This window comes from Phyllobates terribilis, unplaced genomic scaffold, assembly GCF_046119375.1.
Source record: "Phyllobates terribilis strain yellow unplaced genomic scaffold, ASM4611937v1 Scaffold_1__5_contigs__length_1240528914, whole genome shotgun sequence".
Lineage (NCBI taxonomy): Eukaryota > Metazoa > Chordata > Amphibia > Anura > Dendrobatidae > Phyllobates > Phyllobates terribilis.
This window is the reverse complement of record NW_027362761.1, coordinates 829,232,592-829,304,680: the sequence shown is the minus strand read 5'-3', so window position 1 is coordinate 829,304,680 and position 72,089 is coordinate 829,232,592. Positions and strand designations below refer to the sequence as shown.

Genomic DNA, 72,089 nt, shown 5'->3' with positions numbered 1-72,089 from the left:
AAGTTTTGAGCATGAACTTCTAGTGAATGAAGTCTTCTGCTGCAAGTGATTTTCTCCACATTAAAAAAAAAAAGAAAATCACATTGTATGATTTTTATATATTTTTATTTTAGATCCAATCTCAGTTGAAGTGTACGTACGATAAAAATTACAGACTTCTCCATTCTTTGTAGGTGGAAAAGCTTGAACAATCTGTAGTGTATCAAATACTTACTTTCTCCTCTGTACATTATGACTATACTAAGGTTTTTTCCTCTTAAATTTCATAAGTGGGAGAATTTATTTATTTTACTCAGTGATATAGCGCCATTAATTCCACAGCACTTTACAGACATTATCATCACTGTCCCCAAGGGAATTAAGATTGTGAGCCCCAATCAGTATGTCTAGAGTGTGGGAGGAAACCCACGCAAATAGGCGAGAACATACAAACTCCTTGCAGATGTTGTCCCAGTGTTGCAAAGCTGCAGTGCTAACTGAGCCACAGCGCAGAGTACAGATTGCTGTATTCTGGTCTCCAGATCATTCTGTTTAACCATGGGGAAGTTCCAGTGGAAAAAGTTATGATGGCAGAAGAGGAAACATGTGAGAGACCAATGCAGAGAGTTATACAGTGGAGTCCTTCTCCAAAATGAGATGTTTGTTGAGTCAGATCAAATATTCCAGATTGCCACACAGTGTGCCCTCTACTAGGTCTATTTTGCTGAGCACAATAGTACAATAAATTATGGCTGAAAAATCAATTGAATTGGGAATTGCTAGCTATAGCTTTAAGAAAACTGTTCTTTTCAGGTCCAAATAAATCTGCTTGCTGGAGTTCCATGAATATACATTATTTTTAATCTTTAAAGATTCCATAATAACAGGGTCTGTACCACAGGCCTGGCGTATAGCAAATGTGATGCCAATATTCAAAAAGGGGACAAAAACTGAACTTGGAAACTATAGGCCAGTAAGCTTAACCTGTACTATGGGTAAAATCCTGGAGGGTTTCCTAAGAGATGCTATAATAGAGTATCTGAAGAAGAATAACCTCATGACCCAATATCAACATGGGTTTATGAGGGACCGTTCCTGTCAAACTAATCTGATCAGCTTTTATGAAGAGGTAATTTCCGGACTGGACCAAGGAAATGCAGTGGATGTTGAGTATATGGACTTTTCAAAAGCTTTTGATACCGTTCCACACAAAAAGTTGATGCATAAAATGAGAACAATGGGGATAGGGGAAAATATATGTAAGTGGGTTAAGAACTGGCTCAGTGATAGGAAACAAAGGGTGGTTATTAATGGAACACACTCAGACTGGGTCTCAGTTAACAGTGGGGTACCACAGGGGTCAGTATTGGACCTGCTTCTTTTTAACATTTATTAATGACCTTGTAGGGGGCATAAAGAGTATTATTTCAATATTTGCAGATGACACTAAACTCTGCAGGGTAATCAATACAGAGGAGGACAATTTTATATTACAGGAGGATATACAGTACAGACCAAAAGTTTGGACACACCTCATTTAAAGATTTTTCTGTATTTTCATGACTATGAAAATTGTACATTCACACTGAAGGCATCAAAACTATGAATTAACACATGTGGAATTATATACTTAACAAAAAAGTGTGAAACAACTGAAAATATGTCTTATATTCTAAGTTCTTCAAAGTAGCCACCTTTTGCTTTGCACACTCTTGGCATTCTCTTGATGAGCTTCAAGAGGTAGTCACCGGAAATGGTCTTCCAACAATCTTGAAGGAGTTCCCAGAGATGCTTAGCACTTGTTGGCCCTTTTGCCTTCACTCTGCGGTCCAGCTCACCCCAAACCATCTCGAGTGGGTTCAGGTCTGGTGACTGTGGAGGCCAGGTCATCTGGCGTAGCACCCCATCACTCTCCTTCTTGGTCAAATAGCCCTTACACAGCCTGGAGGTGTGTTTGGGGTTATTGTCCTGTTGAAAAATAAATGATGGTCCAACTAAACGCAAACCGGATGGAATAGCATGCCGCTGCAAGATGCTGTGGTAGCCATGCTGGTTCAGTATGCCTTCAATTTTGAATAAATCCCCAACAGTGTCACCAGCAAAGCACCCCCACACCATGACACCTTCTCCTCCATGCTTCACGGCGGGAACCAGGCATGTAGAGTCCATCCGTTCACCTTTTCTGCGTCACACAAAGACACGGTGGTTGGAACCAAAGATCTCAAATTTGGACTCATCAGACCAAAGCACAGATTTCCACTGGTCTAATGTCCATTCCTTGTGTTCTTTAGCCCAAACAAGTCTCTTCTGTTTGTTGCCTGTCCTTAGCAGTGGTTTCCTAGCAGCTATTTTACCATGAAGGCCTGCTGCACAAAGTCTCCTCTTAACAGGTGTTGAAGAGATGTGTCTGCTGCTAGAACTCTGTGTGGCATTGACCTGGTCTCTAATCTGAGCTGCTGTTAACCTGCGATTTCTGAGGCTAGTGACTTGGATAAACTTATCCTCAGAAGCAGAGGTGATTCTTGGTCTTCCTTTCCTGGTGCGGTCCTCATGTGAGCCAGTTTCTTTGTAGCGCTTGATGGTTTTTGCAACTGCTCTTGGGACACTTTCAAAGTTTTCCCAATTTTTCGCACTGACTGACCTTCATTTCTTAAAGTAATGATGGCCACTCGTTTTTCTTTACTTAGAAGTTGTATTATGGCAAGAAAAAAGCAGCTAACAGTCTATTCAGTAGGACTATCAGCTGCGTATCCACCAGACTTCTGCACAACACAACTGATGGTCCCAACCCCATTTATAAGGCAAGAAATCCCACTTATTAAACCTGACGGCACACCTGTGAAGTGAAAACCATTTCCGGTGACTACCTCTTGAAGATCATCAAGAGAATGTCAAGAGTGTGCAAAGCAGTCATCAAAGCAAAAGTTGGCTACTTTGAAGAACCTAGAATATAAGACGTATTTTCAATTGTTTCACACTTTTTTTGTTAAGTATATAATGCCACATGTGTTAATTCATAGTTTTGATGCCTTCAGTGTGAATGTACAAGTTTCATAGTCATGAAAATACAGAAAAATCTTTAAATGAGAAGGTGTGTCCAAACTTTTGGTCTGTACTGTATGTAAACTAGAAGCTTGGGCTAATAAATGGCAAATGAGCTTTAATGGGCATAAATGTAAGGTAATGCACTTGGGCAGAGGAAATAAAATGTATAATTATATGCTTAATTGTAAAACACTGGGCAAAACTATAACTGAAAAAGACCTGGGAGTATTGGTGGACGACAAGCTCACGTTTGGTGGCCAGTGTCAGGCAACTGTTGCAAAGGCAAATAAAATAATGGGATGCATTAAAAGAGGCATAGATGCTCATGAGGAGAACATCATTTTACCTCTATACAAGTCACTAGTGCGACCACACTTAGAATACTATGTACAGTTCTGGTCTCCGCTGTATAAGAAAGACATAGCTGAACTAGAGCGGGTGCAGAGAAGAGCGACCAAGGTTATTAGAGGACTGGGGGGTCTGCAATACCAAGACAGGTTATTACACTTGGGGTTATTTACTGTGGAAAAACGAAGGCTTAGGGGTGATCTTATTACTATGTACAAGTATATGAGGGGACAGTACAAAGACCTTTCTACTGATCTTTTTACTCTGAGGCCTGAGACGGGGACAAGGGGGCATCTTCTACGTCTGGAGGAAAGAAGGTTTAATCATAATCACAGACGCGGATTCTTTACTGTAAGAGCAGTGAGACTATGGAACTCTCTGCCGCATGATGTTGTAATGAGTGAATCACTACTAAAATTTAAGAAGGGCATGGATGCCTTTCTTGAAAAGTATAATATTACAGGTTATATATATTATTATTCCTGGTTATTCCTTGATAGGGCGTCGATCCAGGGAACTAGTCTGATTGCCGTATGTGGAGTCAGGAAGGAATTTTTTTCCCCAATGTGGAGCTTAGTGTTTGCCACATGGGTTTTTTTTTTTTTGCCTTCCTCAGGATCAACATGTTAGGCTATGGTTTGAACTAGATGGCATTAGTCTTCCTTCAACCTTATAACTATGTTACTATGTAAAATTAGAATATCATCAAAAAGTTAATTTATTTCAGTTCTTCAATACAAAAAGTGAAACTCATTATATAGAGTCATTACAGAGTGATCTATTTCAAGTGTTTATTTCTGTTAATGTTGATGATTATGGCTTACAGCCAATGAAAACACAAAAGTCATTATCTCAGCAACTTAAAATAATTAACAAAAAAAAACACCTGCAAAGGCTTCCTAAGTGTTTAAAAAGGTCCCTTAGTCTGTTTCAGTAGGCTCCACAATCATAGGGAGGACTGCTGACTTGACAAATGTCCAGAAGGCAGTCATTGACACTCTCCACAAGGTTCCAGAGTTCCAATTTTCATTTGGAAATCAAGGTCCCAGAGTCTGGAGGAAGAGTGGAGAGGCACACAATCCAAGCTGCTTGAGGTCTAGTGTGAAGTTTCCACAATCAGTGATGGTTTGGGGAGCCATGTCTTCTGCTGGTGTAGGTCCACTGTGTTTTATCAAGACCAAAGTCAGTGCAGACGTCTACCAAGAAATTTTAGAGCACTTCATGCTTCCCTCTCCTGACAAGCTTTTTGGAGATGGAAATTTCATTCTCCAGCAGGACTTGGCACCTGTCCACACTGCCAAAAATACCGATACCTGGTGTGAAAACAACAGTATCACTGTGCTTGATTGGCCAGCAAACTCGCCTGACCTTAACCCCATAGAGAATCTATGGGATATTGTCAAGAGGAAGATGAGAGACACCAGACCCAACAATGCAGACGAGCTGAAGACTGCTATCAAAGCAACCTGGGCTTCCATAGCACCTCAGCAGTGCCACAGGCTGATCGCCTCCATGCCACGCCGCATTGATGCAGTAATAGATGCAAAAGGAGCCCCGACCAAGTATTGAGTGCATTTACTGAACATACATTTCAGTGGGTCAACATTTCGGATTTTAAAAACATTTTTCAAGCTGTTGTTATAAAGTATTCTAATTTACTGAGATAATGACTTTTGTGTTTTCATTGGCTGTAAGCCATAATCATCAACATTAACAGAAATAAACACTTGAAATAGATCACTCTCTTTGTAATGACTCTATATAATGAGTTTCACTTTTTGTATAAAAGAACTGAAATAAATTAACTTTTTGATGATATTCTAATTTTGTGAGATGCACCTGTATCTTTGAACATGTCTTTAATTTAGTCTTTGAATATCTGCATGATGCTGCCTCTTAAAAGATAAAGTAGTCTGTAAATTCTATGGCTTTGCCTACCACTGATAGACTGGATTATGACAAGTTGACAATTTGGCTCTAAGCTGATTAAGATCACGAAGAGCTTTCTTACACTAAGGGTGCACCATTACTGCAATTCTTTGGGGACGTCCCAGACAAGGTGAAAAAAAAATCAAAAAATCTGAGATCCCAGAAGTCACTAGTTAGACACAGATATATAAAGGCAACTCCACAGCCCCTAACAAAACCAGGAAGAATCTCTGGAAAAAGTTTGCTAGTCTAGGACCTACAAGCTCAGTATTATGGCAAAGTAGGCCTTCTCAGAGCCCTTGTTGAAAGAGGTCCGGAAATGGTCAGCTAGAATGAGACCTACCGTTGGAACTTCGTCCTAGTTTTAAAAAGTTTGTTTTTCGTCTGAATCTTGGCAAGTGGTTCTACATGAATGGATATCATCCAATCGGTTGTTGTCTGCGACTTAGATATTGATGACCTATTTTTATGGCACCCTCACCAATCAGTTGGTATCTGCTCTAGCAGCATTCAGATGTAAGCAATGTTTGAAGCATAACACTGCTGCTCCATACATTTTAGTTTTTTTAGTGGCCGCTGTGGAGTACTGCAGCTTATCTAGCATTTATTTGAAGTGTGTAAGATCTTTCCTCATCCCCGTGGATAGTCTGCTATGGGTTTTCTCTCTAGCCACACTCTGATCTATGGTGTACATTTCCTTCTATTAGGTCTCCTTTGCACATTACCTCTAGTTGTAATGTTTAAACTTGCCTTGTAAAATCTATGCATAAGCTATTTGCATTTTGTCATAAGTCCGTATTTTTCATACAGCCATCATATTTTTTAAAATACAGTATGACCTATCACATAGTGTATTAGAACTTTTACCCTTATTGAAATGAAAATAGGGATGAAAACTAAGCAAATGCTAAATCGTTACATTAATGATGCACCTAAATACACAAGTCCCCGCTATCAGTATTTGGTCAGTATTTTTTCTCAGGAGTGGGAGCCAAAACCAGGAGTGGGTGATAAATGCAGAATTGGTGACTTGCTTGTATTATGCATATTCTCTGATTGTTCCTCATCTGGTTTTAGCTCCCAGTCCTGAGAAAAAATACTGATCAGATACTGATAGTGGGGCCGTGTCCTAATACTACTTATTGGAAGCAATATTAACCCCTTTACAGCCCATGACGTATTAATACGCGTCAGTGCCCTGGGCTTTAAGAGCCTGACCCGTATTAGTACGTCATCGCGATCGCGCGCGCATACAGGCTGTGCGGGCGCGATCGCCGCCGGGTGTCAGCTGATTGTCACAGCTGACACCCGGTACTATGTGCAGGGAGCGGTCCCGCACCGCTCCCGGCACATTAACCCACGCAATGCTGCAATCGAAGTCGATCGCAGTGTTGCGGTGGCAAAGGGAGGTGATCGGTATACTCACCTCCTCTTCCGGCCTCCAGCGCTGTCTGCCGCGGCTTCCCGGGTGTTGCCATGACGACCCGATGTAGTCATGACAACAACCGGGTCACCAGGCAGCAGGAACATTGTTTGGTCATGCGCAGTGCACGACCACACAATGTTCTCACTGTGCAGCGCTGACTGCCTGCATAGCACAGGGATGGTGCTCCATCCCTATGCTGTGCAGGCGATCAAAATAAAAAAAGTTAAAGTCCCAGAGTGGGACAAAGTAAAAAAGTGTAAAAACTCTCAGAAAGTTAAAAAAAAATAAAAATAAATAAAAAATTTTAAAAATATATAAAAAAAATAATCCACCAAAAATAAAAATATAATGTACCCATCAATAAATATTATTTATGAAAAAAAAGCAAACAAACAATAAAAGTACACATATTTGGTATCGCCGCGTCTGGAACGACCTGACCTATAAAACTGTCCCACTAGTTAACCCCTTCAGTTAACACGGTAAAAAAAATAAATAAAAAACAAAGCAAAAAACAATGCTTTATCACCATACCGCCAAACAAAAAAATGGAATAACACGGGATCAAAAAGACGAATATAAATAAAAATGGTACCGCTGAAAACGTCATCTTGTCCCGCAAAAAACAAGCCGCCATACAGCTCCATCATCCTAAAAATCAAAAAGTTATAGCTCTCAGAATAAAGCAATGCAAAAAAATATTTTTTTCTATAAAATAGCTTTTTTTGTGTAAAAGCGCCAAAACATAGAAAAACAATATAAATGTGGTACCGTTGTAAATGTACTGACCCAAATAATAAAGCTACCTTATCAATTTTACCACACGCGGAACAGAATGAAAAAAAAAAAAAAAACAAATTCCTGAATTGTTGGTTTTTGTTTATTCTGCCTCCCAAAAATCGGAATAGAAAGCGATCAAAAAATGTCACGTGCCTGAAAATGGCACCAATAAAAACGTCAACTCATCCCGCAAGAAACAAGCCATCACATGACTCTGTCTGCCAAAATATGGAAAAATTATAGCTCTCAAAATATGGCGATGCAAAAACTAGATTTTACAAAAAATGCGTCTTTTAGTGTGTGACAGCTGTCAATCATAAAAACCCCATATTATTCTGGTATCACTGTAATCGCACTGACCCGAAGAATAAAGTAATCTCATCACTTATACTGCACGAGGAACGGCGTAAAAAATAAACTCTCGGGTTAGGGTTGGGCTAGGGTTAGGGCTGGGGTTAGGGTTGGGATTTTTTTCAAAAGTAAGAAAAAAAGATGACGATATGGTGACTAGTGTTGAGCGCAAGTGCTCGCTACTTGAGTTTGCATCAGGTGCTCTGGTATGCATTGAGTATCGTGGGTATTTGAGTGACATGCTCGAGTCTCCGCCCCATATGCTTCGCGGCCAAAAAAAAAAAAAAAAAACTTTGCGGGGATTGCCTGCCATGCACGAGCGATCCCTGCATGTTTTTTTTTGGGTGTCTAATAACCGTGAAACATGAGGGGCAGGGACTCGAGCACACGCAGTACATGGTGCATACCTGAGTACCCGATGCAAACTCAAGTAGCGAGCTCTTGCGCTCAAGACTAATGACAACTTATTCAATATGATGACCTAATGTTATCAAATTCTCTGTCGTACCTCTGGGTTCAAAATGTTCACTATACCCCTTGATAAAATCCTTGAGGGGTCTAGTTTTCAAAATGGGGTCACTTGTGGAGGGTTTCCACTGTTTAGGCACACAGGGGCTCTCCAAAAGCGACATGGTGTCCGCTAACAAACTGAATGGAAAATCGGCTCAAATAGTTAGCGGACACCATGTTGCGTTTGGAGAGCCCCTGTGGAAAAAAGAATACTTTTTAATTTTTACAAATCAATTTGTGAAGCACCTAGGGGTTCCAAGTGCTCACTATGCATCTAGATAGGTGCCTTGGGGGGTTTAGTTTCCAAAATGGGGTCACTTATGGGGGAGCTCCAATGTTTAGACACACAGGGGCTCTCCAAACACAACATGGTTCCAATTTGTTAGCGGACACCATGTCACGCTTGGAGAGCCCCTGTGTGCCTAAACATTGGAGCTCCCCCACAAGTGACCCCATTTTGGAAACTAGACCCCCCAAGGAACCTATCTAGATGCATAGTGAGCACTTGGAACCCCCAGGTGCTTCACAAATTGATTCGTAAAAATGAAAAAGTGGGAAAAAAAAAACTTTTTCATTTTTACGGATTAATTTGTGAAGCACCTGGGGGTTCAAAATGCTCACCACCCATCTAGATAAGTTCCCAGGGGGGTCTAGTTTCCAAAATGGTGTCACTTGTGGGGGTTTCCACTGTTTAGGCACATCAGGGGCTCTCCAAACGCAACATGGCATCCGCTAATTATTCAAGCAAATTTTACAATCGAAAATTCAAATGGCGCTCCTTCCCTTCCGAGCCCTGCCGTGCGCCCAAACAGTGGTTTTTCCCCACATATGGGGTATCTGCGTGCCCAGGGGAAATTGCACAACAAATTTTGGGGTCCATTTTTTCCTGTTACCCCTGCGAAAATAAAAAAAATTGGGTCTAAAGTAACATTTTTGTGAAAAAAGTTAAATGTTCATTTTTTTCTTCCACATTCCAAAAATTCCTTTGAAACACCTGAAGGGTTAATAAAGTTCTTGAATGTGGTTTTGAGCACCTTGAGGGGTACAGTTTTTAGAATGGTGTCACTTTTGGGTATTTTCTGTCATAAAGACCTCTCAAAGTGACTTCAAATGTGATGTGGTCCCTAGAAAAATGGTTTTGTAAATTTTGTTGGAAAAATGAGAAATCGCTGGTCAACTTTTAACCCTTATGGCTCCATAACAAAAAAAAAATTTTGGTTCCAAAATTGTGCTGATGTAAAGTAAACATGTGGGAAATGTTATTTATTAACTATTTTGTGTGACATATCTCTCTAATTTAAGGGCATAAAAATTCAAATTTTGAAAATTGCTAAATTTTCAAAATTTTCACCAAATTTCCATTTTTTTCACAAATAAACGCAAGTGATATCGAAGAAATTTTACGACAATCATGAAGTACAATATGTCACGAAAAAACAATCTCAGAATCAGGGGGATCCGTTGAAGCGTTCCAGAGTAATTACCTCATAAAGTGACAGTGGTCAGAATTGTAAAAATTGGCCTGGTCATTAACGTGCAAACCACCTTGGGTTGTAAAGGGGTTAAAGTCAACATCAATCCTACAACGAGCCTTGCCAAGTGACTTGGGATAAGAAACCGAACCAGAAACCCCATTTGCAGTCACTTGTTTCAGTGTAAAGTAGGAGACGTTTGGCTGGGAGAGTAGCAGTTTGGCTGGGTGAGAGGTCTTTGACAGGGGTGTCTAAGGGGTAAAGTCTATATTGGCACTAAAGTTCCTGCCCTCTTCTTCTCTTAAGAGGCTATTTGCATATTTAAACTCCTAGAGGTGAATTGCATTGCATATAAAAGTCAACCTACACTAATTTTCCACTCTCAGTAAAGAGAAATTTTACCTTTTATACCCCCTGTCCGAGGTCTCTCATCTAGCCAAAGCAGGTCTCCTGCTTTGCACTGTTGAGGGGCAAACACCCTGAATCTTGTCTACAAATGGAGTTTCTGGTTTGGTTTCTCATCCGCAAGACTTGTTAAAAGGTTAATATTGACTTAGGATTGCTACTGCCGAAAAGTGGCACTAGAGTTCCTGACCTGAAGAGGGTATCTGGATATTTCGATTTCTAGGGCAACATTGCATGGCTTATATATCTCCCTACACCAACTTGATGCACTCCATAAGGCTAAGGACAGACGAGCAGATGAAAAATCGTCCGTGTTTCATCCAGAAAACTTAGATATGGATGATAAATGGGGATATAATTTTTTATGTTTGTTTGACCTCCAGGTGCAATCTGTTTTCATACATAAAAATTAAAAAATGTTCCCTTGGGTCGCAATGCAATTGCTTTCATTTCTATTGCACTGCGATGAACTACAGCACCAATTGAACTTTGGTTGCATGACAAGTATCGTGGCTAAAGTCGGCATGTAGCCGTTGCCTCAAACTGGCCTATTTAAGCATTATAGTCACCAATCATACATAGGCTAACTAAAGTCATGTGAGCACTGAGAAGCGAGTCTAATTAATCTTGGGTTAGTCTGATTTTGCCTTTTTAGAAGGGCTCATGCAAACAATCGGTAAGCACAATGACCCATGTTATTCAATAGGGCTGTTCAAATGTATGATTTTTTTTTTTTCTCTTTTCTCGGTCCGAGTGACCATGAGAAAAAAAAGTGCAGTGTGCATTACTTTCATCCAAGTCTCAGATGAGACTTACACATTCAAGTCTATGTGTGCAAGCAAAAAAAAACTGATCCCACATGGACCATCAGAGTGGCATCCAATTTTTACTTTTTTTCTTTGTTGGGTGAAGAGAATGGGGCATCAAACTGCGCTGCTCGCCTGTCAGAATTATGTACCAGAGGAATCCAAGTCGATGTAATAATAAAATAGACTTTATTTCTAAGCGTTTCGTGGTGATCACACCACTTCCTCAGGACAGTCTATACCTTATAGACTGTCCTGAGGAAGTGGTGTGATCACCACAAAACGCGTAGAAATAAAGTCTATTTTATTATTACATCGACTTGGATTCCTCTGGTACATAATTCTGACAGGCGAGCAGCGCAGTTTGATGCCCCATTCTCTTCACCCAACAAAGGATCATTGTTTCGGGGTTTGCAGCAGCCGCCAATGCTAAGTACAGTGGTTGTGTCTTACACAACCCCAATAGGTGAGTGAATTTGATTTATCTTTCACATATATTTCCTTTATCTCGGATAAGACCCTATGTGCGCTCTATATTCCTTCTAGTTACCTTATCCAATTTTTACTAAAGCAGATATACCGATGGGTCTTAATTAGCTGAACAGACTCACCCTAGGATGAGGTCAAGGTACCACCTGGTATGTGTGCGCAAATTGACCTACCAAGTGGGCCCCACTAGGCGGCGACTAGCCCCGACTTACCTGCATAATCAGCCATATAAAAGTCCTGGCTTGTGGTGATGGCATGCTGAGAAAAAATTATGTGGTCAGAATAATGCCTGTGCAACATGCTAAACTGACGGTCTCAGCCTGACTGACTTCTCTCTAATGAAGCATTTGCCCTGGGAAGTGGTCAGGGTCCCCTCAGGACTGATTACCTGCTACCTTCGGCTGAGGAGTCTGATGGTGTGACTTCTCAAGGGAAGAGATCACAGTACTGACTGATCTTTTATGATTAGTGTTGAGCGAGTATGAATTGTTAACCCCTTCGGCGAGCACGCTCGGGTGCTCGCCGAGTATTTGCGACGTGCGCAGCATGTGTCACATCTGTCATACACCTGTGACACATGCAGGGATTGCCTGTTTGTCAGGCAATCCATGCATGTGTCACAGTTAACAGCTGTGACACTTGCAGCCGCGGCGACAGTAAAAGAAATGCCGAGCACGGCAAAATACTCGGCAAGCACCCGAGCGTGCTCGTTTAAAGGGTTAAACGAGCATGCTTGCTCATCACTAATTACAATACCTCCTATGAGCGATCTTGCTTAGTTGAACAGGCTAAGGTAAATGGAAAGAGCACCTCCTGGTCTGCTTCCATGCCATGTAGCTCACTTGAGTGATAAGACATAAATGAGAGAAGACACCACTTAAAGGTCCGACTCTGTGTATAGTCAGGTTCACTTGCGGTGATCTAACAGGGCCAAAGCGGAACTAATGGTCCAAACCTAGTGAAGTGTTCTATCATCTGGCACAGTACCTAAAATTCCCCCTAAGGGAGAGCACAGCATAGCTGCCCTTTCCACGGGGGCCCTAGACAGGATTCTATGACTGACCTGAACAGTACACTTCTCTTGAGTGTCATCTGTTTATAGGTCTGACCAACCGTAGAAAGTAGTCAGATCACAGTAAGGTACCACTCTTGATGTTTGGATCGTCTGTGCGACCTTTGTCCTTCAAGAAGTCTCTGCTGTGGTTCAGAGCCACTGAGGAAGGTGGTTGGAGCGACTGTAGATCGCTTAATATGAGAACCCCCAGCGGGTCTGACTCACCCAGGAAATAGTGCTATCTGAATCACTTCTGTGATGTGCCCCCTTTCTTGCTGTGTAAGGTGGCCCCCCTAATGTCTGAGTTGTAGGTTCATCTGTGGAATCTGCACAGCTGTGAGGTCTCTTCTGGAGGGTTTGACTCCCTCAGAAAGGCGGTCTGAATAACCTCTGGGTTTGCAGGATCCTCTAGTATTTACCCAGCTATAAGGCCTCAGTTAGTAGGTCTGACTCACTCTGTAAGGTAGTCAGAATAACCTCTGGGTTTGCAGGTTCATCTGTGGGATTCTCCTGTTTGTAAGGCCTCATCTGCTAGGTATGACTTACTCAGGAAGGTGGTCAGCATACCAAGGACCGGGAGGAAACCGTTAGCTGCTTTACAACCGCAAACCAGGACAATGACCCCCCGGCAAACTTGGCCCCTGCAGAGACTTTTTTGGAGTATAGTGTGCGAGTTATGACAGTGGTGCCTGCGGTGCCAGAAGTGTTAAGCTATTTGCCCACGATGCAGAAATGCTCCGGATTTTTTCCTGAGCATTTCTGCATCTCCCTGGCAGAAAAAACGCATGCGGATTGTACATGCGTTTTTCCTGCCAGGGACATGCGGATGTGAAGCGTTCTTCACATGCATTTCCGCATGTGGGTTGAGAAGCGCTTTCCAAGCGATTTTAGCATCACTTGGAAAGTGCTTGACAACTTGGTCACACTATATAAATCCATGCAAACGGCATGGATTTATATAGTGTGACCTTAAAGAATGGTAAAATATAAATCTATACTTACCTTCTGATGGCCCCCGGAGTCTTTATTCGCTCCGTCCTGGCTTGCCGGCAGCTCGCGGTACACTGAAGGACCTGCCGTCACATGACTAAATGACATCAGCGCAGGTCCTTCAGTCCACCACGATCTGCCGGCAAGTGAAGACAAGCACACCGCGGGCCATCAGAAGGTAAATATAATATTTTTTATTTTTTTTTACAGGTTCTATGGTACCCGGGTCCGGAGGAGAGTCTCCTCTCCTCCAGACCCGGGTACCATCCGCACATTGAAACGCTTGAATTCCGCATATACAGATCCAGTGATGCGGAATCCAAGCGTTCCAATGCAAGTCAATGGCGGCGACGAAAACGCAGTGCTTCCGCAAAATAATTGGTAGTGCTGCGTTTTTTTCCGCAATGATAACCTGCATGTGCACAGCCCATGCGGATTATCATTGGGGAACATGGCAGGCCTTCTACCATGCGTTTTTGCCGCTGCGGAAACGCTTAAAAAATGCATCATGGGCACGCAGTCTAAATCAGTTCTGATTGAACCTCTGAAAAACCTGCGGTTACTGAAAAGTAACCAGGGCAGTCTGGCAAACCTGATCCAAGGCTGTTTGGATAGCCTCCGTCCTAAGCTGTGCTGTTCCACTGGTGGATGTGACACTGGACCATGGCCATAGTAGGTGGTAACAACCGGCAAGAGGGTGTAGTATACAAAAGAGCTAAATGAAGGACCCATCCTGGGGAAAGGCACCTCCTCATACCAAGGCCACAGAGGTCGCCTGTGCAGCAATCAACAGAGGAGGAAGGAAGTACCAGCAGCACAATATGGTAAGGATTAGTCCTAGGAAAACCCGACCTGGCACAAGATGCAAGCATACTAGGGCAGACTGGATAGTGCGGAGAGGGTGTGGTCTTTTTGGGACTCCGACCTTATGAGGGCCAGAGAAGACACAGCAGGCATCAAGTCCCTCAATAACAAACCGCCTACCCGCTCTAAGGGTTGCTAAGGTTTGAGAGCGCGGGGTGCCCGACAAGATTGTGACCAAGGGCGCTGACGCCAGGTTGTGCAGATGCGTGGAGCAAGCTGAGGAGCCATGGAGGAAGAAACATCCCGGGAGAGTGCCTAGGGAAAATGGCACGGCCCCAATCACAGGAAGACGCAGTTTCCACAGCAGGAAGGGGCGGGGCTTGGCAGCATGTGAGTCAATTGCCTGCTGATTGGTCAGAGGGAGGGGGCACGATGAACCAATTGATTGGCCAAAGAGAGATGCGCTGATTAGCCGGAGGGGGGGGTGCACTCCGACCGTGTTGATTGGCTGGCAGACGAACACCTGCCGACAACACTGATCAACCAGCGGGTTGATTGGCTAGAGGTGTGAGAACACTTAAAGGGGTTTTCCCATGAGCAAAGTTAATTTTAAAGTTGGTTTTAATCAATAGATCTTGTAATAATAATAATTTCCACAATTGGATGTGTTTGTTCCTGTGCTGAGATAATCTTATAAATGTGCCCCTGCTGTGTACTGTGTAATGGTTTGATTATACCACATCTCCTGGGCAGGGGAGGAAGCAAAGGAGAGTATACAAGTAGAACAGCATGGAATCCAAGCTGATTGTTTTTGTGAGATAAAGCATTTCCCTGCCTGTTTTTAAAAAATGTTTTACCTCAAAGAAAGAATTACTTGCGATCCAATACTGTTCACAGCTGCCGGGTCACATAGAGGACAGTGCGAGAGCCAGGATGATAAGATGGTGACATCACTGCTCATCATTCCGGCTCTCGCGCTGCGCAGAGCTGTATAGGTACATCATAGGTCGTGTCCTCTCCTTTCATGAGGGCTCTGGCGCTGAGACCGCATCTTTCCTGGCACCTGACAGCCGCAGGTGGAATCGTGATCCACGGCTGTTAACATGTTAAATGCCGCTGTCAATCTCTGGGGTAACAAGCGCACAGTCGCGCTCTGGGGTAACAAAAAATGCTACAAGCCATGTGCTCAGCCTGGTGCAGATAAGCCTGCTCCTACAGTCTCAGTCTCCCAGGCCGTACTGCTCTATACCAAGTCAGGCTGTAGTAATGAGCACTAGAAAGTGGTGAGAGCACAATAAGCCCGCCCGGTATCAGCCCACACCAATATACACGAAGAGGTGGGAAGCTGCACAAAACCACTGCTTACATGGTGATGACATGAACGCCGCCATCACAGGATGTTATGTGGTTACGTCACTAATACGCGCCCCTGCAATCAGGAAGTCGCACAATGATGCCTGCGAGGACTGAGAACCTCCCGTGACCATAGAGTTAGAAGAGCGCACATGACGGATGCAAGCAAGGTCAGCCCGGTAAGTCTGCATTCTGCGAGACGGCGCCATCTGCCGGCTATATTGTGGTACTGCAGACGTGGGGGTCTGGATGGACGTATTTCCAGTAAGTGACGGGGTGTCATACTGTTTGGCAGGTCAGGACGCCCTCCTATGGAGGCAGGTCACTCATACAACTCCGGGTCAGGGGTAGTGGCATCAGATTGCTGCAGAGACACCAGGGGCCTAATGACTGTCCGGCTGCCAGCTCCTCGTCTCTGTGCCATGCACTGGGCAAGACACACGGGCACAGGATTTTTTCTTATTATTTTTGCAGTGGAGACTTTCTACTTTTCATGAAATATAGTTTTATATGGATATGTTTCTTTTTTCTACATAATTTGTACCTGAAGAAATAATCACATATTTCTGGGGAACGTTATTTATTTATTTTATACTTTCTTGATCATTTTTCCCAATGTAACAGGGGCATCCATAACATGACCAGATACCAGGGAAGCAGCCCCCTACAGTACCCCTGGCAGAACCGATCCGGGTCAGCTAGGACCCAGCAGACAACCAGCAACCACATGATGGCCAGGACCCCCGTTGTAGTAATCGGTGGGACCCCCAGCAATCATACAATTACTGTAGGTTTTTTTTTTTTTGTGTGTGTTAATCGTTTTATCGTGCAGATCTGCTCAGCAGTGTTCATCCCTGAGAAACCAAGGACGGGTGGGTGAAGTCTGTGCTGGGTCAGGCTGATTCTCCTGGGTCTACTCCTGGCATACACCACCCATGCCTCCTCTATACTCACTTCTTTGGTAATAAATGATTGTCCGCTACTAGTGAGTCTCCAGCGTTGTGGACCTCCTGCCAACCTCTCAGAGTATAATTCTGCTTTTGAGCTTGGGGTCTTTTACACTGGAGCTACATGACCACATTTAGTTGGAGCCCAGGATTACTGGCTAGTGATCACAAAGTTTCATTGTTTTAACTATCACAAAAAGTCTGACTTTTTTGTGATTATCACAGAGTTGTAGTATTGTCCTCTTTGAGGTCACCTTAAATTTTCCATAGCTTACAAGAAAGTAAATGTCTCTTTTTAGCCCAAGTTTTAAAGAGGTTGTCCGATACTAAAAAATAATGTTATCCTTAACATGCCATTATGACTAAATGAGTATTTCTTCATTTACATTTATTGAAATGAAATGTATCAATATCACTCTTGATCATGTGATGCTCTGCTCTCAGGTGCCATCCACTTCTGATGGCGTTCACAAGTTCTCACCTTCTGCCTGAGTGTGCATAGAGCGGAGTACAGACCAATAGACTTTCTATTGTATTGAGCCCATATGCCTCTCTGTAGACGCTCCAGCTGGAGGTGAGCACTTCTGCCTCCTGATCTGTGCTCTTCTGAGCTGTCTTTTGAGCAATGAGTAACGTGTCAGGACTCTAACCATCAATGACCTACAGAAATTTAAGGGACCATACAATATAAAATAAAGTTTAGCTACACTTTGGCATTTTTAGTATCAGATAACTCCTTTAATGTAGAGTTCCCTTTTAAATGTAAACATTTAATTTGGATAGTTGTGTGAATGACGCTTATACACTGTATATTTTACCTTTAGTCTTAGAGCAATGTATTTTAAATACTTGAAGACCCTGACAACTTGGACCAGAACCACTGAACTTCATTCTTTTAAAGTTTTGCTACCCAAAAGATGTCACCAGGCACGGTCCTTTGGAACCACCGATCTTAAAAAACATCAGCAAGGACTGAAAACTCCAGTGCAGACCTTACCGCACAGCCACAGATGTGTTTCTGTTAATGGCAAAAGTCTTTTTTGTGCAGCATATGTGACTACTGCACCCCATCACAGGACTATTACCTCTACAGCTGCTACTGCCGCTGCTTCGACAGGGCAAGTGAACAGTGATTATGGCGTATTTGCAAAAATGGCTGACTCTGCTCCTGTTCATTTGGCTGAGAACGTATTAATGTCTATTCAAGAAGTCACGGGGCTACCATGGTGGGTGACTATAATGTGCACAACAATAGTTCTGAGGACGGCTGTCACCCTCCCTCTGTCAGTATACCAGATGCACATCCTAGGCAAGGTGCGTATTTTACTGCATTGTACTTGCTGCCATCTAGTGAATCATTAAGGGCTCTATATACATTGACTTTACAGAATAGCCCCTATCCCACAGATACATATTCTATCTGCCCGATCGCTGAGGTCTGACTGCTGGGAGCCCTACCAATCTTGAGAACCAGGGCTCTATAGCCCCACGTAACTGGAGCGGTGGTAGATCATACTGCACTGCCGCTCCATTCACTCTTAATGGGACCGCCGGAGATAGTTGGTCTTTTACACTTCCATAAAAGTGAATGGAGGAAAGGTACGCATGATCAACCACTGCTCCATTGATACGGGGCTCTTCAGAGTTCTCAGAATCAGTAGGGGTTCCAGTGGCCAAACCCCCTGTTGATCAGGAAGTTATAAACTTGAGAATGTCCCTTTTGAGACTATCCCTCAAGTGTAAACTTGAGAATATCCCTTTACTTGTTTGTTTGTCTTGCGTATAAGAGTTAAAATATAGTTGAAAATGCATAGCCCATATCTTCTGTGTAGGCGATCAACATCTAGAAGTTGAAACCGTTTCTTCTTCTTTTTCTTTGTGTGAGACCTGGAGTCACTGTCAGGACATGTCTATAGCGGTGGGATGGCGAGTGCACCACTTGGCTACAAGTCCTAATAACACTGACCTCTGCTTTATCTTCAGCTAGGTGGAAAAATTACAACCAGAAATAAAAAATTTAGCAAAGGAGCTACAGTATGAGGTGGCTGTGTATGGGAAGCAGCAGGGCTGGAGTGACAAAGTTGCAAAGTAAGTTTTTCTAATATTTCTGTTGCGTTGTGTACATGTAACTGCAGTTGCTTATATTTGTCCACCATACTTTGCATTAGGAAGCCAGGTTAGGTTTTTGTGCATATTAATCTTAGCTGTTAGAGTTCTGTAGCCAGATGATAATTAGCTTAAACAGTAACTTAACTTTCCTCCTGATTTTTCATATTTAGCAGTAGCTTGAATTGCCTGCAAATCTATGGTGGTCCTGGTCCTGAGACCTTCATGATCATGCAGTAGAATCCCAAGAAGTGGGCAGTTCAACTGACAGGAGTGTAGAAATCCTGCCTGAGTGTGCACACCGAGCGGAGTACAGATTCTATAGAAAGTGTAGGCGTCATAACCTTTCTGTAGGAAGCATAGGATTCATAGTAGAGGCGTAGCTAGGAGTTCAGCTCAGGTGGGGCGAAACATCTGTGTGGGCCCCTAACCAGGTAACCCTGATTATAACTATTTTGGCGCACCCTTATTGTGGGTATAGGGGAACCTCAGCAGATGACCGGGCAGTTACTGAAATAAATCTCTATATTAAGACCAATACTGATATTACTGCTATACAGTGACCATATAGTGATAGATGCCAGTCCTGCAGAACATGTAAGAGATCACAGTACAATTATATATAGTGACTTACAGCTGACATTCTTTCTGATGGAGTCGTTCACTTTTCCCGTTTTTCCATCTGGCCCAGACCGACATGACAACTTCTTCTAGCCACAACTTGTGTGAATAGATTACAACAAAGACACATTTGACTTCTCACATTTCCTGCACTGTCCCCATCTATTCCCAGTCTGCACAAACTCCTCATCATACTGATACTCCAATGCTGAGCAGCTGTTGCCGTATATGTCCCTATTACTGCACCTGCTGTGTGGTGCAAAAACAGTGCCCCTTGTATAGTAATAATGTCTCCTTTGTGTCCTTTAGATGGTGAACCCCCCCCCCCTCCCCCCTAAAAAATGTAATGCCCTGTGCAAGTGCCCTAGAAAACAGAGTTCAGATCTTGCCACTAGAAAGTGATAATGCCCCTTTGACGGTCACTGTACTCTGAGTGCCCCTATAACGCTTCTTAAGTGCCCACATAACATTTAATAATGTCCCCTTCGTCCCCCCAATGTTCAGCTCCTCTATACACAGATTGTTGGGCCCACAGCTCCACTATATACAGTAAAATGCCCATACAGCTCCTCTACACACAGTATGGTGGGCCCACAGCTCCCCTATACACAATATAATGCACCCACAGCTCCCTTATACACAGTATGATGGGCCCGCAGCTCCGCTACACACAGTATAATGCCCCCACAGCTCCCCTATACATAATATGATGTCCCCAGTGATCCTCCAAAACATAGTATAATGACTTCACGTTTATTTGATACATTAAAAAATCATGTCATAATCATGGCAGGACCACATAAGAACTAAACTAACGCGTTTCGCCGTAAAGCCTTACTCATGGTCTAAAGAAATGTTGGTTCTCTGCCATTAAATGCACACTATCTCAAATCACATGACAGTAAATAACCAATCACACTGGTATGCATGTAATTTTAAACCGGATTAAAACCTGAATATAAAAACAAGAAAACATATAGATGAAACAAAATTACATATATTGTAGGATAAGATCCTGTCTTAGATTAAGTCCTGACGTGGTTCTAGTTTCCAATTTAAAGATCTAATAAGATTCTGTGTTCAAGATTTTTCTTTTAATACGTTTTTTTTTCTAGTGCTGGAGTGGTGCTTTAAGTGTAAGCCCCCAACCCCCGGTGATATACTCACCTTCCGGCGTCTTTCCCGGTTTTCAGCACCACTCCAGTCCTGCGGCGCCATTTTGTCAGCCGGAAGTCAGAAGCTCCTCTCACAAGCTCTCAATACAAGTCTATGAGGCGCTGAACGAGACTTGTATTGAAAAGTGACCTCCGACTTGCTCCAGCAGACACTGGAGCGCACCGGCAGGTCACTTTTCACAGGAGACAGACCACAGCGGCAGGAAAACCGATGAGGGTGGCGGAAGGTGAGTATATGACAGGGGGCAGGGGACTTACATTTAAAGCACCACTCCAGCTGTGCAATAAAAAAAAAATGTTGGAGTGGTGCTTTAATAGCTGTAGGATTGGCGGCATTTGACATACCCTCTAATGCCTTTTTTAGGGGGCCAATGATACAGCCTGTATACTGGATTTTGCAAGGTGAACATTCTACTAGGTAAATGACCCCAGACATATTGCGTAGCCCTTCCCCCGTTAGCTATGCTACTGCTTCATAGCCTTCCTGTAGAAAGCATAGGCTTCATGGCCTCTCTGTAGGAAGTCAACGCTTGAGAACGCTTGGCGGCCTGTCTGTAGGAAGCGAACGCTTGGCGGCCTGTCTGTAGGAAGCGAACGCTTGGCGGCCTGTCTGTAGGAAGCGAACGCTTGGCGGCCTGTCTGTAGGAAGCGAACGCTTGGCGGCCTGTCTGTAGGAAGCGAACGCTTGGCGGCCTGTCTGTAGGAAGCGAACGCTTGGCGGCCTGTCTGTAGGAAGCGAACGCATGATGGCCTTTGCTTTCCATTGAAACAATTGTGTGCGCACTTAGGCAGGATTTGTGCACTCCTGAGCTGTGCACTTCTCGGGGGTCAATTGAGCAACCATTAGGTGCCACCAGACCGCTACTGATCTGCTAACAATTCATGTATCTGACCGAGATGAAAAATCAGGAATAATATTTAGTCACATTTTAAAGAGGACCAGTCATCAGGTCAAAAGTTGCCAGTTTTTACTCTTATTTTATTCCTGCTATTCTCCTCATTTTTATTTATTTTTTTTTTTTTGAATTTACAATAAGATTCCAGAGATAGTGTTGTTTTATCTAGTGCTAACCGGGCAAAAATGCAGAGCAGCCTAAAGACACTCCCCTGAGAATCCTGTGAGCCACGCCCCATTGGCAAAGACCATAAAAAGTAGCACTAAATAAAAAGGCCCATATCTCTGGAATCATATGGTGGATTAAAAAAAATGGTGTACTCATGGGAGTAGCGGAATAAGATAAGAGTAAGAACTGTCCAATTTTTGTTTTGTTGTAGCATGATCTGATTGGGTGTATCTGGTCCTCTGACACAGACTACATTACAGATAATTTCAATAGGAAACATAAATATTGAGGTCAAAGTAACCATGCAAGCCACCATGTCCGGGTCTTCGTAAAATTATGTATATTATTAGACTTTTATTTTAATACGTAGAGTCCTTTCACCCAAAACCTGTAGAAACGCTTGGTCTTGCTGCCCTCATCCACCACCAGTACTATAGTTGGGTGGACTTTTTCCCTCAATTACCATCATGCATTGCTTCCGCCTCTATGAAGTTTGACAGGAGAATAAGTCCCGCCACCACTTCCTGTAAAGGGTCTCTGTACCTCTGCTGCTAGAGACGGATTATACTCGACAACAGGCAGTGGACAGAGTCACACCGAGAGGAGACATCTAGTGCTCGGCGAGGAGGGGATTTTGAGGTTTGGACATCCTAAGTTTTAAATAAAGGGATTTGTGGATTGTCTGTTTATCCCATCATCAACGTTATCTAAAAGTGCAGGGACCATATATCAACCCTTCCCCCTGAACACATAATGAACCCACTAACTCTCATGTTACACATGCATCGGTCAAGGAATGTAAAATGTGTTTTTTTTTAGTTTATGGGGTGTCAGATTTTGATGACAACTTTTCCTTTTCTAATTTCTGACAACTATCCTACAGTGACGTCTTCATATACCCAGTAATAGATTTATAAAACTTCAAATAAGGGAAAAAAAGATAGCACTCACCGGTCCATAAAAAATATTCATCTTTATTCAATCACATTGAATGAGGTATTGTGACCCGTAGAAGCGCAGCTAGGCGCGAAACGGCCGTCATCCTCCAGGTGTACCACTCTGTTCCCCGCTTCACGTTTTAATGTGATTGAATAAAGGTGAATCTTTTTTATGAACCGGTGAGTGCTATCTTTTTCTTCCTTATTTGATATTATATATGGACTGTTTTTACTGATAAGCACCCGGTACCTGTGGGAGAGGTGTTATGTGTCTGCGCTGAGAAACTTCTGAGTACAGAGGTGCCGTTTTTTTTTTTTGTTTGTTTCTTTTTTGTGGAAGATTTATAAAACTATTTCCTGTGCACATAAAAACTCTACATGGAATATCAGATTCGCATATAGCACATTACTGCTTAAGACTCTATACACATTAAAGGTGGCTGAACCCTCCAGCCTGGCCAACTGTTTGATGTGTATGGAGGCCTCCCTACAGGGGATGACTTTCTCCCCTCTCCCTATTGAAAGCACATGGACATTTGGCCAAGGTGTGAGTGGGTGTGTGTGAGTGTGTGTGAGTGTGTGTGAGTGTGTGTGAGTGTGTGTGAGTGTGTGTGAGTGTGTGTGAGAGTGTGTGAGAGTGTGTGTGTGTGAGTGTGTGTGTGAAAGCTGTCAGGTGAATGCTGTCTCATGCCGATAGCCACCATTAGGCTGTGTTCACATCTGCATTATGGATTGACATTTCAGGGATTCCTTCAAGGTTTCTTTAGTTTGCATAGGATTTCTCGATGTGAGCCTAGCCTTACTTAGATACAGTTATGAAAAGCAACAATATTATATTAGCATCCCCACTAATAAAAGTTGATTTTAATCAATAGATATTGGAATAATAATAATTTCCACAATTGGATGTGTTTAAATAAAATGTTCCTGTGCTGAGATAATCTTATAAATGTGCCCCTGCTGTGTACTGTGTAATGGCTGTGTCTGACCGTACAGGAACATAGTCTGATCATACCACATCTCCTGGGCAGGGGAGGAAGCAAAAGAGTATACAGACATTACAGCAGGTGATCACAGCTGATTCTTTATGTGAGATAAAGCATTTCCTGCCTGTCTTTAAACAATGTTTTACTTCAAAGAAAGAATAAGCTGTGATCTTGTGCTGTAATGTCTGTATACTCTTTTGCTTTCTGCCCTGCCCAGGAGATGTGATATGATCAGACCATGTCCCTGTACGGTCAGACACAGCCATTACACAGTACAGAGCAGGGGCACTTGTATAAGATTATCTCAGCATGTAAGTTATTATTATTCCAAGATCTATTGATTAAAATAAACTTTTGTTTGTGGGAAAAACCCCTTTCCGGCCCAAGGCGTACTAATATTTATCTGTGCCCTGGGCCAGATATGTATTAGTACGCCTTGGCGATTTCGCCCACACACAAGCGGTGGCGGCGAAATCGCCGCCGGGTGTCAGCTGATTGTCACAGCTGACACCCGGTTCTATGTGCAGGAAGCCGTCTCGCACCGCTCCCTGCACATTAACCCCCAAAATGCTGCAGCATTCCGGTGGCAAGAGGAGGTAAGTGCGATACTTACATTCTCTGCCGGCATCCCGCGACGTCTGAGTCTGGTCCCGGATGTTGTCATGGTAGCCCAATGTCATCATGACAACATCCGGGTCACCAGGAGGCAGGAAGTTACTTTGGTCATGCGCAGTGCACAACCAAACTAACTTCTCCCTGTGCAGCGCTGACAGGCTGTATAGCACAGGATGGTGCTATACAGGCGATCAGGCTGCAAAAAGTGAAAGTCCCATAGTGGGACAATGTGCAAAAGTACTAAAAATGTCAGAAAATGAAATAAAAAAAAATTGTAAAATTAAAAAAAATGAAAAAAATAATAAAAAAAAGATATATATATATCACATGTCTTATCCCATCTGTCTGTCTGTCAGTCTGTCTGTCCAGGAAATCCCGCATCGCTGATTGGTCCGGCCGAATCAGCGACGCGGGATTTCAGAAAAAAAATGGCGGCCGTTAGCCGCTCATCTGCCGTACGGAGGTCAGCGGCGATGCAGCCGGGAGATGAGCGCTAGCAGCAGAACTACCCCGACCGGCGGCGCCGCTGACCTCCATGCGGCTACCGTCGGGAGATCAGCTGCTAGGACCGCTGATCTCCCGACGGTAAGTGTGAAGGGAGGACCAGGGAGCGGCGCCACCGGTCGGGATACTTCTGCTGCGAGCAGCCGTCATCTCCCGCAGCGCCGCTCCCCGTTCTCACTAATACAATTCGCTGATTGGTTGCGGCCAATACAATACAATCAGCGATATTGGCGCCAAATTTAAACACCGCTGTGCTGATTGGTCGCGGCCGCCGGCCACGACCGATCAGCGATATTGGCGCCAAATTTAAACAACGCTCTGCTGATTGCGCCCGGTGTACCGCGTACATATTCTAGAATACCCGATGTGTTTGAATCGGGCCACCATCTAGTAAATAAATAATCTTATGAAAAAAATAAATGAATTAAACCAATAAAAGTACACATATTTGGTATCGCCGCATCCGGAACGACCTGACCTATAAAACTGTCCCACTAGTCAAACCCCTTTAGTGAACATGGTAAAAAAAATAAATAATAAAAAACTAAACTTAAAACGATGCTTTATCATCATACCGCCAAACAAAAAATGGAATGAAACACGATCAAAAAGACGAATGTAAATAAAAATGGTACCGCTGAAAACGTCATCTTGTCCCGCGGCCATACAGCTCCAACGGCTGAAAAATAAAAAAGTCATAGCTCTCAGAATAAAGCGATGCAAAAACAATTATTTTTTCAATAAAATAGTTTTTATTGTGTAAAAGCCCCAAAACATAAAAAAACAATATACATGTGGTTCCACTGTAAACGTACTGATCCGAAGAATAAAGCTACCTTATCAATTTTACCACACGTGGAACGGCATAAGAAAAAAAACAATTCCTGAATTGTTGTTTTTTGTTTATTCTGCCTCCCAAAAATCAGAATAGAAAGCAATCAAAAAACGTCATGTGCCCGAAAATGGTACCAATAAAAACGTCAGCTTGTCCCTCAAAAAACAAGCCGTCACATGACTGTCGGCCGAAATATGGAAAAATTATAGCTCTCAAAATATGGCGATGCAAAAACTAGTCTTTGCAATAAAAAGGGTTTTTTAGTGTGTGACAGCTGTCAATCATAAAAACCCGATATGAATCTAGTATCGCTGTAATTGCACCGACCTGAAGAATAAAGTCGTCTAATCACTTGTACCACATGAGGAACGGCGTAAAAAATAAACTCTAGGGTTAGGGTTGTGCTAGGGCTAGGGTTAGGTTGGGGTTGTATTAGGGTTGGGGTTGAGATTTTTTCAGAAGTAAAGAAAAAATAAATGATGACGATATGGTGACTAATGTTGAGCGCAAGTGCTCGCTACTTGAGTTTGCATCGGGTGCTCGGGTATGCACCGAGTATAGTGGGTGCTCGAGTGACATGCTCGAGTCTCTGCCCCAAATGTTTTGCAGCTATTGTACAGCCAAAAAAACATCGCGCGATTGCCTGCCATGCACAAGCGATCCCTGCATGTTTTTTTTTTTGGGTGTCTAATAACCGGGAACCATGCGGGCGGGGACTCGAGCATATCACTTGAGTATCGCGATACTTTCTGCATACCCGAGTACCCAAAAGTCAAGTAGCGAGCACTTGCACTCAAGACTAATGACAACTTTTTAAATATGATGACCTAATGTTATCAAATTCTGTGTCGTACCTCTGGGTTCAAAATGTTCACTATACCCCTTGTTAAAATCCTTGAGGGGTCTAATTTCCAAAATGGTGTCACTTGTGGGGGGTTTCCACTGTTTAGGCACATCAGGGACTCCCAAAACGCAACATGGCGTCTGCTAATTATTCAAGCAAATTTTACATTCAAAAAGTCAAATGGCGCTCCTTCCCTTCCGAACCCTGCCGTGCGCCCAAACAGTTGTTTTCCCCCACATATGGGGTATCTGCTTACTCAGGAGAAATTGCACAACAAATTGCTTGGTGCAATTTCTCCTATTACCCTTATGAAAATGCAAAATTGGAGGCTGAAAAACAATTTTTTTGCAAAAAAATGTGAAAAATTTATTTTTACAGCTCAATAAATTTCTGTGAAGCACCTGGGGGTTCAAGGTGCGCAAAACGCATCTAGATAAGTTCCCTGGTGGGTCTGGTTTCCAAAATGGGGTCACGTGTGGGGGGGTTTCCACTATTTAGGCACATCAGGGGTTCCCCAAATGCAACATGGCGTCTGCTAATTATTCAAGCAAATCTTACATTCAAAAAGTCAAATGGCGCTCCTTCCCTTCCGAACCCTGCCGTGCGCCTAAACACTGGTTTTCCCCCACATATTGGGTATCAGCGTGCTCAGAAGGAATTGCACAACAAATTTTGGGGTTCATTTTTTAATGATACCCTTGCAAAGTAAAAAAAATTGGGGTCTAAAATAACATTTTTGTGAAAAAAAATAAATGTTCATTTTTTTCTTCTACATTCCAAAAATTCCTGTGAAGCACCTGAAGGGTTAATAAACTTCTTGAATGTAGTTTTGAGCACCTTGAGGGGTGCAGTTTTTAGAATGGTGTCAGTTTTGGGTATTTTCTGTCATAAAGGTCCCTCAAAGTCACTTCAAATGTGATGTGGTCCCTAAAAAATGGTTTTGTAAATTTTGTTGTAAAAATGAGAAATCACTGGTCAATTTTTAACCCTTATAACTTCCTAACGAAAAAAAATTTTGGTTCCAAAATTGTGCTGATGTAAAGTAGACATGTGGGAAATGTTATTTATTAACTCTTTTGTGTGACATATCTCTCTGATTTAAGGGCATGGAAATTCAAGGTTTGAAAATTGCCAAATTTCTGTTTTTTTTTTACAAATAAACGCAAGTGATATCGAATAAATGTTACCACTATCATGAAGTACAATATGTCACGAAAAAACATTCTCAGAATCAGGGGGATCCGTTGAAGCGTTCCAGAGTAATTACCTCATAAAGTGACAGTGGTCAGAATTGTAAAAATTGGCCTGGTCATTAACGTGCAAACCACCCTCGGGGGTAAAGGGGTTAATCCTTTCATGACCATGCGTTTTTTTTTTGTTTGTTTTTTTAACCGGTTCCCGACCGCCCACTGTACATAAACGTCGGCGCTGCCTGGGCTCTGTGCAGCGCCGACGTTTAAAAAACGGTGGGTGGTCCCGCAGCGCTCAGGACCCCCAGGGTCCTGCTAGCGCTGCGGTATCGGTTCAGAGCGATAACTTTGACATGTGGCATCATGGGGACCTGATTGGATCAGGTCCCCATGATGTTAACCTGTTCCTATCTTCTAGATGCCGCGATCCATAGCGATTGCGGCATTTAAAAGATAGTGACAGCCGGTGGTCGGCGATTGGGACCCCCCACATACCTGCCAGCGGCGGGGATCCCGGTGCTGTGACCTCTGACATCATCGAGACCTGATTGGCTCAGGTCTCGATGATGTCAGCGTCACACCAGCCAATCAGAGAGATCACCAGGGAAGTTTGTTTTAGCAACAAACTTTCCCGGGCGATCTGCCTGATAAATACACTGTTTCTCCTCCGATCTCAGTGAGAGAGCAGAGGAGAAACACTGTGACAAGAGCTGTCAGCCTTGCCACAGTAAAAGTGAAAAAAAATAAAATAAAAAAGAAAGTAAGAGTTAGGGTTAGTCAGTCCTGTCAGATCTCTCAGTCAGTCAGTCCTGTCAGATCAGTCAGTCCTGTCAGATCTCTCAGTCAGTCCTGTCAGATCTCTCAGTCAGTCAGTCCTGTCAGATCTCTCAGTCAGTCAGTCCTGTCAGATCTCTCAGTCAGTCAGTCCTGTCAGATCTCTCAGTCAGTCAGTCCTGTCAGATCTCTGTCAGTTAGTCCTGTCAGATCTCTGTCAGTTAGTCCTGTCAGATCTCTCAGTCAGTCAGTCCTGTCAGATCTCTCAGTCAGTCAGTCCTGTCAGATCTCTCAGTCAGTCAGTCCTGTCAGATCTCTCAGTCAGTCAGTCCTGTCAGATCTCTCAGTCAGTCAGTCCTGTCAGATCTCTCAGTCAGTCAGTCCTGTCAGATCTCTCAGTCAGTCAGTCCTGTCAGATCTCTCAGTCAGTCAGTCCTGTCAGATCTCTCAGTCAGTCAGTCCTGTCAGATCTCTCAGTCAGTCAGTCCTGTCAGATCTCTCAGTCAGTCAGTCCTGTCAGATCTCTCAGTCAGTCAGTCCTGTCAGATCTCTCAGTCAGTCAGTCCTGTCAGATCTCTGTCAGTCAGTCCTGTCAGATCTCTCAGTCAGTCAGTCCTGTCAGATCTCTCAGTCAGTCAGTCCTGTCAGATCTCTCAGTCAGTCAGTCCTGTCAGATCTCTCAGTCAGTCAGTCCTGTCAGATCTCTCAGTCAGTCAGTCCTGTCAGATCTCTCAGTCAGTCAGTCCTGTCAGATCTCTCAGTCAGTCAGTCCTGTCAGATCTCTGTCAGTCAGTCCTGTCAGATCTCTGTCAGTCAGTCCTGTCAGATCTCTGTCAGTCAGTCCTGTCAGATCTCTGTCAGTCAGTCCTGTCAGATCTCTGTCAGTCAGTCCTGTCAGATCTCTCAGTCAGTCAGTCCTGTCAGATCTCTCAGTCAGTCAGTCCTGTCAGATCTCTCAGTCAGTCAGTCCTGTCAGATCTCTCAGTCAGTCAGTCCTGTCAGATCTCTCAGTCAGTCAGTCCTGTCAGATCTCTCAGTCAGTCAGTCCTGTCAGATCTCTCAGTCAGTCAGTCCTGTCAGATCTCTCAGTCAGTCAGTCCTGTCAGATCTCTCAGTCAGTCAGTCCTGTCAGATCTCTCAGTCAGTCAGTCCTGTCAGATCTCTCAGTCAGTCAGTCCTGTCAGATCTCTCAGTCAGTCAGTCCTGTCAGATCTCTCAGTCAGTCAGTCCTGTCAGATCTCTGTCAGTCCAGTCCGGTCAGTCCAGTCCGGTTCCGTCCTTTCAGTCCGGTCAGTCCAGTCCGGTCCGTTCAGTCCAGTCAAAAAATATAAAAATAAAATAGCCCGTCAGACTTATACCGCAGAAGAGGTGTATGCCCTGCTATGTTCTGACACTGATGACAGTGCAATCTCAGATGGAGATATGGATTTTGAGGGCTTTAGTAGCGGCGACACTGAGAGCTCAGAAATGAGCAGTGATTCTGTTCCATCCTCAAGCCCAAGGACCAGTACAGCAATAGGGGCAAATAGCGCTACTGGAGAAATGTCTCCAAATCAGGGAACACTGCCCAGTACAAGCGCTGTCCCTGCTACTAGTGAATTGGCGCACGCCAGTGTACAAGGGGCGTAGCCACATGATCTAGCATTTCCCAGATGGGAGGCTTCAGATTCGGCTGCTCCATTCAGCCCTGATTTCAACGCCATTCCTGGTATAAATGTGGAGGTGGAAGATTTTGGACCAATTCATTTTTTTAATTTGTTTTTTACAGACAGCTTGCTAGAGCATATTGTCGTGCAAACAAATTTATATGCATCCCAATTCATAAGCCAGAATCCCCGATCTTACTATGCTAGGGCAAATTTATGGACACCAACTAATGTCCCGGAAATTAAAAAATTTTTAGGACTTGCATTTGCCATGGGGCTTGTTAAAAAACCGAGCATTCGATCCTACTGGTCCAACCACCCTGTTCAAGCCACCCCTATGTTTTCAGTCGTTCTGCCTAGGACCCGTTATGAAATGCTCATGCGGTTTTGGCATTTTAACGACAATAGTCAATGCCTGCCCAGAAATGCCCCAGAACATGACAGGTTATATAAAATTAGACCCATCATTGAAAATTTGTCAGAAAAATTCTTAAGCCTCTACACCCCAACACAAAATATTTCTATAGATGAGTCCCTTGTAAAATTCAAAGGAAGACTGCACCTCAAGCAATTTATCCCATCTAAAAGGGCAAGGTTTGGAATAAAGATCTATAAAATGTGCGAAAGTTCAACCGGATACACATCCGCTTTCCGCATATATGAGGGGAAAGATAGCCAGCTAAACCCACCAGGATGCCCTACTTATCTGGGGACATCTGGAAAAATTGTTTGGGAGCTGATAAGTCCATTTTTTCAAAAAGGCTACAATCTATATGTGGACAATTATTACACCAGCATACCCCTATTTAAAAGTCTGGTTGAACACAACATCGGGGCTTGTGGGACCATCCGTAAAAACCGTCAGGGGTTTCCACAACCATTGGTCAACCAAAAGTTTCAAAAGGGGCAGTCAGGGGCTGTACGCAACGGAGAGCTGCTTGCCCTGAAATATAGGGATAAGAGGGATATTTTTGTCCTCAGCTCGATCCACACAGATGCCACAAGGGCCACTGTAGAACTAGGATCCACCACTACGAAGCAAAAACCTGTGTCAGTCATTGACTACAACAAACACATGGGGGGTGTGGACCTTGCAGACCAGGTTCTACAGCCATACCAGGTATCAAGAAAGTCCTATACCTGGTATAAAAAGTTGGTTATTTATTTGTTTCAGGTGGCCACATACAATTCTTTTGTGTTGTACAAAAAAGCAGGAAATTCAGATCCTTTTCTTGATTATCAAGAAAAGGTAATTGAAAATCTTGTCTTTCAAAGTGTTAGCCCCGCTCATCCATTAGAATCTGAGGATGTGAAAAGACTCACTGAGCGACATTTTATTGCACTTATTCCAGCAACGGAAACAAGAAGGAACCCCCAGAAAAGATGTCGTGTATGTACTAAGAGAGGAATGAGGCGTGATACCCGCTACTATTGCCCACAATGCCCATCATTGCCAGCCTTATGCGTCACTGACTGCTTTAAAATCTTCCACACAGAACCACGTTTTTAAACTGTAAAAATGTATCCCAATTTGTCATTCAAACATTTGGTTCATTTAGTGAATGACACATTCGAGTAGAGCTCACTTAATTTCCAGGGGGGGTTCTCCAGAATCTAAACCTTCCATTGCGTGCTTGTTTCTGGAAATCATCCATTGAGTTAAAATGGTCAGTAAACCCATAGATGAATTCCCAGAGGGGTGTCATTTCCAAAATGGGGTCACTTCAGGGGGGATTCTTTAGCTCTGGTACTCTGAAAAGTGACAGAACAGCATAATCCCCCCTGAAGTGACCCCATTATGGAAATGACACCTCTGTGGGAATTCATCTATGGGTTTAGTGACCATTTACCTATCTACTTATTTTCCCACCACTAGATTAATTTATACAGAGGAGTAGATTGTACAATTCGGTCACTTGTTGTGGGTTTCCTCTGTTTAGGCACCTCAGGGGCTCTCCAAATGCAACATGGCGTCCGCTATCCATTCCAGTCAAATTTCCATTCTAAAAGTCAAATGGCGCTCCTTACCTTCCGAGCCATGCCGTGCGCCCAAACAGTGGCTTTGCACCACATATGGGGTATCAGCGTGCTCAGGAGAAATTGCACAACACATTTTGGGGTCCATTTTTTCTGGCTCCCCTTGTGAAAATTAAAAATTTGAGGCTAAAGTAGCAGTTTTGTGTTAAAAATGTGTTTTTTTATTTTCACACTTCAACATTATAAAATTCTGTGAAGCCCCTGGGGGTTCAAGGTGCTCACCACACATCTAGATAAGTTCCTTAAGGGGTCTAGTTTCCAAAATGGGGTCACTTGTTGGGGGTTTCCTCTGTTTAGGCACCTCAGGGGCTCTCCAAATGCAACATGGCATCCGCTATCGATTCCAGTCAAATTTCCATTCCAAAAGTCAAATGGCGCTCCTTACCTTCCAAGCCATGCCGTGCGCCCAAACAGTGGCTTTGCACCACATATGGGGTATCAGCGTGCTCAGGAGAAATTGCACAACACATTTTAGGGTCCATTTTTTCTGGCTGCCCTTGTGAAAATTAAAAATTTGAGGTTAAAGTAGCAGTTTTGTGAAAAAAAGTTACATGTTCATTGTTTTCTTCCACATTCCAAAAATTCCTGTGAAGCACCTGAAGGGTTAATAAACTTCTTGAATGTGGTTTTGAGCACCTTGAGGGGTGCAGTTTTTAGAATGGTATCACTTTTGGGTATTTTCTGTCATAAAGGCTCCTCAAAGTCACTTCAAATAAGATGTGGTCCCTAAAAAAATGTTTTTGTAAATTTTGTTGTAAAAATGAGAAATCGCTGGTCAACTTTTAACCCTTATAGTTTCCTAACAAAAAAAAATTTTGGTTCCAAAATTGTGCTGATGTGAAGTAGACATGTGGGCAATGTTATTTATTAACTATTTTGTGTGACATATCTCTCTGATTTAAGGGCATGAAAATTCAAAGTTTGAAAATTGCAAAATTTTCAAAATTTTCGCCAAATTTCCGATTTTTTCACAAATAAACGCAAGTGATATCGAAGAAATTTTACCACTATCATGAAGTACAATATGTCACAAAAAAACAATCTCAGAATCAGGGGGATCCGTTGAAGCGTTCCAGAGTAATTACCTCATAAAGTGACAGTGGTCAGAATTGAAAAAATTGGCCCGGTCACGAAGGCAAAAACAGGCTCTGGCGCGAAGTGGTTAAATAATAATTAATTTTGTTTGTTTTTTTTGTGCTTTTTAATTTTCTTCCCTGTCAATATAGCTGTGTGTGGACTTGTGTTTCGTGGGACAAGTTATAGCTTTGAATGACACCATTTTACAATGTGATATACTGAAAAACGATAAAAAAAAATTCCAAGTGGGCTAAAATGGTGTGTTAAAGAGAAGTAGTTCCACTATTGTTTTTTTTTTGTGTTTCCTTTTTACTGCATTCATTATGCGGTAAGATTTATCTGGCAGCATGATCCTTGAGGGCAGTACTATTATTGCAATACCAAACCTGTAGAATTTTAGATTATCCATTTTTTATATACATTTTAGTAATTAAGAAATATCAGAACTTTGTAAAGATAATATTGTTTTTTTGTTGTCATTTTCTCAGACCCCTAATGTTTTTATTTTTCTGTTGATGGACCTGTAACTGGCCCTTCTTCTTGCACCACAAGCTTTAGTTTTATAGGTATCCTTTTGGGGTAGATACTATGTCTTAGAACTTTTTTATATATATTTTCTTTAGTGGAGAAGCTCTGACCAAAACATGACATTTAGATATTTTTTTTTTTGTCTTTTCGATGTTTTAACTCATATTACAGACATAGCAATACTAAACATGCTTATTATTGTACTTCTGGATTTTTGAATTGTGAAAAAAATGGGGTATTTTATACTTTTGTATTTTTTTTTGATATTTTTAATGCTAATACTTTTTTGTTCAATTTTACTTTGTTTTGGCTCCCCCTGATCCCTAAGGGACATACACCTGTAATTGTGTGATTGCTTGTAGTATATACTGAATTTCTACACTATTGCGGTATATAGTAGATATGAGAATTGTGAGGCGGGAGGGTCTGCGATGGATGCTGTAATTGGTTGAGGCTTGTACTGGGCGCTACTCGTATAGATACATATAGTACACCATGTCAGCTTACAGCCTATTTGTCACTCCCATACTATTAGATCAGGCGGGCTGTCAAGCCATGTCAAGGGTTATCATTGTCTTGCGACATTAAGATATGATTTTTTGGCACTTGCTAATATATAAGTATTACAGACGACTTTGCAGAAAGCCAACTACTTGTTAGTGCAGTTTTACCTCACAGACTGCACTGCTCTCCTGCTCACAAAAAATGGCTGAAGCATTAGTCGACATTTTGTCACGGGTGTGTTGCCACGAAGATCATCACGAGTACACAGCCTGACTTCTCGCAGCTGACTTGTTGGTGCTTTGTGTTTCTCGGCAGTGAGGGAGTTAATTCTCTCTCTCTCTCTGGGCTAGATGAGGTCCAGCCTCGCCCAGCTGCAATCAATACTTCTGTAGTGAGACTCCTTCATATACCTGCTGGTCTGTTTGGGAGGTGTCGGTGAAAGCATTTCATTCAGACTGACAGAGCGGATCGTGGTGTTTGGAGTTGCTGAGATAAGTGTATTTGGAAGTGTTTTTTCCCTTTCCTCGCTTTATCATTTATCTCCTTTCCCATTGGTTTTCCCTCTGTTGTAGTTGAGAAGTTGTTTGTATGCAAGGTGGTTTTGGTTTTTCCCTTGTACTGTCTCGTTCGTCTAAATACTGTGTTTGGGCATATTATTTCTTGTTCCCTTTGGTTGTGATCGGGGTCCTTCTCAGGACTAGATTACTGAGGTGCAGGGATCTTCAGGAGGTAGGGGTTACGCTGGCGGCCTGGACCTCTGTACCTTTAACAGTACCTCCAGGTTGAGGGATTAGTCAGGGCCCCAGCTTAGGGTCAGCTTAGGCCCCCTACCTCCAGTATACAGAGACAGCGTGACATTTTCACCGACCCACTTAGTTTTTCTCCAGCTACTATGGATCCAGTAGCCGGTCTAGCTCGGCAATTGCAGAGTTTGTCCATGGAGCTGGCGGACGTTAGGTCCAAGGTTTGGCATCCTCAGGAGCAAGCCGGACCAGAACCTAAAGTAGCTCTCCCTGATAGGTTCACTGGGGGGCGGGACAAGTTTTTTGTTTTCCGGGAGGCATGTAAATTGTACTTTCGGCTGCGGCCTCGGTCATCGGGGAGTGAAGAACAAAGGGTGGGAATTGTCATCTCGCTCCTACAAGGGGACCCACAATCTTGGGCGTTCTCTCTTCCCCCGGGCTCCCCGGCTCTCCAGTCAGTGGATAGGTTTTTCGCTGCCCTGGGACTCGTATATGATGACCCAGATCGGACTCCCTTGCTGAGTCTAAGTTACGTAGGATCCAGCAGGGAGATCGTCCGGCGGAGGAATTCTGTTCGGAGTTCCGTAGGTGGGCCACGGACACCCAGTGGAATGACCCGGCTCTTAGGAGCCAGTTTTGTCATGGTGTATCCGACAAATTACAGGATGTGTTGGCACAGTATGACTCTCCCGTGTCTCTGGAAGCCGCTATGGCCCTCGCTATTCGCGTGGACAGACGGCTTCGGGAGAGGTGCGGGATAACTCTACCCCCTGTGATGACTCCACCTCCTACAAGGTCCCCTCATATGGTGGTTCCCCTGGTCAGTCCAGAGGAGCCTATGCAATTAGGAGGGACATCAGTTTGGGGGAGGGGCCCGGAGGTGCGCCATAAGGCAGGAAGGTGTTTCTTCTGTGGGAGAAAGGGACATTTTATTGGGGGGTGTCCATCCCGTCCCTTGCAGAGTGAAGAGTCGTCGGAAAACTGTTGATCCCAGGTTGTGTGGTGGACGGCAATCTGGGAGTAGGTATTTCGTCCCTAGGTTCGTCTCAGTTTCTCGTACCGGCGGAGGTGGTGGTGGGTACGAGAACTGAGAGGATATCTGTTCTTCTGGATAGTGGGGCCGGGGCTAATCTGGTTGATGCTCGGTTTGCCCGGGTTCAAGGTATGCGGTTGAGTGAGTTGGCTAAACCCATCCCCATATTCTCGATCGATGCCAGGCCTCTCGGGCAGGGAAGTTTTTTGCAAGTTGTGCATGATGTAAAACTTCAAGTGGGGGCAATACATAAAGAACTGTTGTCTTGCTACGTGTTGGAGGGTCTTCCCACTCCTATTGTGTTGGGCCTTCCTTGGTTAGCTAAGCATAACCCGGTTATTAATTGGCAAACCAGGGAGATAAGCCAATGGAGTAAATTCTGTAATAAAAACTGCATGAACACGGTCATTGGTGCGGTTACTCCTTGGGTCTTACCTCCATTTCTGGCGGACTTTGAGGATGTATTCTCGGAGAAAGGGTGTCAGGAACTACCTCCTCATCGCGTGTATGACTGTTCTGTAAAACTGCTCCCTGAGGCCAAGTTACCTAAAGCTAGGTTGTATAACCTTTCTGGTCCTGAGAGGCAGGCCATGAAGGATTATATTTCAGAAAGTCTGGCTAAGGGGCATATTAGACCTTCATCTTCACCGGTGGCTGCGGGGTTCTTCTTTGTTAAGAAGAAAGATGGAGGCCTACGCCCTTGCCTGGATTTCCGTGAACTTAATCGGATTACGGTCCGAGATCCGTATCCGCTCCCACTTATTCCCGATCTCTTTAATCAGATCGTGGGCGCCAAATGGTTTTCTAAGTTGGATCTCAGGGGGGCGTACAATCTGATTAGGATGAAGGAGGGGGATGAGTGGAAGACGGCGTTTAACACTCCGGAGGGGCATTATGAGAACCTTGTCATGCCATTCGGTCTGACTAATGCCCCGGCGGTGTTCCAACACTTTGTTAATGACATTTTTCGCCGCTTGGTGGGACAGTTTGTTGTCATATATCTGGATGATATCCTAATTTACTCGCCGGATCTGGTGTCTCATCAGGAGCACGTTAGGCAGGTGTTACAGATCTTGCGGGATAATAAACTGTATGCCAAGTGGGAAAAGTGTGTGTTCGCCGTACAGGAACTCCAGTTTTTAGGCTTCCTGGTTTCAGCGTCCGGTTTTCGTATGGACCCTGGGAAAGTGCGGGCAGTTCTTGAGTGGGATCGGCCAGAGAATCTTAAGGCACTACAACGTTTCCTGGGGTTTGCTAATTATTACCGGAAGTTCATTCGTAATTTCTCGTCCATGGTTAAGCCTCTCACTGACATGACTAAAAAGGGGACGGATTTTTCTAGGTGGTCTGACAAGGCTTGTCAAGCATTCTCCTCTTTGAAAAAATGTTTTGCCTCGGCGCCCATACTCATTCAACCTGATGCGTCTCAGCCATTCATTGTAGAGGTAGACGCTTCAGAGGTAGGGGTGGGAGCAGTATTGTCACAGGGTTCGTCCCCTGGTAAGTGGCATCCGTGCGCCTTTTTCTCTAAAAAATTGTCGTCCGCTGAGAGGAATTACGATGTCGGCAATAGGGAACTCTTGGCCATTAAGTTAGCTTTTGAGGAGTGGCGCCATTTTCTGGAGGGGGCAGTTCATCCGGTCACCGTCATCACCGATCACAAGAACCTGCTATATCTGGAGTCCGCGAAACGTCTGAATCCCAGACAAGCTAGGTGGTCATTGTTTTTTACCAGGTTTAATTTTGTCGTTACATATCGTCCTGGGTCAAAAAATGTAAAGGCGGATGCCTTATCTCGTAGTTTCCCGGGGGCCGGGAATACGGACGACCCGATTCCTATCCTTCAGGAGGGGGTGGTGGTTTCGGCAGTATGCTCTGAGCTGGAGGAGGAGGTATTGGAGGCTCAGGGGGACGCCCCTGTTGGACCTCCTGGGAGACTGTTTGTTCCAGATCAGTTGCGACAAAAGGTGATCGAGGCACACCATAACTCAGTTTTTGCAGGACACCCGGGGAGTAAAGCAACTGTGGATCTCCTCTCGCGTCGGTTTTGGTGGCCTAATTTACATAAGGAGGTGGTTACTTTTGTCGCGTCCTGTGGGGTTTGTGCGCGCTCTAAGACCTCACATACCCGTCCGTCTGGGGCCCTCTTACCTTTGAAGATCCCGGAGCGTCCTTGGACTCATCTGTCTATGGACTTTATTACGGACCTCCCTCCGTCTTCGGGTAAAACGGTCATACTCGTTGTAGTGGACAGGTTCAGCAAGATGGCACATTTTATCGCTCTTCCGGCTCTCCCTAATGCTAAAACTCTTGCGCAGGTGTTCATTGGGGAGATTGTGAGGCTTCACGGGGTACCCTCCGAGGTGGTGTCTGATCGGGGGTCTCAGTTTGTGTCCAAGTTCTGGAAGGCGTTTTGTGCACGGCGGGGGATGCAGTTGTCATTCTCATCGGCTTTTCATCCTCAGACCAATGGTCAGACGGAACGTATGAACCAGAGCTTGGAGACATATCTCCGGTGTTTTGTGTCAGAGAACCAGGAGGACTGGGCTTCTTTCTTACCTCTGGCAGAGTTTGCTCTTAATAATAGGCGGAGCGAGTCCACTGGTAAGTCCCCGTTTTTTGGGGCATATGGTTTTCACCCCCAGTTTTGTACTTTCAGTGGGGGGGGCTCTTCGGGGGTTCCTGAGGAGGAACGATTTTCCTCATCACTCGCTTCAGTATGGAGAGGGGTGCTGAAGAATCTGAATACTATGGGGAACCGATACAAACGTATGGCTGATAGGAGGAGAGTGTCTGGTCCGGACCTAAGTGTGAACGATCGGGTATGGTTGTCTACCAGGAATATAAAACTTAAGGTTCCCTCCTGGAAACTGGGTCCCAGGTTCATCGGGCCGTACAGAATCAGTTCTATTATTAATCCGGTGGCATTCCGTCTTGACCTCCCCCCTACGTTTAAAATTCACAACGTGTTTCACAGATCATTGCTTAAGAGGTATGTGGCGCCGGTGGTACCGTCACTTTTACCTCCCCCTCCAGTGGTTGTTAATGGTAACTTGGAGTTCCAGGTATCGAGGGTCATTGATTCACGCTTTAATCGCCGGTCCCTTCAGTACCTGGTTCATTGGAAGGGGTATGGTCCTGAGGAGAGGATGTGGGTTCCTGCGTCGGATATTAACGCAGACCGATTAGTTCGGGCCTTCCACACGACTCACCCGGATAAACCTGGCCCTGAGGGTCCGGAGGCCCCTCGTAGAAGGGGGGGTACTGTCACGGGTGTGTTGCCACGAAGATCATCACGAGTACACAGCCTGACTTCTCGCAGCTGACTTGTTGGTGCTTTGTGTTTCTCGGCAGTGAGGGAGTTAATTCTCTCTCTCTCTCTGGGCTAGATGAGGTCCAGCCTCGCCCAGCTGCAATCAATACTTCTGTAGTGAGACTCCTTCATATACCTGCTGGTCTGTTTGGGAGGTGTCGGTGAAAGCATTTCATTCAGACTGACAGAGCGGATCGTGGTGTTTGGAGTTGCTGAGATAAGTGTATTTGGAAGTGTTTTTTCCCTTTCCTCGCTTTATCATTTATCTCCTTTCCCGTTGGTTTTCCCTCTGTTGTAGTTGAGAAGTTGTTTGTATGCAAGGTGGTTTTGGTTTTTCCCTTGTACTGTCTCGTTCGTCTAAATACTGTGTTTGGGCATATTATTTCTTGTTCCCTTTGGTTGTGATCGGGGTCCTTCTCAGGACTAGATTACTGAGGTGCAGGGATCTTCAGGAGGTAGGGGTTACGCTGGCGGCCTGGACCTCTGTACCTTTAACAGTACCTCCAGGTTGAGGGATTAGTCAGGGCCCCAGCTTAGGGTCAGCTTAGGCCCCCTACCTCCAGTATACAGAGACAGCGTGACACATTTTGGCTAAAATATGCAAGCTCTCATCCCATCTCAAGGGTCCTCATTGTCTTGCGATATGAAGACATGATTTTATGGCACTTACCAGTATACAAGTATTAGAGACGACTTTGCAGAAAGCCAACTACGTGTTAGTGCAGTTTTACCTCACAGACCGCACTGTTCACAAAAATAGCTGCTGATAGATCTGATGGTATGTTCTGCCATCAGCCTCCTCCAATTACAAAATACTGCACATGGGAAAGCTGTTTTTCAATCAGAGGAGGCTAATGTACAGGTCTGGTCACATGTTCTGCCATCAGCAGCCATTTTTGTGAACAAGAGAGCACAGTTTTCTGCGAGGAAGGTTGCACTAATAAGTACTGAAGGAGAACCTACCATACTACATTACTATACATTAATCAGTGTGACAAAATCATATTACCAGCACATTTTTTAAAAAATTATGGAAAATTATTTTTAAAGGGAATGTGTCATCAGAAAATGACCTCATGTTTGAATCAGGTTTTGGCAAAAATGTTTTAAAAAATAAATTGAACACAATCCTTTTTGTTTCATATCGCAATAAAAATTAATAATCTTTACACTGTCCCCTGGGGCTATTCTAAACCTCTTTTTGTTTCAGGAAACAACACATGTACATAGCCACAATAGTCAGACCCGAACCTTTCTTTTATATTGACGTATCTAATGAGCCTGTGCAGAGGTCATTGTGAAAGGAGGGGGAGCAGGGTTAGCTATGACATCACCCATTATGATTGATGGATTGTAATCCTTACAAAAAAAAAACATAACTGGTAAATCTATTGTGGGGTCCCAAAAACGTATGTACCATAGAGAGAAAAAAAAAAATAACCATTATTAATACATGTTTAAAAAAACATGTCCATATTAGAACCACTCTCATTAAAAAGATGTTTCCTGGAAATTACAGGAAGACAAACTAGCTGACCCTCATAGGCCCTATAGAGCTGTTAACCTACCTAACTGCGGAGGTTGGCACCTTAATTAGTCGATATGGTTTACAAAAAGTGCATAGATAGCCCTCAAAATATATAGATATGTATATCATGCCAGGGATGCAGCAGTATGTCCCTCATTATACAGGTTTACAAGAAATATGTAATTTTTACACCATATTCCCTTGAAATAAAGCCTTAAAGGTAATGTTAATTTGTATGTTGGGTTCTCTTTTCAATACAGGTTTCATTTCCGTAAAAACATGAAAAGGTTAATAAAAGAGCTGTATGTACGAGATAATTGTCACCCGTTTAAGGCCAGTCTGATCATGTGGATCCAGATACCCATGTGGATCTTTGTTTCTCTGGCTCTGAGGAATTTCAGCTTTAATTCAAGTGGTTCAAATACAGGTACATTCTGTCTCGCCTTTTTATTTGCATATAGCTTGATACCTTTCACGAGTGCTCTTTATGTTTGATAGTGCTGGTAAAAAATAGGCCTATTAGTACAAATGAATAAATTATTCTAGTATGTCCCTACAATAATTGCTATCTAGTACAGCATGTTTGCCATATACGAAAACATTTTTGGGAAAAAAAATGCAAAAACCCTGCATTACATGGTACGGACTCAGCCTTAGCGTATGTTCACATTTCGGTTTCAGTGGGGTGCTTAAAAAAAATGGCTGAAAAAGCACTAACGAAGCAGGAAAAAAATAGTCCTAATAATTTGTATGGGGAAATGTCTTGCTGTTTATATGGCTTATGAACGTTTTTTTAACCATTTCAGGCTTTCAAAGATACCAAGCATTTAAAAGAAGCAAGATGTACATTATTCTGGCGGAAACGCTCAATACTTTCTATTATAAGCCAAAATAAAGTCTAAAATATGCCAGGGCATTTTTTTAGTGTTTTGTCAGTGTTCTTGCTTCAAGAAATGCTAGCATTTTGTTCATTATTTAATAGATTTTAAAAAAAAAAAAAAGTTCTGTAAAACACTTGGAAAAAAATCTGTGACGGAAAGAAACAAAACTATCAGGAAATGACCAAAAAGTGCTAAAAAAGACTTTGGGTTTACAAAACTAGAAAAAAGGAGCAATTTCTGAAGCGTCTTCTGCGTGAAAAACGGACGTTTTTGATCGGTGAAAAAGCAAGTCACATTCGCCAATAACAGATGGTTATGAGCCACGTTCAGCGCCCCCTCCCCCACAGAAGTGACACAGAGAACCTGGTATTAAGACAGCCAAATCTTCGCCACAAAAAGCATATTGTGACTTTGTGCCCCTTCCCTTATAGGCAGGATATTTACATCCGGGAGTTCCCACTTTACCCCCCATTCAGTATTCTCACATCAAGCGTCCTTACCATACTGTGGCATCCAGCTTCAAGCACCTCCTCTAACTGGCAGTAACATTCTGTCTCCAGCTTTCCATATTTATATCCCCCCAGTATATGAGCACATGGAACTGCTCTTCATGTGGGGCCACTCAGAAGGGTCATTATCTGGAGACCTTTCTGCGTAGCTGTTTGCTAGACCCAGTGCTAGACCACCAAGCTGGCAGACTGCCAAGAGCCACATGTAGCTCCTGAGTCACAAGTTGGGGACCCCCTGCCTTAGAGTATTAAGGAGGACATAGATTTTGATTCACTACGTGAATGCGCACGTCTTCTTCTGTCCTTATTACCCCTTAATGCTGTCACATTTTTAAAGAGGACCTTTCACAAATTTTATCATTGGAAACTACATTCCTGCACATAAAAGCAGGAATGTAGATGAAAATGTTTTTTTCCTCCACTCTGTTGTGGACATGCAAGGCACTGAAATTATTGCCGCCAATTTTCTTATCGTTCAACCGGGTGTTTCATTTTGTTCTCCTCTACTTTTACATCTCTATAACGCTTCCTTTTTCTGATTGGACAGCATCATAGTGGGATGAAAGTACACGCCCACAGAGCTGAACAAAATGAAACGCCCAATAAGACGCAGCAATAAGAAAATTGTCGCTAGTAATTTCAGTGCCCTGTATCTCCCCAATGGAGTGTAGAGAAAAAAGTAAAAAGTTTTTATCTACATTCTGCTACTACAGTTTTTTATTGATAACATTTGTGAGAGGTCCACTTTAAGGGAAGTCCAGAGGTCCATTCTATAAGATGGTTCGATGGTTGTCCTGACTGCAGACTGTACTGTGCTACGGCTTTATGATCCGTTATATTTATAACAGGGCAAAGAACAGAACATAATTACTCCTCTAACCAGTTTGCTGGAAACCTTATGGATTTCGTAAATGCGAATACTATTTGTTCTGGAAAATTGTTGCTGCATTGTGAAAGAGATTACTGCATTTACTGTAGAGAATACTAGAGTCCACACACAGCATATTTAGAGCGTTACTTGGCATCTTTGCAACAACAAAAAAGAAATGTGGCCCTAAACCCCGTATTTTCAGCTATAGTAAAGACAGAGTTTAGGTGGTTAATTGGTTAGGTCTCATTTGGTAAATTCTCGTTTTGTCTGGTATACATTTATTCTTTAATCAATTTTCAGTTCTGATGTGATGATTAGTTTACAACGTCCAGTCCACAAATAGTGTATAAATGGGGTGGGATGGTGAAGGACACTTTTAATAGCCAAAAAAGCAATTACCTTTCCTACTAGAATGGTGGGGTTTCGACCATTAAGACCCCCCCACCTCCATTTGAATGGAGCGGTGACGTGTTGCTGCCAGAGTTAGCTTAATGTTGTGAATATTTCAATGGTTGGCAGTAGACATGCGTGATCACCCCTCCACTGAATCTAACAAGTCTGCCATTAGGATCAGTCGGGGTGTCGGCAGTCAGACACCTCTGATCTAGTAGTAATCTCCTATTCTATGGATAGGTGATAACTTGTAAAAGCTGGAATACACTTAATAACTATTTTCACACATGGGAATTCATAGATATTGCACCTTCATCATAAGTGTTGAATATTTGTAATACCTCTACAGTAATTCTTTTAAAACCATCAACATGCTGCTGTTTACTGATCTGATATTGCTATTCTAATTTTAAATCTTACATATTGGTTTCTTGAATAATTGGAATAAAAATAAGGCGGCAGTGACGTCTGTTATCTGAAGTTAGCTTGCTAGGAAGCCGTTGATGTCTTTATTTCTTATATATGACTATTTTGAAACCTGCAGTTGAAGTTAGACAATTTTTCATGCTAAACGTCAAGATGATTCAATACATTGCAATACATGTAGTCGATGGTTTATTGCATTGTAGTTGGCATTGCAGCCACAAGGTGGCATTTTACCTTCTCCTATGGTTTCCGTGCATTTCTACAAGACTGCATAGTCTTGCTATCTTACTGTAGGTATGTCTCCCTCTTCTGGCGGTGACACCATATGAACAAGATTCACCTTAAATATCTGATGCAGGTCCTTCTTTTGGGATCTGCACCTATTTTAACATTGGGGGTTCTCCAATCCCTGTTTCTAATGAGGTTCTGGCTCATTACAGACAGAGAATGAGCTTTTTTTTCCAACAATATGGATATTTATAGTCACACGTGACTTAATTTTAGCAAGACTGTCGATGTTCATTTTACTCATTAGAAAAAAAGACCTTATATTATCTTGTCTGATTTCATTGAACCCTCTCATGTTTTTTCCAGATGAGTTGGTTCACACGCAGCTACAGAATGGGGGAGCACTGTGGTTCCCAGACCTCACAATGCCAGATTCTACTTGGATCCTTCCAGTTCTTTTGGGCTCTATCAACTTGCTCCTAGTAGAGGTAACCATAATAAGACCGTGCAAACTCCTTTTTTCTCTACTTTCTAATTTTGGAGAAACTGTTGCTTTTTGTACACTATTCTACTTTTTATAGAAGGCTTTGTAACCAAGGAAATACAGTATATTAGCGGTAAACCGTACTGTGCAAAAGTTTTAGGCAGGTGTAGAAAAAATGCTTTAAAAAATAGAAGTGTTTCCATTTTATTAATTGATATGAATAAAATATTAAGTGAATGAACAAAAGAGACTTTATCATCAAAATAGCATAAATTCTTCTAGGTACACTTGTACACAGTTTTAGAAAGAACTCTGCAAGGAGGTCATTCCAAACATCTTAGAGGACCAACCACATATGTACAGAGGCCGAGTGGACAGAGGAGCATATGCCCCCTGGACTGGTACTAAAGCAGCCGGTTCGAGCCGCTTGCAGCCGGCATTATACCCTTAAATTAAGTATTATGTGCTAGCCAGGGGAGCTGGCCCTCCTATGCCAGCAATTAATTCAGCTGGATGTATGTCCGAAGACCACATTCGGCTACGTTGTATTACGCCTGTGTGTCTGTTGTGGAGGGCACACTGCAGTTATGTCATGCGCCACCAGTGGCTAGCACGCTGACGCCAGTTGCTGGCCTCTGCACCAGCTGTGGAAGAGTATGCCGCACGTCTTAGGAGTGGGGAAAGCTAAGAAGACTCGTTTATATTTTTTTAAGTGTGTTGGAGAAGAACGGCAGAACGTGGGACATTATAACAGGAAGGGGCTCAGGATGGAGGACAGTATTACTGGAAGGGACCAAGAATTATGGACATTACACCAGTAAGGAGCCAAGGATGGGGAGCATTGTTACTGGAAGGAGCCCAGGATGGGAAGGGGCCCAGAATGATGGACATTATTAAAGGAGTCCACAATGGGGGAGATTATTACATGGGAGCAAACATGTGTATTTATGGGATGTAGAACTCTACAAGGACCCATACATCTGACCAACATTCAGCTACACCACTGGTGCTGGCTCAGCCGCGTTACAGTAATGCAGACATGCCCACACTGCACCCTGAACTGGAGGGAGCGCACCTGGCTGCTTCTTCCTGATGGAGATGAGAAATCAGTGAGTATGCTCTCTCTGTGCAATGAGGGGGTGGAAGGATTCTGCTCACCTCCTGATGAGTCCAGGGCTTGATCCTGTATTGTGTCTTCAGTCATTCTGCAGAGGCTCAATGAGATTTATTGCAGCAGCTGAAACTTTCATATTGATAAGGTCATGCTGTCAGCATTCTCTGGTTCCCAGAGTGGCCAGTCACAGAACTACAAGTATATATTTTTTCCCAATATAAACGAAAGACACCACCTTTAACTGGTCTATTATTTCAGTCCATCAACCTGTATATAAGCCCCCAACTCCCTCCGCATATCCCAAAAAATACCTTTTATAAGTCACCTGTGCTGTATTTTAAATAGCACGGTCTGATGGGCATCGGTGGTCTGGGGTCTGTGCCTCCTCTGTTGGACGAATCACTGTCCTCCTGACCTGATTGATGTGGATGACTCGTCGTATGTCATCCATACATCACTGCAAAACTTGCGCCTGCGCAGTTGAAGCGCAGGCACACTTTGCTCTGCCTTATTATGGTTGGTGCATGTGCATTATAAAACTACTCTGCCCCTAGTATTTTTTAGGATATGTAGGGGGAGTTGGGGGTTTATATACAGGTTGATAGACTGCGGTAATAGAGCAGTTAAAGGTGGTGGCTCTATTTTATATTGGAAAAACCTGGTGACAGGTTGCCTTTTTAAAAAATTGGTACCTCTACTGCCTTTATGAAACCGCCAGAAATAAATACAAAGGCTCCGTTTTCTGACATGAAACACGATGAAATTTCCCCAAACTTTTGTGCAGCTTGGAAGTTGAGCTAAAATTTTGCGACTTTTTGTGTTTTCACACCAGTTCTGCAGAGCTTCCCAGGAGCCTGGGAAAGGGTCACATCCCTCTGCTGGAGACAGTCAGAACCGAGCCCATACTCAGGGAGTACCCAGTAGAGATGGTGGCAGAAGACCAGTTTCCCCTAAATCGGTCTCGAGGACTAGCTGTGCTGCCGCTATCAGGTGCTGGCGATGCCAAGGGCCAGATCATGTGGCTGCCGACTGCCTCCTGGCTGCTGAACCCATGGACTGCGGGTATACTCACCAGATTGTCGATCTATGCTCGGATTGTCTACACCGCAGACGCCGTCGATCCAACAGGTGAACCCCATCTGTGTCAGGTGTGCGTCAATGGAAATCGAGCTGAAGCTCTCTTGGACTCGGAGCCTAGTGACACTCGCCCATGGGTCATTGATTTCTGGGGGAATTCACTGGGAGGAAAGTCGGGGTCATATGTATACATGGCGAACTCCGTGAGTATCCGACAGCGGAGGTTACCTTTTCCACTCCGTGATAGTAGGTTAAACATGTTGTGGGAGTGGTGAAGACTAGTGTTGAGCGAGTATGTTCTATTCCGAGTATGCTCGGGCCGAGCTCCGAGTATTTACAGCTGCTCGGTGATATGTTTGGATCGCTCCCGTGTGCATGATTTGCAACTGTTTGACAGCTTTATTACATGTGAGGAATGTGTAAGAAATAGACATTCCTCACATGTAATAAAGCTGTCAAACAGTTGCAAATCATGCACACGGGAGCGATTCAAACATATCACCGAGCAGCTGTAAATACTCGGAGCTCGGCCCGAGCATACTCGACGAAAGGGTTAACAGAACATACTCGCTCAACACTAGTGAAGACCGTTCCTTATGGGACTGTGCTGGGAAGAGACTTGCCTCTGTTCTGGTCCTTGTGGGAGAGTAAGATTAAGATTAACCCTCCCAGGATAAAGATATGTCAGGGTGCGGAACTCGAAGATCCCGAGTCAGGAATACCTGCCATAGGTGTCACCCTTTATAGGGAAAAAGTGTAATCCCGATAGGTTTCCCCAAGGGGTGTTGGCAGGAGAGATCAAGGAGACCCCATCGATCCCGGAGCTTGAAGTGTCCCAGGGAACTTTTGGGACAGCTCAGCTCCAGGATCTTACACTGACACGGGAAAGGGTGATAGAGATAAATGGGGTAGCTCAGCAACCTGGGGCAAAGGCGATTTTTTTTTCACGAATGGCGATCAACCAGGAGTTGTTATATGAGGTTGACAAAATCCGGGACAAAGTAGTAGAACAGCTGGTAGTGCTTGTCCACAGACCGATGGGTTAGTTTAAAGATTTAACAAAACCTATGCTAAAAATAAAGTGGTCTCCAAGGATGGGAGGGATTGGTACATGTTACTGCCCTATTTAATGTTTGCTATTCGCGAGGTACTGGAGACTCCAAAGGGATTCTCACTCTTTGAGCTATTATACAGTAGACATCTTAGGGGCCTGCTAGACGTAGCCAAAGAGACGTGGGAACAGGAAACTACGCCCCATAAAAGCGTAATAGAGCATGTGGCAAGTACGCAGAACCGGATTGCGGCAGTCATGCCTATAGTAAAGGAACTCCTTCTGGATGCCCAGGCAGCACAGAGCCAAGCATATAATACAAAAGGCCATGGTTAGGTCCTTTAAACAAGAGAATCAGGTATTAATTTTAGTGCCAACCGCCGAAAGTAAGCCCATGGCTCAGTGGCAAGGACTATATGAAGTCTGGGAAAAGGTTGGGGAGGTAAATTGCAGAGTATACCAACCCGGGCAGAGAAAACACAAACAAATATATCACGTCAATCTGCTTAAAGCATTGGAAAGACTGGGAATGTATGAGTACGGATGTGACTCCGTTCGTATCATCTGTGGACCCTCCGACACCGGCTGGGGAGGAAGACAGGGGAGAGGGAAAGATAAGCGACGCTCTCACTAAGCAGCAGTGGCAGGAGGCTCGGAAATTAGCACAGCAGAATACAGACGTATTCTCAGAACTGCCCGGCCGTACATCTGGGATCCATCATGACATTGTCACCTAGCCTCAGGTAAGGGTACGGATGAAACCGCCCTGTGTGCCGAGGGAAGCCATCACGGCACAGGTTAAACAAATGCTCCAGCTAGGAGTTATTGAGGAATCCCGAAGTGAATGGGCTAGCCCCATTGTACCGATTTCAAAGCCGGACGGGTCTTTACAATTTTGTAACTATTTCCAAAAGTTGAATGTAGTGTCAAAATTTGACCTTTATCCAATGCCCTGGGTGGAGGAGCTGATTGAGAGACTGGGGCAGGCTCGGTACTTCACGACGCTCGATTTGACCAAGGGTTACTGGCAGGTGCCTCTGACCGAGTCGGCGAAAGAAAAGACTGCCTTCGTGATCCCAGAGGGTCTCTTCCACTATGTCGTCTTGTCTTTTGGGTTACATAGGGCCCCGGCCATTTTCCAGAGGCTGATGGACATAGTATTAGAACCCCATCAGAAGTATGCATTCTAATCCATGAAATTGGTGTTGTGCAGACAGTCTGTCGTCACCAGCCCCAACTTAAGAAAGGCTTTATCGTGCAAACGGGTGCCTCTGAGGTAGGCCTAGGAGCGGTTCTGTCATAGGAGGTGAATGGAGAAGAACATCCAGTCACCTACTTGAGTAGGAAACTTACACCGGCAGAAAAAAATTATAGCGCAGAGGAGAAGGAGTGATTGGCTATTAAGTGGGCCTTGGAGTCCCTTCTTTATTTGCTTGGATGACAATTTCGCTTGGTAACGGACCATCCCCCATGGTCTGGATGAGAAATGCCAAGGTGAGGAATGCTCAAGGCACCAGATTTCTGTCACTGCAGAATTTTAGCTTCTCGGTGGAACATCAAGCTGGGAAGACGCAAGGGAATGCTGATGCCCTGTCACACACACCCTATATTGTGACAGGTGTTCAACCCCACAAGTTTGAAAGGGTGGGTGGCGGGGGGAATGTGAGACAGTGAGGGGAATCATATGCGAGGGCTGGTATGTGTCCACCAGGATGCGCATAGAGGCATAATGAACCTGCTGGAGTACGTTGCAGTGCAAAATAAAAGTAAGTGTGGGCTGGGTCAAGCTATTTGACCAAGTTAGATTAAGAAAACCTGACATGGGCTTTTATTTTTGGAGAGGTTTATAGGATTGGTAGTGGGATGGACTTCTCCCTCAACTCTGGGTTTTGGGAGTAGCCACATGTTCACTAAACCCATTTAAATCTTTGGATGTGTCCGTGTTTGGTTTGCATCTTGAGCGCTGGAGCTCTCTGCAGTACAGGTCTGTGTGAGACTGAACACAGGCCAGAGCCAAAGGAAAAAAAAACACTGACGCACCCACCAGATTCACTGTGGTGTAGTCGGCCAAAATAAAGACTTTTAAGTTGGACTAACTTGGGTCACTGCCTCTTTACCGCACTGTTTGAACACCGCTGCATTACATACTCCATCATGCAATACCATCAGAAGGTGTCTGATTGGCTCCAAATTTATTCTGCAGCAGGACAATAGCTCCAAACACGCTGCCAATGTCATTAAGAATTATCTTCCATGTAAAGAACATCAAGGAGTCCTGGAAGTGATGACAGAGCCCTGATCTCAACATTATCAAGCATGCTTGGGATTACAAGCCTACATCCACAGAATATCTGTGGTTACTTCTCCAAGATGTTTTGAGCAACTTTCCTGCAGTGTTCCTTCAAAAACTGTGTGCAAGTGTAGCTAGAAGAATTGATGGTCGGATGTTGTTTTAAAAACAAAATGTGGTCACGCCAAATATTGGTTTGATTTAGATTTCTCTGTTACTCCTTCACATTGCATTTTAATAAATGATAAAAATTAACTATTACTTCTATTTTTGAAAACATTCTTACTTACAGCATTTTTCCACATCTGCCTTTTGCACAGAACTGTCTTTTTTCTGTACTTTTAAGTGATTAGGGATTAAAAAATATATGATTTTCTTTTTCTTAAAAGCAGCACCACTCTTACAGTTATATGAAAAAGTTAGGGCAGCCCTATTAATCTTAAGCTTAATGTTTTATAAAAATTGGTGTTTTTGCAACAGCTATTTCAGTTTGATATATGTAATAACTGTTGGACACAGTAATGTTTCTGCCTTAAAATGAGGTTTATTGTACTAACAGAAAATGTGCAATCTGCATTCAAACAAAATTTGACAGGTGCATAGGTATGGGCACCTCACCAGAAAAGTGACATTAATATTTAGTAGATCCTCCTTTTGCAAAAATAACAGCCACTAGTCGCTTCCTGTAGCTTTTAATGAGTTCCTGGATCCTGGATGAAGGTATTTTTGACCATTCCTCTTTACAAAACAATTCCAGTTCAGTTAAGTTTGATGGTCGCCGAGCATGGACAGCCCTCTTCAAATGATCCCACAGATGTTCAATGATATTCAGGTCTGGGGACTGGGATGGCCATTCCAGAACATTGTAATTGTTCCTCTGCATGAATGCCTGAGTAGATTTGGAGCGGTGTTTTGGATCATTGTCTTGCTGAAAGATCCATCCCCTGCGTAACTTCAACTTTGTCACTGATTCTTGAACATTATTGTCAAGAATCTGCTGATACTGAGTGTAATCCATGCGTCCCTCAACTTTAACAAGATTCCCGGTGCCGGCATTGGCCACACAGCCCCAAAGCATGATGGAACCTCCACCAAATTTTACTGTGGGTAGCAAGTGTTTTTCTTGGAATGCTGTGTTTTTTTGCCGCCATGCATAACGCCTTGTTGTATGACCAAACAACTCAATCTTGATTTCATCAGTCCACAGGACCTTCTTCCTAAAAGAAATTGGCTTCTCCAAATGTGCTTTTGCATACCTCAACCGACTCTGTTTGTGGTGTGCTTGCAGAAACGGCTTCTTTCGCATCACTCTCCCATACAGCTTCTCCTTGTGCAAAGTGCGTTGTATAGTTGACCGATGCACAGTGACACCATCTGCAGCAAGTTGATGCTGCAGCTCTCTGGAGGTGGTCTGAGGATTGTCCTTGACTGATCTCACCATTCTTCTTCCCTGCCTTTCTGATGTTTTTCTTGGCCTGCCACTTCTGGCCTTAACAAGAACTGTCCCTTTGTTCTTCCATTTCCTTACTATGTTCTTCACAGTGGAAACTGACAGGTTAAATCTCTGAGACAGCTTTTTGTATCCTTCCCCTGAACAACTATGTTGAATAATCTTTGTTTTCAGATCATTTGACAGTTGTTTTAAGGAACCCATGATGCCACTCTTCAGAGGAGATTCAAACAGGAGAACAACTTGCAAGTGGCCACTTTAAGTAGCTTTTCTCTTGATTGCATACACTGGGCTATGAAGTTCAAAGCTCAATGAGGTTACAAAACCAAAAAAGTGCTTTAGTAAGTCAGTAAAAAGTAGGTAGGAGTATTTAAAACAAGAAAATGATAAGGGTGCCCATACTTATGCACCTGTCAAATTTTGTTGGAATGCAGATTGCACATTTTCTGTTAGTACAATAAACCTCATTTCAAGGCAGAAGCATTACTGTGTCCAACAGTTATTACATATATCAAACTGAAATAGCTGTTGCAAAAACACCAATTTTTATAAAACATTAAGATTAATAGGGGTGCCCAAACTTTTTCATATAACTGTATCTATGGGCGGTCTGTTGTACTGCAGCTCATTGTCATTCCTACCAGTTTAGCTGAGCTGCAATTACAGAACAACCCATTGACACACTGCAGTAGCTCTGTCTTTTGTAAAAAAAAAAAAAAAAAAAAAAAAAAATTAAATTATGCTTCTTGGAGATTGCTGCTGTATGAGGACTTTGTATAGTTCTCTACACTGCAATCTATGCACATGTACATACATAGGGGGACTTCTCATTCCCTAAACATCAGATTTCTATCATCGATAAGTCCTAAAAGTTTGTGTGAACTCACCCTAACTCTTCCTAAACAGATGACAAAGGGGCTCTTGAGTTGGACATTTTCTATTAAATCTCTTTACATTACTTGTCCGTGGTATTCGACCATATTTCTAGCTTCGGGCTCCTAACCATTAAAAGCTTTACAGATGATGCCAATTTATAATGCATGATAATAGTTTCAAAATGAATCCCTGTGCCATATCTAAATGTTCCATTTTCTCACTTCTAAACAGATGTTTGCCTTGCGGACAGTGGAGATGTCTAGATTTCAGAAATACTTAACCAATGTTGTTCGGGGAATTTCTATTCTAATGATTCCTATCGCTGCCAGTGTTCCCTCAGTAAGTAACGCATATTTCTACCCGTGTGTGTATTTTTATTAACATCTTAATGGAAGACTGCTTTTGTGAAGTAGTGTGACATCATCTCAAAATGTAAATGTGTTTTGTATTTGAAATATTATACCCTGTAATGTGAATAGATAGAGGCATGTAAACGTTTGGGCATCCCTCTTTAGCAGACTGTAGAGTTGTGGTACATTGTTCTGTTCAGAGACACCTGCGCAAATATGGCCTTGATGGAAGAGTCACCAGAAGAAAAACTCTCCTGTGTCCGCACCATAAAATTCAGTATCCGCAAAAGAACATCTAAACAAGCCTGATGCATTTTGGAAACGAGTCCTGTGAACCTATGAGGTTAAAATAGAACTCTTTGGCCACAGTGATCAAAGGCATGTGTGGAGAAAAAAGGGCACAGAATTTCAGGAAAAGAACATCTCGCCAACCATTAAGCATGGGGGCGGATCAATCATGCTTTGGGGTTGTGTTGCAGCCAATGGCACGGAGAACATTTCACAGGTAGAGTAAAGAATGGATTCAATGAATTTTCAACAGGAAAAAAGATATATCTTTGTACCATGTTAGCCAGTGGATAGAAAAATATTAAGATTTGAGAGTCCTCAGTGGTTAATTAAAAGGTAACCACTGAGGACTTTCAAATCTTAATGATAACACCATTGTAAAATAGCTGAAGTTGAAAAGAGGATGGATTCTACAAATGGATAATGATCCTTAACACACGTTAAAATCCACAATAGACTATCTCATAAGGTGCAAGCTGAAGGTTTTACAATAGCCCTCACAGTCCCCTGATCTGAACATCACTGAAAATCATGTTGCTAGGCCTCAAAATAGCAGTGCATGCAAGGCGACCCAGGAATGTCACAGAGCTGGAAGAATTTTCCAAGGACGAATGGATGAAAATCCCTCAAACAAGAATTGAAATACTCTTGTCTGGCTACAAAAAGCTTTTACAAGCTATGATACTTGCAAAAGGGGGTGCTACTAGGTACTAACCATGCACAGTGCACAAACTTTTGCATCGGCCCATTTTCCTTTTTGTAATTTTAAACTGTAAAAGATGAAAATATATGTATTTTTTGCCTAAAATACAAAGGAAATGTGTCATCTTTAACTTTAGACCTTTTAGAGATCATTTTATCTTCAACTTGCTTAACTGTTCACAATAACAGTAATTTTGACCAAGGGTGCCCAAACTTTTACATGCCACTGTATAGTGAGCGCCCTTTAGAAGGGGTGTGTTTTTTATTTTATTTTGTCTCTTAAACAAAATGCATCAGCAGAAAATCATCTAGTCCTTAAAACCATGATATGGATGGTGGTATATGCGACCATGTAATGTAAATATACTTTATTTGGCCGCAGGGGGTGTATGAAGCAGACTTAGCCGGTACCATACCTGGCAGGTAATGGCTGTGTCTTTACAGCCAGCATCTGCTTGTAACAGCAACGATGCCACTGTTAATCACTAACAGCTAGTGCACACATGCTCTAGCTCCTTTCCCTTTCTTCCCAGTGATGCAACAGCCGGGTGCTCATGGTTTGCTATCACAGTCAGAAGCCTGCTGAAGGCCCTTGTCACTGCTATTTGGTCTTACAATGAAGCCCAGCCTGTGGAAAGCATTATTTTTACTATATACCACAATATAATGCAGCATCTAACATAAGTAATCAAACAATCACCAGCTCAAATACCCTTAGGGGACAGAAAAATAAAATTTTTAATTTTTTCAAAATTTATATAAAAAAAAGTCTAAATATATAAATTAACCCACTCCATTTCGCAAAAATACAATACAATGAAAATAAAGAAATAAAAAAGAAGCATATTTGGTATGTGGTATGTATGGAAAAGCTGGTCTACAAAATATAAAATCATTTAAACCGTACGTTAAAAAGATCGAAATGCAAGAATTGCTATTTTTGTTTGCCGAACCTTGACTAAAACTTCGTATGAATTCCAAAATGGTATCTATAAAAATGTCAGCTGGCCAAGCAAAAGAAACAAGCTCTTATACAGCTCCATATACCGAAAAATAAACAAGTTACAAGTCCCAAAAAATGGTGACACAACCAATTAGTATTATTTTTTTTTTTTTTACAAAGGTGAGTTCCTGTACATTACAGTCGTTTAGACTGGCCATACAAGTTCAGTAACACCAAACAAAAGATTAATGATTTTTTTCTAAAGATATTTCAAAGAAATATCATTTGTAGATCTTTTGACCAACTACAAGATAAAAATTTCAAACTTGGAAGACATCTAGAAGAGTAACATACACACGTGGTGAAAATTGTTGGTACCCCTCGTCCCATGGATCTTAAATTTCTGAATTATATGTGCAACTGTAGTCACAGGAACATCAAGGAGATGGTCTTATAACCTTTACCTTTAACATGCTTGTCTATAATTTTCTTTCTAATCTCCTGAGACAATTCTTTCTTTTGCTTCCTCTGGTCCATGTTGAGTGTGGTATACACCATGTCACCAAACAACAGTGAGTATATGTAGCCCTATATACAGGCCCACTGACTGATTACAAGATTGTAGACACCTGTGATGCTAATTAGTGGACACAACTTGATTGAACAGGTCCCTTTTGTCACATTATTTTCAGGGGTACCATCATTTCTGTCCAGGCCTATTTCATGAGTTTAATTTTTTTTTAAATTCTGTGGAAGCAGGGTTGAAAAGCAATGTCTGACTTTCATTTGTTCATTTTCATAGATTTTTAATTTATTATTACTTTTTGTCAGATTCAAGTAATTTCTGTGACCATTGTGGGTTTTTCTTACATTAAACGAGGGGTGCCAACAATTTTGACCACGTATGTATATGGCACCTTAGAACATGTCTAGGCTCTTATTGTATTTTTTTCTCTTTGCAGAGTATGGCTCTCTATTGGGTTTCATCCAGTTTTGTGGGTCTGGTCCACAATCTACTCCTGCGTTCTCCGGCTGCTCGCCGTCTCCTTCGGATTCCACACACAAAGTCAGACTCTGACACTCCTTATAAAGACCTTTTGGCTGCGTTTGTAGCAAAATACATCCAAAGGAAATAACTTTTTATGTAATGTCCTCTACATTCATTAAAGTATTGCTTTTACAAATGTGTAAGCCTCATCTTTTACTCTATTGCTGGGTTATTTTAATGACTGATGATGCATTACCAGCATTTTATTTAATAATTTTACAAAGCGGCTTATAATGATCAGCAACGTACTGATAACACTCTCCGCATCACTCAATCCCATTCTAAGGGGGTTGTCCGGGATATTGATAACCTGTATTTGGGATAGGTCATTACTATCAGATCAGTGGAAATCTGAGGCCCAGCATCTCCACCAATCAGATGTCACCAAGTTCCACTGCTGCAGGAACTGCACAGCATAAGGAGCCTGAACAGCACAGCTTCCTAGGCTGGATAGTGGCTGTTCTTGAGTACGGCTGCTCAGTTTCCACTCAGTTCAGTGTGAATGGACACCGCACACTGTTTGGACCTCTAGTGTTACTGCTCCATCACTTAAGTGCTTCCTATGGCCGTGGGACTTGCCAGCAACTGATGCTGTTCGTGCAGGGTGTAAGACTCCCACTAGTCTTATATTAATGACATCCTAAGGATAGGTTATCAATATTGTAATTCTGGACAACTCTTTTAATGGGAATTTTTAAATTCTTCTATAGCTTTAAACTACAACTAGAGCAAATATTGCAAGCAGGGCTTTGCTCTGTGCTTCCCAAATATGCTTAGCTGTGATGCTTTAAAAAACCCCATCACCTCTGGTTTCCATTTGGGGGGTCCCTACCGTGGTAGTACCACACCTTTTGATTACCCTCCCCAATGGCCCCACCATTACTAAATTTCCCCCATTTTTCACTTTTTTCTCCTGTGCCAACTTCTGTAGGGATCAAACATAGACTATAGGATAGTGTGTTCAGTGTGCACTTTCGGCATCTATCTAATTCTGGTCAACTGGCCTTTTTGGACTGCATACTTAGTGAAGATGAGGAGGTTGTTGTTTTGGGGAAAACTTCATAATGGCATCATGGTAGATGTGTCATCTAGCACTTCATGTTTTTCTACTGCTGCTTTACGTAAAGCTAAACATACCCCTACATTTTATGGATACATGGAATCATCACAAGCCTTTTAGACCACACATATTCAAGGATTGACTACCAACTCATGTCTTATAATCATCTTCTGTTGACTTCTGTTTACAAAAGTTTATTCCAGGTCCCTGTGGTAAAAGACGAAATTGATATAGAACGCTCAATTTCCTTCCATACCAACTCAATGGCCTACATGCCTCCGGCATTAATCAGGGAAACTTTAAAAGGGTTTTCCGGACTTCAGAATATAACAGTAGAGCTACCAACCGTATAATTGTGTATCTAGCACGGTAGAAGGTATAATAAAATGTAACTTTTAATGAAGATATATTAAAAAATGACCATATGGGTCAGATAAAATATAAACAAAAAACACAAACGACACACATCAGAGAAGGTCACAGGGAAAAATGGGGGAGGGTAAGCGTACCCTACTTTTAAAGCCCACTTTCAGTGCAACAGTGACACAAATATAATTGAGAAAGGAACAATCTCACCATTTGTTGGAGTATAGCCTTACTCAAAGTAAAAGAGATCCCCAATTAGTCGATATTTCATCCAGAAAGACACAATCCACAGAGGAGATGCAGCAGATGGGGGGGGGGGGGGGGATACCCACACAATACCCTCAAGAAAAATGTGTCATGTGTAGAAAGTGTACCGGGGAACTACTGCACATGTCCCAAAAAGTTTCCCATTCCCGGATTTTCCGGACTTCAGCTGAATTTCTGCAGTCACTCTGTGTGACTGCAGATTGGTGAACCCAGAAAGTGTGCATTATGCACACTGTCAATATTCCCTTAAATTGCAAGATCGATTGGGCGGTCATGTGACCACTAGTATGCAAAGTACATACTGACAGTCACATGCCATCTAGATGCACATTCGCACCTCACAAAAGAACAGTGAAAAAAATGGATGAGAATATACAGTAGTATGTGATTTGTATACTTGCAGTCACATGCCTACTAGATTCTCATCCACTTCTCTCAATGTTCTATTGAGACAAGCAAATGAAAATGTAGTTGACATGGGACCATCAGTATGCAAATCGTATACTTGTGGTCCCTAGACCACCAGCTGTATCTGGCAACTGAGAGGAATCCTGACATTGTGCGTAATGCACGCTACCAAAACTCGCCAATCTACAGTCACCAGAAATTTAGCTAAGCCCAGAAAACCCCTTTTAAGATTTTAATCCATCTTTTAGGATAAAGAAGTTCCCAGAAGATAGTACTTATTTCGCAAATCACAAACCTCTAAAATGTCCCTAAATGTACGATTGACGATAGCCCATGCTAAACATTTTGTCACTAAATGTTGCTGACATTTCTTTCAATTTGGGAAACATTTCCCAGGGCCCTAAAAGTAAAGAGAGCCCAGTCTTTTGCTTCACATGTCCAGGACAACTCCAGTGAAAAACTATCATTACTCACAGATTGTGAAAACATTTTGCACTTACTACGCCGTCCTGTACATCCTTAACCCTCTCCCCAATGACTTGTTGTCTGAGTGTTTTGACCAGGCTGTAAATTAATATCTTACCTGCTTGGGCTTTTTTAAGCTGTCCCATAAGATCCTTTCCTCTTGCCTATTACAGAGCTCGAATTGAACTTTGCCTTAAAGATTTCACAGACTGGTAAGGCTTACCTTAACTCCTTGCAACTACTCCCAACAGTCTCATTAATATCTACCTACACTTTACGGTGTATTTTTATATATTGTGTGTCCCTCAATGTCCTGCATATCGGTGGGGGTTCGAATCCTGAGACCACTGGTTGTTCAAAAACACTTCCAAAGCGTTCACTTCAGAAGGCAAGAATACAGAGCAGTGTAAGGTGTCGTATTGTAGGTATACTTTAAGAGCCCACATCTCTATTATCCCCTAGAACGGTAATGATAATACATCATGTCCCAACTATGGTCCAATCTCCCTCCTTAAGGTGGACCTAAAATATTGAAACAGTGCAGGGAACAGTTAGTCACTGCTCATTATACAGTGAGTGCGGCTGTAATCACTCACCGCCTCTTTTATTGACAGGCTGCTCTACAGTGTGTGCACAGAACAGGCTGTCAATCAATGTGTTAATGTGAACAGTATTTGCTTGCAGATTAACTCTACATATGGAAGTAAATAGTATTTTTGAACATGACAAAGCTCATTTTAAATTTATTGGCCTTCACTCTAATACTTTAATGGCTAGGTAAGTAGCTGGTTATATCTATGATTTACTTTTCTTTCTCTTAATATCATTTTAATGCCCAACCTTCCTCAAGATTTGGCTTTGCAGTGCGGTCTAACTGTAAAATAAGCCTTCACAAGTCCGAGGTACTCACTGTCTCCCTTTGGGCCTCAACCATCTTGTCAGTCTCATCCTTCTTCACTTTCCGTTGACTCAAATCAATATTACAATAGCTTGGGATTGAGCCTCCCTCAGACACCTCCAGTCTCTTTCTTGCCCACTTCCCCTTAAGCCTTCATCCCCGTAAAGCAGATTTAGACCAATGGTCTACAAGATCCTTTGCATGGTTTGGCTGGTGTTCTATAATCAAGATTACTGTCCTTCCTGGGATACTTTTCTTTGGATATGCATACTGATCCAAAACCGTAGACATTTCTTTGGCAAATTCTCTTCAATGGCCACCAAATTTTTATGGAATAACAGCTCACCTAAAATTGGTCAGGCCTAAAGAGTCTGGAGGAGTCAGATTATCTAATATCTACTCCTACTGCTTTGCCTCTCATTTGGCTAGGATTTTAAATTTGCATCATCATGGTGAAATAAAACTCTGGGTGTCCTGTTTTCTGTCATGTCCTCTTGTCAAAGAAAAAGATTGCCGTGCACTCTGTTAGAAAGCCTGAGGTGCTAGTGAAGTGGGGGTGTAGCCCAGTAAATTATAGGTAATGATTCACCGCACACTTCCTTACATATGCAAGTGTTTTATTTCACATATAGTGATGTAGACCTTAACACAGATTATATAAAGGTGCAAGGATATGCGACAAAAATTATCAACGTTTCGACCCTGCAAGGGTCTTATTCATAATGTCGCTTAGGGTGAGTTGTGGATGGGCGCTCCCGCGCCTTCATCATGTGCATCCACTTGTCAATTATTCTATGGATAAGGTTTAACTAGTTTTGCACAATATCTATTCATGTACCGTAGTATACATTCATTTACTGTGCAGTATATTGTTTTTTTATGTAATACAATGTCAAAACTGTATATATATATACATAGAACTTAATACTTCAATATACATTTTGTTAAAAATGTTCCTGCTAAACTAGCGACCAAGTGTGGTGTGAATCTAGACTTACGAATGCTGGTAGTGAAAAAGATGTCTTAGTTTAGTCAGTTTTATACCATTCCCTTCTTCAGTAGGATAGCAATATTATTCATTCTTGATGCTAATATTATGCAGTACACAGCATAAAAAAATCTATATTTAAGCTACATATATGCTGATTAAAGGTTAATAAAGTCAAAACTACACAGCTCTTAATTAACAGCTCCAGTATAATTCCAGATTTCTACACCGTGGATAAAGTTCAATCGTTTTCATAATTACTTCCTCGTAGAATACTTAGAAAAGGTCTAAGAAAAATGTAATACCTTCCGCTAAGTCTCCATAACTTGCAACGCTGCTAATTAAGAGCATCAGACCTTGCAGTGTGTTACAGAAAGTGAGTCTCTTTCAGCTAAATATCGGAGATACAGTTCAATCTCTTTGTTGTTACTGCCAGCAATAGGGTCAAGTTTCAGTAAAATGAAAATCCCTATTTTCTAACCCAAGACTTTCATCTACCTTAAACCCTAATCACTGCTTCTTTGTAATGAGTGTTACATTTCCACATTGTTGTTTGACGTCTTTGATGTGAATAAGAGTATTCAAATTGCTGATCTTTAAAAGATTAGAATCTCTGTTGATTTTGCCTTTCAAAGACAGAACATCATATGAAACTTTGACAAGTGTTAAAAGGTAATCCAGTTCTGGTATCAGATCCACTGCATTTTCAGCCAGTAACTTCCTTTACTACTAATGCAAAGAGCAAGAATTAAAAACAATGTTGTCTAGTTGGACTGGAATTAGTTACTTTAAAGGTATATACTGGATCCAAATTGCATGTCTTGTGACTACGTACTAATAGGACAGTTCAGAGGTCATGGCATTTAATTCTCCAAATATTTAAGTGTTATTAATCTAGAATTTGAGAACTTTTAACTATCTTCCATTACAAGTCTCAGCACCTTTGTATTAGTTCTTGAAAATCTTCAGACAAGACTCCTTTTTTTTCACTGCCTAGTTCATCTCTCTAGTTTTTCAGAAAGTGCACGTATTGTCCAGAGCCTACGTGTCTTACGCTTCTATTATAGGGTCACTGTATAGCTTTATGACCTTTTTTTTTTTAAATGCCCTTTTTAGGAGTTTAACCAGGATTTTAACATTTGATCCAGTCCCCATCTCTGACTATCCATTGGCCACGAAAGAGAAAGTTTAGCTAATGAAATGTGTAGTCATTCATGCACCTTCACACACTGCTCCGGTAACATGCCAACACAAAAAAAGCTGTTGTCTGTTGAGCATAGGACCACAAGTGAAGTTGATAGGGCCCAGGATGAACTGGCTGCATAACATTGGTGGGAACGTGGCATATTTGAATCACATTAGTAGATTACTAAACTTACTGTTTTAATTTGTAGTTGCCTAAAAATCTTGGGGAATTGTCCTAGACAATTTTAAAAGCCTTAACGCACGACTGAAGCATTTTTTTTTATTTACCACTGGAGGGGTGTCATTAATCTAAATTCCCTGCCTCTAGCAATGTACTTAACTGCTGCAGTCTTCAGCTGCTCCCAGTCATCTTCTGCAGTTTGTGACCTGCTGGATCTCTACAGTGTTTGCTGGGCGAGCTAAAGGTCTCTTCTCAATGTAAGTCTATGAGAGAACAAGGATGTCATAAACTTACATTGAGAGCTTGTGACCTTTAGCTCTGACTTCCAGTCAGTCAGAAGTTGCAGTCACAAGAAGGCCAGATTGGGACTGGAGCATCACCTGGAACAGCTGAAGACCGGCTGGTAAGTATATTACTAGGGACAGGGAACATGGAATAGTGCTACCACTCAAGCACTGAAATAAATAAAAATTCTGGAGTGCTTCTTTAAGACCAAATTAACACTGAGGTTTTGTTTGGTTTAGGCCAAGTTCAGATGGCTGTTGTAATTTTCATGTCTGAGTTGGGTTTATGTGCAGATCCATGAGCTCGTCCATATTGTGGACACGTGCACTATTTTTGTCCATAAAATGGATGAGAAAACTACATCCTGCCATTTTTCTGTCCAAAAATTTCAGATCCGTGCAGAAAATTGCTCATGTGCACTAGCACATAGGCTGCAACTGATCCATGTGCTGTTCATAGTCCAAAAATATGCCTGTCTGTAGCCGGCCATAAAGATGTAAAAGGAATACATTGGATAGTTCATCAACCAAAACAGTGTGTACCAAGCACTTGAATTAGTTTCTCAAATTTCGTATTAGTTATCACCGTTTTTTCATCTGCCCTCGGAGATACTCCTGCTCCTCAACATCCCCGTGTAGAGATTGTGGATGAAATACTAAAGTACAAAGTAGACTGTTCAAGAAAACGTAACTTGTGGAATAGGCAACAAGCTTGATGTTTATAGTCTCTCGAGCCAGCATGCTTGGAGGTTACAACAGCCTTGTAATAAGCAATGGCTTGGCTTAAATAGAGGCAGAATGTTGGGAAATATAATTTAGATGTAGCTGTTTCCTCCGCACCCCCATCGGGGGCCATATTGCTTTTCATCTAAAAGTTACTTACATGTATAGTAAGTGAACTGTACCTGATATTTAGAAAGCAAAGCAAGTTTTCCGTTACACTGCAGCACTTCCTTTTTACATTGCTATGTTTCTGACTATTAGAATTTTGATTTCTATTAGTGTTGAGCCACCCCCATAGTGTTCGGGTTCGGTTCGGTTCGTCGAACACCGGGATGTTCGAGGAACTGTTCGTCGAACTGTTCGTCGAACACCTTAGAACACCGTCGAACACCGTTAAAACCAATGGCAGGCAAACAAAAACACATAGAAACACATAGAAAACACCTTCAAAGGTGTCCAAAAGCTGACAAACTGCTCAGAAGACGCTTTCTTTAAAAAAGCCGGCCGGCAATTCAGCAGCGGCATACACCGGTACCCGACAATTTAGACAAAAAGGAATAGAGCCTCACACATAGATTAGATAGATAGAAACATGTCAGTCACATATATATGAAGTACAGTGACAGTGTTGCTTACTGTACTTGTCATTTAGTGTAAAGGATTTATTAAAAAATAGTGTTTTCATGCACTGTCTCTTTAAAAAAGCCGGCCGGCAATTCAGCAGCGGTATCCGACAATTTATAACAGACAGAATAGAGCTTCACACATAGATTAGATAGATAGAAACATGTCAGTCACATATATATGAAGTACAGTGACAATGTTGCTTACTGTACTTGTCATTTAGTGTAAAGGATTTATTAAAAAAAATAATAGTGTTTTCATGCACCGTCTCTTTAAAAAAGCCGGCCGGCAATTCAGCATCTGTACCCGACAATTTATAACAGAAAGAATAGAGCTTCACACATAGATTAGATAGATAGAAACATGTCAGTCACATATATATGAAGTACAGTGATAGTGTTGGTTACTGTACTTGTCATTTAGTATTAAAATAAAGGATTTATTATTAAAAAAAATTGGCGTGGGGTTCCCCTTAATTTTAGTCTCTAGCGGAGGTTAAGCAGACAGCTGGGGCAGATGTTTGAAGCCTGGGAAGGGGGTAATACCCACGGAGCTTCCCAGGCTACTAATATGAGCCCCCAGCTGAATACATAGCCTTTACTAGCTATTAAAATGGGGGACCCCCCAAAAAAATGACGTGGGGTCCCCCCTAATTTAATAGCTAGCAAAGGCTAGGCAGACAGCTGGGGGCTGATATTAATAGCCCAGGAAGGGTGCCATGAATATTGGCCCCCTCCCAGGCTAGAAACACCAGCCGTCAGCCGCCCCAGAAATGGCGCATTCATAGGATGCGCCAATTCTGGCACTTAGCCTCGCTCTTCCACGCTGCCCTGTAGCGGTGGCAGGGGGTAATAGGGCTGGGGTTGATGTCAGCTTATAATGCCAGCTGACATCAAGCCCAGGTTAGTAATGGAGAGGCGTCTATAAGACACCCCCATTACTAACCCCATAGTCAAAGTTAAAAGAAAACACAAACACCCAGAATAAAGTCCTTTAATTGAAATAAAGACACAATCCTTTATTGTTCTAAATTAAACCATACTTACCATCACGCCCATTCCAGCTGAAGCCAACGATCTCCTGCAATAAAAGAAAAATAATAAAGCAACCTCATCCTTACCTTTCCATGGTTCCCACGACAGCTTCAGCTCTGCTACATCGAGATGACAGGCTGGACCGCAGCAGAACGCTGCCATCCAGCCTGTCATCCCACAGACACTGAGAAGCGCAGGCTTGCTTGCGCTCTGCAGTGTCTGGCTGTGACGGCATAAAGATGAGACGAGTTCATGTCCAATGAACTCGGCGCACCTCATGCACGTCACTGACAGCGTGGGAAAATTCTCACGCTGAAGCGCTGAGTGCAGGAGAATTCTCCCACGCTGTCAGTGACGTGCATAAGGTGAGCTCATGTCCAATGAACTCAGCTCACCTTCTGCACGTCACTGACAGCGTGGGAGAATTCTCCTGCACTCAGCGCTTCAGCGTGAGAATTCTCCCACGCTGAAGCGCTGAGTGCAGGAGAATTTTCCCACGCTGTCAGTGACGTGCATAAGGTGAGCTCATGTCCAATGAACTCAGCTCACCTCCTGCACGTCACTGACAGCGTGGGGGAATTCTCCTGCACTCAGCGCTTCAGTGTGAGAATTCTCCCACGCTGAAGCGCTGAGTGCAGGAGAATTTTCCCACGCTGTCAGTGACGTACATGAGGTGAGCCGAGTTCATTGGACATTAACTCGGCTCATCTGGATGCCCTCACAGAGAGACACTGTGGAGCGCAAGCAAGCCTGCGCTTCTCAGTGTCTGCGGGATGACAGGCTGGATGGCAGCGTTCTGCTGCGGTCCAGCCTGTCATCTCGATGTAGCAGAGCTGAAGCTGTCATGGGAACCACGGAAAGGTAAGGATGATGTTGCTTTATTATTTTTCTTTTATTTCAGGAGATCGTTGGCTTCAGCTGGAATGGGTGTGATGGTAAGTATGGTTTAATTTAGAACAATAAAGAATTGTGTGTTTATTTCAATTAAAGGACTTTTTTCTGGGTGTTGTGTTTTTTTTAAATACTTTACTAGAAATTCATGGTGGTCATGTCTAATATTGGCGTGACCCCATGAATTTTGGGCTTAGGGCCAGCTGATAATGCCAAGCTGGCCCTAACCCCTTTATTACCCAGTGAGCCACCGCATCAGGGCCCTGGATGAGTTGGGTACAGCGCCAGAAGATGGCGCTTCTATGAACGCGCCATTTTCCGGGGTGGCTGCGGACTGCAATTTGCAGCGGGGGTGGCCCAGAAAGCTTGGGCCTCCCTGCGCTGCGGATTCCAGCCCCCAGCTGCATAGTTGTACCTGGCTGGACACAAAAACAGGGCGAAGCCCCACGTCAATTTTCTTTAAATTATTTCATGAAATAATTAAGAAAAAAAGGGCTTCCCTATATTGTTGTGTCCGGCCAGGTACAAATAGGCAGCTGGTGGTTGGGGGCAGCCCGTTCCTGCCTGCTGCACCTGACTGGACACAAATATAGTGCGAAGCCCCACGTCAATTTTTTTTTAATTATTTCATGAATTTCCTGAAATAATTTAAAAAAATTGAAGTGGGGCTTCGCACTATATTTGTGTCCAGCCAGGTACAGCAGGCAGGAATGGGCTGCCCCCAACCACCAGCTGCCTATTTGTACCTGGCCGGACACAACAATATAGAGAAGGCCTTTTTTTCTTAATTATTCCATGAATTTCATGAAATAATTAAAAAAAATTGAAGTGGGGCTTCGCACTATATTTGTGTCCAGCCAGGTACAGCAGGCAGGAACGGGCTGCCCCCAACCACCAGCTGACTATTTGTACCTGGCCGGACACAACAATATAGGGAAGGCCTTTTTTTCTTAATTATTTCATGAATTTCATGAAATAATTAAAAAAAAAATACGTGGGGCTTCGCCCTATTTTTGTGTCCAGCCAGGTACAACTAGGCAGCTGGGGGCTGGAATCTGCAGCGCAGGGAGGCCCAAGCTTTCTGGGCCCCCCCCTGCTGCAAATTGCAGTCCGCAGCCACCCCGGAAAATGGCGCGTTCATAGAAGCGCCATCTTCTGGCGCTGTACCCAACTCATCCAGGGCCCTGGTGCGGTGGCTCACTGGGTAATAAAGGGGTTAGGGCCAGCTTGGTATTATCAGCTGGCCCCAAGCCCAAAATTCATGGGGTCACGCTAGTATTAGACATGACCGCCATGAATTTCTAGTAAAGTATTTAAAAAAAACACAACACCCAGAATAAAGTCCTTTAATTGAAATAAACACACAATTCTTTATTGTTCTAAATTAAACTATACTTACCATCACGCCCATTCCAGCTGAAGCCAACGATCTCCTGCAATAAAAGAAAAATAATAAACCAACCTCATCCTTACCTTTCCATGGTTCCCACGACAGCTTCAGCTCTGCTACATCGAGATGACAGGCTGGACCGCAGCAGAACGCTGCCATCCAGCCTGTCATGCCGCAGACACTGAGAAGAGCAGGCATGCTTGCGCTCCTCAGTGTCTCGCTGTGACGGCATCCAGATGAGCCGAGTTCATGTCCAATGAACTCAGCTCACCTCATGCACGTCACTGACAGCGTGGGAAAATTCTCACGCTGAAGTGCTGAGTGCAGGAGAATTGTCCCACGCTGTCAGTGACGTGCATGAGGTGAGCTCATGTCCAATGAACTCAGCTCACCTCATGCACCTCACTGACAGCGTGGGAAAATTCTCCTGCACTCAGCGCTTCAGCGTGAGAATTCTCCCACGCTGTAAGTGACGTGCATGAGGTGCGCCGAGTTCATTGGACATGAACTCGTCTCATCTTTATGCCGTCACAGCCAGACACTGCAGAGCGCAAGCAAGCCTGCTCTTCTCAGTGTCTGCGGGATGACAGGCTGGATGGCAGCGTTCTGCTGCGGTCCAGCCTGTCATCTCGATGTAGCAGAGCTGAAGCTGTCGTGGGAACCATGGAAAGGTAAGGATGATGTTGCTTTATTATTTTATTTTTATTACAGGAGATCGTTGGCTTCAGCTGGAATGGGCGTGATGGTAAGTATGGTTTAATTTAGAACAATAAAGAATTGTGTCTTTATTTCAATTAAAGGACTTTATTCTGGGTGTTTGTGTTTTTTTTAACTTTGACTATGGGGTTAGTAATGGGGGTGTCTTATAGACGCCTCTCCATTACTAACCTGGGCTTGATGTCAGCTGGCATTATAAGCTGACATCAACCCCAGCCCTATTACCCCCTGCCACCGCACCAGGGCAGCGTGGAAGAGCGAGGCTAAGTGCCAGAATTGGCGCATCCTATGAATGCGCCATTTCTGGGGCGGCTGACGGCTGGTGTTTCTAGCCTGGGAGGGGGCCAATATTCATGGCTCCCTTCCTGGGCTATTAATATCAGCCCCCAGCTGTCTGCCTAGCCTTTGCTAGCTATTAAATTAGGGGGGGCCCCACGTCATTTTTTTGGGGGGTCCCCCATTTTAATAGCTAGTAAAGGCTATGTATTCAGCTGGGGGCTGATATTAGTAGCCTGGGAAGCTCCTTGGGTATTACCCCCTTCCCAGGCTTCAAACATCTGCCCCAGCTGTCTGCTTAACCTCCGCTAGAGCCTAAAATTAAGGGAACCCCACGCCAATTTTTTTAATAATAAATCCTTTATTTTAATACTAAATGACAAGTACAGTAACCAACACTATCACTGTACTTCATATATATGTGACTGACATGTTTCTATCTATCTAATCTATGTGTGAAGCTCTATTCTGTCTGTTATAAATTGTCGGGTACAGATGCTGAATTGCCGGCCGGCTTTCTTAAAGAGACGGTGCATGAAAACACTATTATTTTTTTTAATAAATCCTTTACACTAAATGACAAGTACAGTAAGCAACACTGTCACTGTACTTCATATATATGTGACTGACATGTTTCTATCTATCTAATCTATGTGTGATTCTCTATTCCTTCTATTCTAAATTGTCGGGTACCGCTGCTGAATTGCCGGCCGGCTTTTTTAAAGAGACGGTGCATGAAAACACTATTATTTTTTTTGATAAATCCTTTACGCTAAATGACAAGTACAGTAAGCAACACTTTCACTGTACTTCGTATATATGTGGCTGACATGTTTCTATCTATCTAATCTATGTGTGAAGCTCTATTCTTTCGGTTCTAAATTGTCGGGTACCGGTGTATGCCGCTGCTGAATTGCCGGCTTTTCATGTTTCACTGTTGGCACTGTTCCCATCGATTTGGGCAATCACTGTAATGCCACAACCACCATGGCTGTGGCATTACAGTGAGTGGCAGACAATCCCTGCATGATTGGTGCTCTAAATAGCGCCAGACATGCAGGACACGCTTTTGGTGCACGAACAGTTATCGAACATAACCTCGAACAGCCGAATTTTTTGCAAATCGTTCGGGTTCGTCGAACAACTCGAACACCGCCCAAAACAGCTCGAATTTGAGATTGGCGAACAGTTCTAGTCGAACACCGCTCATCTCTAATTTCTATGTTTAGTCTACTGTAGTGTTTCGACAATCTGTCTTTTATTAGTAAACCTGTAATCATTTGAATTAAAATACAGAATAAATCAATCATCCATGTTTTGTGTTTGTCTCATTCTCACCTTCTAAGACCATGGCATCTATCCAGTCTAAGGGCCCCGTCACACTAAGCGATGCAGCAGCGATCCCGACAACGATACGACCTGTCAGGGATCGTTGCTGCATCGCTAATACATCGCTGGTGAGCTGTCAAGCAGGCAGGCTCGCCAGCGATCAGGGGAGCAGCGATATCGTGGAAAGAATCGTTCCACGATGTCCTGCTCCCGTTACCAGCCTGCTGCAAGCAGGAGCAGGCTGGTAACTATGGTAAACATCGGGTTACTAAGTGCGCGTGTGCCCCTAGTAACCCGCTGTTTACCATGGATACCACTCTGCTACGGTGCGCGGGAGCCTCCGTGCACCGTAGCAGAGTGGTATCCATGGTAAACAGCGGGTTACTAAGTGCGCGCGTGCCCCTAGTAACCCGATGTTTACCATAGTTACCAGCCAGATCGTTGGTCCCGCTGGTCACACACAGCGATGTGTGCTGGCCAGCGGGAGGCCAACGACCAAAAAATGGTCCAGGACACTTTGCAACGATCAGCGACCTCACAGCAGGGGCCTGATCGTTGCAAAGTGTCACACACAGCGACATCGCTGGTGAGGTCGCTGGTGAGTCACCAAAACCGTGACTCAGCAGCGATATCGCTAGCGATATCGCTATGTGAGACGGGGGCTTTAGTTACCGAGAACACAGATAACAGGAAACAGAGCAAGAACACCTGCAGAATTTGGAAATCTCTTTCACGTCTGGCAAAGTAAAGAATGTCCTCGTACAAAAAACACAAATTATGGGAACTGCTTCAATTTTCTAATGATGCATTATAATATAGGAGTATTGTAAGTATAGCAGTTCATGTATGGCAACATCTTAAATGGAGTCTCTCAGGGCAAAATGACTGTTCAAACCAAGCACAGTTGTTCAGTGAACCTCTGGCATGGTTGAGTAGTGCAGTACACCTCCCTCCTACTTATTATACATTTATCTTTTCCATTCTCTTCCTTGAGTGCTTTACAAAAGTCAGAGGAGGGAAGAGATAGGAAACCAATACACTGCTCAAAAAAATAAAGGGAACACTTAAACAACAGAATATAACTCCAAGTAAATCAAACTGCTGTGAAATCAAACTGTCCACTTAGGAAGCAACACTGATTGACAATCAATTTCACATGCTGCTGTACAAATGGAATAGACAATAGATGGAAATTATTGGCAATTATCAAGACACCCTCAATAAAGGAGTGGTTCTGCAGGTGGGGACCACAGACCACATCTCAGTACCAATGCTTTCTGGCTGATGTTTTGGTCACTTTTGAATGTTGGTTGTGCTTTCACACTCGTGGTAGCATGAGACGGACTCTACAAGCCACAGAAGTTGCTCAGGTAGTGCAGCTCATCCAGGATGGCACATCTGCGAGCTCTGGCAAGAAGGTTTGCTGTGTCTGTCAGCGTAGTGTCCAGAGGCTGGAGGTGCTACCAGGAGACAGGCCAGTACACCAGGAGACGTGGAGGGGGCCGTAGGAGGGCAACAACCCAGCAGCAGGACCGCTACCTCCGCCTTTGTGCAAGGAGGAACAGGAGGAGCACTGCCAGAGCCCTGCAAAATGACCTCCAGCAGGCAACAAATGTGCATGTGTCTGCACAAACGGTTAGAAACCAACTCCATGAGGATGGTATAAGGGCCCGACGTCCACAGATGGGGGTTGTGCTCACAGCCCAACACCGTGCAGGACGCTTGGCATTTGCCACAGAACACCAGGATTGGCAAAGTCGCCACTGGCGCCCTGTGCTCTTCACAGATGAAAGCAGGTTCACACTGAGCACATGTGACAGACGTGACAGAGTCTGGAGACGCTGTGGAGAGCGATCTGCTGCCTGCAACATCTTTCAGCATGACCGGTTTGGCAGTGGGTCAGTAATGGTATGGGGTGGCATTTCTTTGCAGGGCCGCACAGCCCTCCATGTGCTCGCCAGAGGTAGCCTGACCACCATTAGGTACCGAGATGAGATCCTCAGACCCCTTGTGAGACCATATGCTGGTGCGGTTGGCCCTGGGTTCCTCCTAATGCAGGACAATGCAGACCTCATGTGGCTGGAGTGTTTCAGCAGTTCCTGTAAGATGAAGGCATTGAAGCTATGGACTGGCCCGCCCGTTCCCGAGACCTGAATCCAATTGAGTACAACTGGGACATCATGTCTCGCTCCATCCACCAACGTCACGTTGCACCACAGACTGTCCAGGAGTTGGCGGATGCTTTAGTCCAGGTCTGGGAGGAGATTCCACAGGAGACCATCCGCAACCTCATCAGGAGCATGCCCAGGCATACAGGCACGTGGAGGCCACACACCATACTGAGCCTCATTTTGACTTGTTTTAAGGACATTACATTAAAGTTGGATCAGCCTGTAGTGTGTTTTTCCACTTTAATTTTGGGGGTGACTCCAAATCCAGGCCTCCATTGGTTAATAAATTTGATTTCCATTGATGATTTTTGTGTGATTTTGTTGTCAGCACATTCAACTTTGTACAGAACAAAGTATTCAATGAGAATATTTCATTCATTCAGATCTAGGATGTGTTATTTGAGTGTTCCCTTTATTTTTTTTAGCAGCAGCTTATTCACAGATCTTGGACTTAGTTCAGAGCTCATCCTCCAAGTGCTGGGTCACTATTGCCCAGGACTCTTGTCCCCTCTCCATTTCCTCCCTCCCTTGGATTTGGACACGTGTTCCCCTATCTTTCAGTACAAGACACACTCTCAAAACCATACATATGTCTCATTCTCGAAACCCCTTGGTCAACCCCTCTGGCCCTATGCGCCCCATCACGGATAATCCTGGATTCCCACCGGGAATCACCTCTGGTCAATTTCTAAACAGTTAAAAAATGAAACCCTTGCGCCTTTACCAGATTGCCCTCCAGGGTCACCTTCTGCCCCTCACATCCATTCTCCATGGTGTTTCTCCAATGCCACATCATAGTTTTCAGTATTCCCAACTGCAGCATTTCTACCGATCTAGGGTCCCCCCCAATCTTGTACCTTTCATCGTGATCTACTGTTAGTCCTTTCCTTTCCCTCCCCCATTTACTTCTCTATGTTTCTCTCAGATCTTAGTCTACAGTCTGATCATTGCTGATCCCCAGGACATACTGTGGGTTGCTAAAGCCCTCATTGGGCTTTATTCAGTGTTTCTGTTTTTATTTCCCGAGGTCCTCATTGTATGTGCTTATTTGTTTATTGTGTTTTATTGGGTTCTGTTTCAAAAAATCTTTTGATTTTCCTCA

General features: G+C 43.2%; 1 protein-coding gene across 8 annotated transcripts; it reads left to right on the top strand.

Annotated features, from left to right (window-relative positions):
• Positions 1-15,783: 15,783 nt before the first annotated feature.
• COX18 (cytochrome c oxidase assembly factor COX18) lies at positions 15,784-55,866 on the top strand. Of its 8 annotated transcripts, none has more exons than XM_073638003.1 (8): positions 15,784-15,920; positions 16,366-16,528; positions 17,513-18,002; positions 18,676-18,776; positions 41,010-41,176; positions 44,424-44,545; positions 52,631-52,738; positions 55,645-55,866. In XM_073638003.1, exons 3-8 carry the CDS (start codon positions 17,523-17,525, stop codon positions 55,816-55,818), a joined length of 1,152 nt encoding a protein of 383 aa, XP_073494104.1. In that variant the 5' UTR covers positions 15,784-15,920; positions 16,366-16,528; positions 17,513-17,522; the 3' UTR covers positions 55,819-55,866. The 8 variants fall into 8 exon arrangements, with proteins under 8 accessions (XP_073494104.1, XP_073494086.1, XP_073494092.1 ...); XM_073637997.1 differs by having other exon boundaries at positions 15,905-16,005; XM_073638008.1 differs by lacking the exon at positions 15,784-15,920 and adding an exon at positions 16,001-16,036.
• Positions 55,867-72,089: the final 16,223 nt, after the last annotated feature.

What these genes read in the sequence shown, in the direction of transcription:
- COX18 (XM_073637985.1), top strand. Translation starts at nt 15,901, where the DNA reads ATGCAAGCAAGGTCAGCCCG. An exon ending in TTCAAGTGGTTCAAATACAG is followed by an intron (nt 41,177 to 44,423) that starts GTACATTCTGTC and finishes TGTTTTTTCCAG; the next exon opens with ATGAGTTGGTTCACACGCAG. An exon ending in TCAACTTGCTCCTAGTAGAG is followed by an intron (nt 44,546 to 52,630) that starts GTAACCATAATA and finishes ACTTCTAAACAG; the next exon opens with ATGTTTGCCTTGCGGACAGT.